This window comes from Ictalurus punctatus, chromosome 5 (genome assembly GCF_001660625.3).
Source record: "Ictalurus punctatus breed USDA103 chromosome 5, Coco_2.0, whole genome shotgun sequence".
Lineage (NCBI taxonomy): Eukaryota > Metazoa > Chordata > Actinopteri > Siluriformes > Ictaluridae > Ictalurus > Ictalurus punctatus.
The window spans coordinates 33,361,034-33,421,981 of record NC_030420.2 but is presented as its reverse complement, the minus strand read 5'-3'; the positions used below and the strand labels follow the sequence as shown (position 1 = coordinate 33,421,981).

General features: G+C 44.4%; 6 protein-coding genes across 7 annotated transcripts in view; 4 read left to right on the top strand and 2 right to left on the bottom strand.

The window, feature by feature from the left end:
- Positions 1-497: 497 nt before the first annotated feature.
- Positions 498-10,969, top strand: tab3 (TGF-beta activated kinase 1 (MAP3K7) binding protein 3). Its single transcript, XM_017468523.3, has 7 exons — positions 498-656; positions 3,678-3,842; positions 5,057-6,110; positions 6,482-6,642; positions 7,110-7,203; positions 8,556-8,630; positions 10,144-10,969. Exons 2-7 carry the CDS (start codon positions 3,741-3,743, stop codon positions 10,320-10,322), a joined length of 1,665 nt encoding a protein of 554 aa, XP_017324012.1. The 5' UTR covers positions 498-656; positions 3,678-3,740; the 3' UTR covers positions 10,323-10,969.
- Positions 10,970-13,679: 2,710 nt separating this feature from the next.
- On the bottom strand, positions 13,680-35,353 carry tmem47 (transmembrane protein 47). The gene is made up of 3 exons (XM_017468859.3): positions 34,883-35,353; positions 22,486-22,626; positions 13,680-20,449 (listed from the first exon to the last, which is right to left on the bottom strand). Exons 1-3 carry the CDS (start codon positions 35,124-35,126, stop codon positions 20,271-20,273), a joined length of 564 nt encoding a protein of 187 aa, XP_017324348.1. The 5' UTR covers positions 35,127-35,353; the 3' UTR covers positions 13,680-20,270.
- Positions 35,354-37,987: 2,634 nt separating this feature from the next.
- On the top strand, positions 37,988-46,696 carry prrg1 (proline rich Gla (G-carboxyglutamic acid) 1). 2 transcript variants are annotated; one of them, XM_047155743.2, is made up of 4 exons: positions 37,988-38,268; positions 38,827-38,849; positions 40,676-40,836; positions 42,476-46,696. In XM_047155743.2, the coding sequence occupies exons 2-4, from the start codon at positions 38,840-38,842 to the stop codon at positions 42,905-42,907; spliced, it is 603 nt and encodes a 200-aa protein (XP_047011699.1). In that variant the 5' UTR covers positions 37,988-38,268; positions 38,827-38,839; the 3' UTR covers positions 42,908-46,696. The 2 variants fall into 2 exon arrangements, with proteins under 2 accessions (XP_047011699.1, XP_017323874.1); XM_017468385.3 differs by having other exon boundaries at positions 37,989-38,268; positions 38,819-38,849.
- Positions 46,697-47,191: 495 nt separating this feature from the next.
- Positions 47,192-51,454, bottom strand: cpox (coproporphyrinogen oxidase). Its single transcript, XM_017468384.3, has 7 exons — positions 50,864-51,454; positions 50,496-50,639; positions 49,933-50,043; positions 49,673-49,814; positions 49,010-49,228; positions 48,815-48,919; positions 47,192-48,596 (listed from the first exon to the last, which is right to left on the bottom strand). The coding sequence occupies exons 1-7, from the start codon at positions 51,354-51,356 to the stop codon at positions 48,512-48,514; spliced, it is 1,299 nt and encodes a 432-aa protein (XP_017323873.1). The 5' UTR covers positions 51,357-51,454; the 3' UTR covers positions 47,192-48,511.
- A 1,854-nt stretch (positions 51,455-53,308) lies between these two features.
- ccdc181 (coiled-coil domain containing 181) lies at positions 53,309-58,220 on the top strand. The gene is made up of 6 exons (XM_017467212.3): positions 53,309-53,557; positions 54,650-54,793; positions 55,613-56,431; positions 56,563-56,709; positions 56,849-57,006; positions 57,289-58,220. The coding sequence occupies exons 2-6, from the start codon at positions 54,692-54,694 to the stop codon at positions 57,458-57,460; spliced, it is 1,398 nt and encodes a 465-aa protein (XP_017322701.1). The 5' UTR covers positions 53,309-53,557; positions 54,650-54,691; the 3' UTR covers positions 57,461-58,220.
- A 603-nt stretch (positions 58,221-58,823) lies between these two features.
- The window catches only part of fsd1 (fibronectin type III and SPRY domain containing 1), a 20,677-nt gene continuing 18,552 nt past the window's right edge, over positions 58,824-60,948 (top strand). Inside the window, exons 1-3 of the mRNA XM_017467449.3 lie at positions 58,824-58,954; positions 60,404-60,499; positions 60,810-60,941. Coding sequence (XP_017322938.1) covers positions 58,940-58,954; positions 60,404-60,499; positions 60,810-60,941 — 243 coding nt within the window. The 5' untranslated portion in view covers positions 58,824-58,939. The remainder of the gene's footprint in view (positions 58,955-60,403; positions 60,500-60,809; positions 60,942-60,948) is intronic.

Sequence of the window (60,948 nt, the reverse complement as noted above, 5' to 3'; positions counted from 1 at the left end):
TAATAGTTCTGTACAATTGAATCGTGTTGAATAGTTAGAATAGAATCGTGTTGAATAGAGTTCTGTAGAATAGAATCGTGTTGAATAGAGTTCTGTAGAATAGAATCGTGTTGAATAGAGTTCTGTAGAATAGAATCGTGTTGAATAGAGTTCTGTAGAATAGAATCGTGTTTAATAGTTCTGTACAATTGAATCGTGTTGAATAGTTAGAATAGAATTGTGTTGAATAGAGTTCTGTAGAATAGAATCGTGTTGAACAGAGTTCTGTACAATAGAATTGTGTTTAATAGAGTTCTGTTGAATAGAATAGAATCGTATTGAATAGAGTTGTGTAGAATAGAATCGTGTTCGAGGTCAAAGCTGAAAAATGGTGAAACCTGAAAGCGGCCATCTCACCGCAGTGTAGCTGATTAAAACATGCGCTGCTTCTCCGCGCCGCCTGGTGGCAGTAATGGCCTGCTCGGGCTGCGGGTAAACTAAACAAATATACGGTGAGCAGCAACGGGTTTCGCGAGTTTAGCCTGTAGCCTGCTGGAGCCTTAGCAGCATCGCAGCATTTTACAGAGTGCTGTTACTGATTTTATAACCGCGTGGAGCAGAAATTAAACTCCGAAATCCTGCCCTGGACTTCAATGGCAGCGAGGAGCCGCATCACGGTACCGAGCGCGTGCTAATGGGCTCGCGGGTTTAGGCACTGGGTGACACTTTGGCTTGATTTCCTGGAGCTTCTGGGCTGATTTGCTTTCATTTATACCGAGCTGAGTGAGGTTTATTCAGTGGCTGTCTGATGGTGTTTAAGTGGTTTAGATACAGGCTTGCTTTAGTGGAACACTGCGCTGCCGTGTCGCTTGTTGGGAGTCAAAATCCGGGGAAGAAAGAGGCGTTTACCTGCAGCTGCGATAACATTCCCTCCATTATAACATCTCTGTACTATCCTATCCTCCTAACTCCTTCACGTCGTTTAGCACAACCGCTTTTCTCACGCGTCAACTTCTTTATTTTCTTCACTATTCACTACGTCTTTATTATCCGTGTCTGTGTTTTATTTACAGCTGCCGACTGTCAAGTGACCTGTTGTTTGCGACACTGTTTCCGGTTTCGCGAGCTAGCCAGCTATCTTGCTCTTTAACGAAACTCAATAAACACAGTTGACTCCTAATGAGATTCATTGAAGTGATTAAGAGGTTTACATTTCATGTTGTGTCCGTTTTCCTGCTAAGCTAGACCTGTAGCAGAAGCTGCGTTGTTGTCAGCTAACAAACACGACGTTGCTAACGCCGTAGCAGGGCTGTTCGATTCTTTGCGCCGATTCCTAAGAATCGATTCGGCGCTCATATTCTCGAAATGCGATCTTTTAAAGGGGGGTATATAAATAAGAAATCTGTTGATAATTCTACAAAAGATTTTACTCTACATAATAGAAAACGGATAATACACGTCAGTGATAGTGATACGAATGATAAGGCATGTAGACCGATTTTAAACCTTGGGAGTCGACTCAATCTTCCTGAGCCTTGTGTTCGACACATTTTTTTTTTTTTTTGGCTGAATCGATTCCCATTCCTAAACTGTTAGAGAGCTGATGGTTAACACTAAATATATAAGGATTTCATTGTGCTGTCCAGTTTTTTTTTTTTTTGTCACGTTCATGCATGTCTTTACTATTTGTTTAAAATGTCAGCTTTAAAATTATTGTCACGTATCGTGTTTTAAAAAAAAAAAAAAAAAAAAAACGACGTTTGACTTGCTAGCCAAACTGCATAGCTTGGCATAGCGTTGCATTGCAGTGCAGCACATTAATTAGAAAAACGACGCCAGATTTCTAAACAAAACTATTAAATAGTCATTTAAAATAAGCAGTGAGACAATTTCCCAGTGAAAATTCATTATCTGAGGACATAAATGTGAATATATGGTCAGGCTTCCTCGGTGCCTCTATGGCTAACAAGCTAACATTTCAGTCAGATGCATTAGCAAGCGTGATTAGCCACCAGAACAAAAATAACTTCAAAAACACTTTATTGGATTAACGTGGTTTTATTAACTTAATCTTTTGGCTTGACCTATCAAGAGGTGTTATCTCTCTCTCTCTCTCTCTCTCTCTCTCTCTCTCTCAGTGGATAATGTTATCTGTGCCCCCATTTAATAAAATATATATATATTCTCTAATTTATTTCATTTTTGACATGAAAATGATTTCCAAGCCAAGTTGGAATTATCTCACGCTGAATGTTTAATAAGGCTTGTGTTAATCAGGGCAGTATGATTAATCGGGTTTTTAAGCGTTTTATCATTTCGTCTCGCTGCAAATGAGGGTTAATCATTTCCCCTCACAACTGAGCAGAGTCTCGGTAACGCGTGACTTGTTCCTCGATACGGTGAAGCTTTCTCCAAGGACGCGCTTAACATCCGAGGAAGGAGTCTCCAGTGCGAGCGTGTCGTGACGGTCCGGGGTCACGCCGTAACGTCGGACGTCTTCAGGACGGAGCGGTTTACGCGAGAGGAATGAAACACTTTGGGGAAAGTGATGTTTTGGGTCTCGTGGGAATGAAGCGCAGCGTGAGAGAAACTTCATCACATCCGGTTCTTTACGTTCTATCTTCCCTAAAATGCGTTCGAAACAGGCTAGTTAGGTAGCTGAGAGTAGCTTAAGAGTGTTGTTATGGTTACAGTATTATTTTTATATCTATCAGCACAACAATGTCTTCAACTGGTTAGTCCTGAGCCGACATCAAAAACGCTCCCGTGAAGGAGATTACATCTTCACAAGTGAAAACATCTTGAACACGGTCAAATTTAATATAATAAGATTCCAGTAAACCAATAAGTGTGAGTTATTTGCACAAATAACCGTTTACATTATATTACCACGTACAAAAGTATGTGCACCCCTGACCGTCACACCCATGTGAGCTCGTTGAACGTCTCGTTCCAGGTTTATTTGCTGTTATAATGTGCTCCACTCGCTAACACTTGGGAAGGCTCTTCGGCTGGATTTTGGGGCGTGGCTGTGGGGATTTGTGTTCATTCAGCTACACGAGCGTTAGTGATTCGCTGTCTGGTGAGGAGGCCCCAGTCAATCCAGGAGGTGTTCATTGGGGATGAGGTCAGGGCTCTGTGCAGGACACTCGAGTTCTTCTACCTTCTACTCCAACCTTCACACACCACGTCGTCACGGTGCTTTCTTTGCGCACAGGGGTATCGTCAGTAAATTCTATGTAATTCTGTTTGTTGAAGAACAACGTAACAGAAACAGGCTGCGTGTTCTCCTATGGAGAAACGGTGGAGAATCTTTACTTCAGACAGGATCGCTTAATTCCAAAACGGTTCTGGATCCAGCGTTCCCTGAATCCCTGAATTTAATCAGAGCAAGATTAGAACTCGGTTCTCTGTACTAACAGAGTTGTGTGGCTTTAAAAACAAAAAAATGATTTAGGGTTTGAGGGTTTTTTTGTAGAGCAGCAGTTTTTCCATCAGTCGCTGCTCTTTTTTGCCTCTCGCTGTGCACCATCTGTTATTTATGCACCAGCGTTGCTCCATTACTCGCATCCGCGCTCAGTGCCTTCTCTAGTCCACTTCATCATGATGCTGCGTGTGTGTGTGTGTGTGTGTGTGTGTGTGTGGAGAGAGTGTTTGATCCGTATTGCTGACTGATTGTTGTGTGTGTGTGCATGCAGGTGATGAGAGAAGAGCAGCTGCTGCCCTCGTGGCTGGCGGCTCAGTAAGGCCGTGGGCTCAGCATGGCACAGGGAGCGCCTCAGTTAGACTACCACGTCCTGCAAGACCTGAAGCAGCGTTTCCCCGAGATCCCAGAGAACGTCGTGTCCCAGTGCCTTCTGCAGGTGAGCTTGTTCTGGAGAATAAATAATAAAACGGGCATCGAACGTAGCACTAGAGAGAGAGAGAGAGCGAGAGAGCGAGCGCGACCTGGCCTCGGCCTCCACCGCCGCCGCTGCTGCCGAGTCTTTGTTCCCATTTCTCATGTTTGCTCTCTGGTCAATAATTCATGATTAGAGGAAGGAAGAAGCTGGAATTCTGATACCTGTTACAGAACGCTGACTCATCGACATGGAGCGCTTTAAAACCAACCCATATCCGGATCAAATATAAATCATTGTCATAAAACAGTAATAATTTTTAAAAAATAAAAAAAAAATGAATCATTATAAAAAGTTATATCCTTATATTGATCATGCTAAAACTAGATTTTTTTTTGTATATATATATATGTGTGTGTGTGTGTGTGTGTGTGTGTGTGTGTGTGTGTGAGTGAGAGAGAGATTATAGAGCTAGAGATATATAATTTAAAAAATAAAGTTAATTTTAAAAAGTGACACAAATTGTTATAAAAAAACAAACGTTGAATTAATCATTATTATAAGAAATTTACGATACATCATTATTAAAAACAACAATAACTTTAATTTTTTTATATCACTTAGAATAAATATTTTTGACATTTATTGTAGTTTAATAGATTTCTTAATGATGTAATAATACTATAATTATAATTAAAATACAAAATTAATATTCATCATTGTGTAACTATGCGAAATTTCTGTATTAATAATATATCATAAAAAAGCATTAACAATATAAAATGTAAAATAATTAATAATAAACACATTTTAATCATGATCACTTTAAAACTGTTACAGAAATATTATGGCTTAGTAAATTAATCAAATGAATGATTATAAAACTATTAAATATATCGAAATGAAAAAAAAAAAAAATTTATGCATGTGCTCAGAGTCGATTGTCTAGCCGTATGTTAGAGTTTACAATATTAAGAAACGAACTCTGCTGAACAGAATCGTGGGATTGCACTCATCGAGGCGCGAGATAACGTAACGCTCGTAGAAATTCGGTTTTGTGATGATTTTCTTTCTCTACGCAGAGAAACGTTTAAGCTCTATTACGTATTGTTTTGCTGCGTCTGGAGGTCCCGGAGGCGCTATATTTTATTTAAAAGCGTTTAAAAATTGACGCGTCATGTTTGTCGTTTATTTCTATACGTTCGTTGACGGATTTTTTTTTTTCCCCCCATCTTCAGAATAACAACAACCTGGAGGTGTGCTGCCACCTGCTGGCTCAGGAGAGCAGTCGCTACCTGTACGAGGAGTTCCACAGCCCGGAGGAGGTGCACCTGAGCCGCAACCGCATGCTGCACATCAGCGTCGGCGGCTTCCCTCCGCCCGAGAGCGGCAATGCCAACGCCAACTCCAACGCCAGCTACACCAACTACTTCAGGAGCGACCATGGGCGCTCGGCCAGCACGCCCACCCCTCCGCCTGCCGTGCCGGGCATTTCGCCCACCTACACCCCCGTGCCCGCTCGCTACATGACCCCTATCACGCTGGCGCTGTCCTCGAGCATCCCGTCTGCCCCTCAGGCACTTCAGATTCCCCCCGGCGCGTATGTGAACAGTGGGAACAACCTGTTTATGCGCCCTTCCCCTTCTCAGAGCCCTCAGCCCTCGCCCTGGGCGTCGTCCGGAGCGCCCGTGTACTCTCCCTCGCCCTACAGCACTCCAACATACCAGTCGCCCTACAGCTCGCCCCAGCACCAAGTCTTTTTACCCATCAGCCCTCCTACCCTGCCCAACATGACGTACCAGCACGTCCCCTACAGGGCCTACATGCCCACCAAAGGCTCCATGAAGAACCAGATCGAGATCACGCTGGAGGGGCGGCAGCGCAGTAACTCCCCCATCCACACTCCGCAGGGGGCGCTCTACATGCCCAACAGCCCCTCCCCGAGCTCTCCATCTAGGGCCATTAGCATGGCACCACCCCCCGGCACCTCCTTTCACCCGGGCGTGTACCTGGGTGGCGCGCGCCCCCGCCCTGCCTCCTCTCCCCAAGCCGGAAGCTCCGCCTACATCAAGATTAAAATGGGGCCAGGCCAGCAGCAGCAGCTGGGATCGGGATCGCCGTCGCCGCCCGTGGAAACAGAGTCGCTCTTGAACATCGTGGATCAGGGCGAGAAACACGGCACTCCCGCTCCCATCCTGCCCATCTCGGCCACCTCGGGGGGCAGAGTCAGCCACGTCAGCCACATGCCCCGGCGCTCCAGCTCCGGCTCAGACGACTACGCCTACACACAGGGTTAACCCTTTAATGTCATTAATAATACTATAATAATGTCTTTTATCTGTATTTAAGTTAAATCGTGTAGATACTGTAAATACTGGCGTGAGCCTTGACTGTTAATTGTTATCGTTGTCATGGTTACAAAGTATCAGGAGAGTTGGTTAGAGCTGTGTGACATCCCAGTATAAGAACTGGGAAACTATTCTTTATCATCTGTTGTCAATTACCATGTAATTTTGCACGTGAGTGCGCGTGGTATATTAATGCATGGTCACACGTGCTAAATATCAGGATGATCTCGCACGTGCTTACGGTTTATACGGCGTATACATGTGTGCTGTTTCGGGTCGGTTCTGATCTGAGCCTGTCGTCCGTGTGACCTGTAGCTCTGTTGCTGCACCAGCGCGCGAGGATGGAGCGCCTGCTGAAGGAGCTGCGGGCCGAGAAGCAGAAGCTGGAGCAGCTGAAGGCCGAAGTCAACGAGATGGAGTATGACGCGCTACAGAGGCGCTTCAGACGCGTCAACAGCTCCAGCTTCATCCCACGGGTGAGCGCACACACACCCCAGTGCGTCAGACCCAGAGCTGCTTGGCGTCCAGGTTCTACTTTATTTCCACCACCAGCGTTGCAGTAATTGACTTTAAAAGCAATAGCGTCGTGGTTACAGTAACGGAACGCTGTAGCGCCATCGTTAAAGGTGCGGTCAGTGATTTTTAAGTCTGTGAATGAATGATTATTATATTCAGACTATCAAACACGTCCCGGATATACTGTAACGTAATGCAGTATGAACGTGCACATGATGTTAAAGATCAGGATGTCGTTTGGAGTGTGTGTGTGTGTGTGAGAGAGAGAGAGAGAGCGAGATCATCAGAATGTGATTATTTACCATCATTATATCAGGTTCCTCATGATGGTGTTAGAAATCAGAGACTTGTTATGAGTGATGGGGATGGTGCGCATGTGTTTCTCTTAAGTAAGTAAGTGTGTGTGTGTGTGTTGTGTGTGCTCCAGCCTGAAGAGATAACCAGAGTCCGGACGCAGAACAGACAGCTTCAGATCGACATTGATTGCACCTTGAAGGAGACGGACCTGCTGCAGTCTCGAGGTAAAATCCCAATCAGTGTGAAGATGATTCTTTTGGATTGTTTGGTTGCACATAATTAATTAAAGAGCCAAGCCAGGGAACAAAAAAACAAAACACCGGCTGAGAACAAAATCTAAACCGGAACACTGCAGTGGAAAAAGACATTTCAACACGTCGAGCGGTAAAATGTTTTTGTAGGATCTCTGTGGAATGCTTCTCATAAACCAGCGCGTGGACCGATCACATTCTGGAGGCGATCCAAACAGGGTCAAGGTCAAAAATGTGTTTTGGCGTGCCCGTCCCCGTCGAGCTCGACTTGCTCTTACTTTGTTCATTCCGTCGATCTCATTTATAGTATTGTTCCAGAATATAATCGACGAGCCAATCGACATGCGGGTCCGGAGCGATTGACGGTCGCAGAGGTGTTTTGAACGCCCCGATACTAACACAGCGTGGAAGCTCCGCCCCCTTCCCCTTCTTTTATCTCGTCTCGATCTTGAATAAATTCAGAGTGTATCTTCGACCTAGCTTACATAGTGTGTAGTTAAGATCGGAGGGTTTCTCTTTCTCTCTCTCTCTCTCTCTCTCTCTCTCTCTCTCTCTCTCTCTCTCTCACAGTCCCCCCCCCCCTCCTCGGTATAAAGATTAAATAGGCCTACAACAAAGTGCCAGATCTAAGACTCTACAAATCTTTTTAATGGTCGTGATAAATTAGTTTACATGCGCTCTTTATTATTATTATCATTATTATTATTATGAATAATAATTACTGTACATAACATCTCTTCCTTTTATAGAACAGTCTCCTTGTTGTTTTTGTGCGAACCGCGTTCCTCCCCGAGCCGTTTCTCTTTCCTTCCTGTAAAGTTTGTCCTGCTGTATTTAAACGCTCTTATTTCTAGCATCGTCCCACGGCGGTCTAATTTAACGCTGAAGCTTGGTTTCATGTCGTTCTCTATGGAGCTCTAATTAGTTCGGTCTCTGACGCCGTTCTCGGTTTTCCGTGACGAGTAAACGCTCGGTGCGTGGCCACGATGTAAACGGAAATGTCCCCGTTTGAATTATTTAGCTTAATAGGTTTTAAGGTTAACGCTATTCTTAGACGCCGGCCTGATCGTGTACGAGCTTTAGGATGGTTTTATTTATTTGTTTGTTTGTTTATTTAATGACTCGAACACTTGTGTTAATAGTTAATGGTGTGTTTTAATATGACTTCTCTAGCTTCAGCCCCGTGATGAGTCGGCCGGGGCCGGGTTATCTCGGCGTGGAGTGGGCTGTTAATGTAAATGTGTTCAGTTAGCTGTACGTGAGGAATAAGGCGATGTCGGGCGGGAGATGTCATTATCTGTGTGTTTTTGTCTCGTTTTGTTCAGGAAAGTTCGACCCTAAAGCCATGAACAACTTTTACGATAACATCCAGCCCGGTCCGGTCGTCCCGCCCAAAAAAGGTGAGTTTTTACACGATCTCCCCCGCTCACGTAGCTAGCTCGTAACGGAAGACGTTACCTAACTTTGTTTTCTTTTTCATTTTTCTGTGACTGTGAGCCACGAACTACGTGCGGTTCTTTACTGATGTGGTTTAGGAAACAGCGGGGCTTCCTGTCATCTAGAAAACAGTGGAACGTTATACTGGCGGCCATCTTGTCCAATCAGAATCGGTGGAAGTCTGAATGTGATGATGATGAACTAGTTGTAATTTAAACTTAAATGTAAATATGCATTATCCCTGATGTTATGTTATAAAAACGTTTATTGAAACATAAGCTGGTATTAATAAACCTTTTTTTTTTAAAAAAGGTAGTGCTGTTATAGGGAAAATAATCACTGACGGGTCGGCGAGTCGGAGCAGCAGAACCGTCACGTCCCGAAACGTTTTAATCCTTTTGTCCCACAGCACTTTGCTATGAAGTTATGAAACTATGAAATTTTTATTCTTTAGTTACTGAAGAATGAAACGTCACACTTTTTATCCGTTTATAGTTGCGTTTAATGTTGTAGAATGTTGCGGAACAAGTTACTTCCCCGTTCTCAAACAGATCGCGTCGAAGCTCTTTAAAATCCGTTTACGTGCACGTCCCCGTGAACGAGCCGCTACTATAGAAACGATGGCGTTTTCGAGCGAGGACGTGTGTTGGTGTCAGAGCTGTGGTGTGAGGAGCAGTAGGACGTGTGATGGTGTCAGAGCTGTGGTGTGAGGAGCAGTAGGACGTGTGATGGTGTGTGAGGAGCAGTAGGACGTGTGATGGTGTCAGAGCTGTGGTGTGAGGAGCAGTAGGACGTGTGATGGTGTATGAGCTGTGGTGTGAGGAGCAGTAGGACGTGTGATGGTGTATGAGCTGTGGTGTGAGGAGCAGTAGGACGTGTGATGGTGTATGAGCTGTGGTGTGAGGAGCAGTAGGACGTGTGATGGTGTGTGAGGAGCAGCAGGACGTGTGATGGTGTACAGTTGCAGTGAGGACCTGTTGCACTTCATCCTGTGAGCTGCAGTAGGAGACGTCCTCCATCCGCTCGGCTCCTTTAATACCTTATTGATTTCCCCCCTCACTGGATTTAGCACTTACTGTCTTCCCCCTGCTCGCTGTCTCGCTTTAATTCTCTTTGACCTCCGCTGACTCTGAGATCGGGAGGTGAAGTGCTGCGATATCGCGTTACAGGCTTCTCGTCATCGCGGCATCTCTTTTCAGCACCTGAACGTCACTGCTGAATGATGTGAGGATGAGTCAGGAATGTCCTGTAGGTGTGTCTTGGTTGCGCGCTCTCTCTCTCTCTCTCTCTCTCTCTCTCTCTCTCTCTCTCTCTCTCTCTCTCTCTCTCTCTCTGCCTGTCTTTCTGTTTAACTGTCTGGCTCTCTTTCTGTCTCCATGTCTTTTTACTTTGTCTCTTTGGTTTATGCCCGTCTTTGTCTGTCTCACTCTTGGTCGTCTCTCTGCCTGTCTGTCTCGTTCTCTCTGTGTGTGTTAGATACAGCAGGAGTAGGAGGAGCAGCAGCAGCAGTAGGAGGAGCGGCGCCGAGACCGAAGCCGGCGCCGCAGCGTGACGAGGACTTCGAGGGCGCTCAGTGGAACTGCGAGAGTTGCACTTTCCTCAACCACCCGGCTCTGAACCGCTGCGAGCAGTGCGAGATGCCGCGCTACACCTGAAGCTCCACCCCTTTTAGCACGGCCCCGCCCACGGCTCATCCCCCGACCTTCGCCTCACGCCTCCTTTCCCATCATGCACCTTCGCAGGTCCTGCTGAGGGAGACGCGACCAAATCTGTGTACCCCGTCAGGCCATCCTCCCTCTTCATCTTATTCAGGCCCTGCCCCCTGCCGGCCTTAATCGGGCCCCGCCCCCTCATCTGTGCACTTGTTCGAACGACTTTTCTTTCCTACTGAAAAATGATCAGGCGAGCCTAAGCGAACAAAACTGGACCGGTCGGCTTTTGAGCTGAGGAGGGTGTGGTTTAATTAAATGTCCGGGGGGGGGGGGGTTGGCGGGGGCACCTTTCCAGGCAGAAATAGACAGCCATGTTTACACGTAGAAGGGAACCCGAGCCGACTGGACGGTAAAGCGACACAAGCCCGGCTCTGGTTGGTCTCACTGTAGAACGTCACACTGTATGTGCTCGTGTAGAGCCTCTCGCTGACTGAAGAACACTAAGAGACAAAAGTGCACATGATTTCTGTCCTTCCTGGTACTTTTATGCATATTATGCCATACTGTATTCTGTGTTCAAAGGTGTTGATTTATTTCCTGTGCAAATGCATCATGTTGCTGTACTTAATAAAGGAGTTGATTCTATGTGATGACACTCGCAGCCTGAGCTCTTGATTCTGAAAGATGATTGAGCTGAATGGTGAGGTTTTACATCCCATTGTGTGTTGCTTTTGTTGCTAGCCAAGCTGTTAGCTAGCTACTTTATCAAACTCTGTGTGTGTGTGGGGGGGAGGGAGAGAGGTATGAGGGGTAGGGTGAGTGTAGGAGAGAGAGAGGTATGGTGAGTGTGGGGGAGAGCAGTGTGGGGAGGGAGAGGTAGTGTGGAAGAGGGGTGTGAGGTAGGGTGAGTCTGGGAGAGGGGTGTGAGGTAGGGTGAGTCTGGGAGAGGGGTGTGAGGTATGGTGAGTGTGGGAGAGGGGTGTGAGGTAGGGTGAGTGTGGGAGAGAGGTGTGAGGTAGGGTGAGTGTGGGAGAGAGGTAGGGTGAGTGTGGGAGAGAGGTAGGGTGAGTGTGGGAGAGAGGTAGGGTGAGTGTGGGAGAGAGGTATGGTGAGTGTGGGAGAGGGGTGTGGGGAGAGAGAGAGGGGTGTGGGGTAGGGTGAGTGTGGGAGAGAGGTATGGTGAGTGTGGGAGAGGGGTGTGGTGGGGGAGAAGGGTGTGGGGAGAGGGAGAAAGGTCTGGTGAGTGTGGAAGAGGGGTGTGAGGTAGGGTGAGTGGGGAGGGAGAGCAGTGTGCGGAGGGGTGTGAGGTAGGGTGAGTGGGAGAGAGAGGGATGGTGAGTGTGGGAGAGGGGTGTGAGGTAGGGTGAGTGGGAGAGGGGTGTGAGGTAGGGTGAGTGTGGGAGAGGGGTGTGAGGTAGGGTGAGTGTGGGAGAGGGGTGTGAGGTAGGGTGAGTGTGGGAGAGGGGTGTGGGGAGGGAGAGCAGTGTGGGGAGGAGTGTGAGGTAGGGTGAGTGTGGGAGAGAGGTGTGGGGAGAGGGGTGTGAGGTAGGGTGAGTGGGGTGTGGGGAGGGAGAGCAGTGTGCAGAAGGGTGAGAGGTAGGGTGAGAGGGATGGTGAGTGTGGGAGAGGGGTGTGAGGTAGGGTGAGTGTGGGAGAGGGGTGAGAGGGATGGTGAGTGTGGGAGAGGGGTGTGAGGTAGGGTGAGTGTGGGAGAGGGGTGTGAGGTAGGGTGAGTGTGGGAGAGGGGTGTGAGGTAGGGTGAGTGTGGGAGAGGGGTGTGAGGTAGGGTGAGTGTGGGAGAGGGGTGTGAGGTAGGGTGAGTGTGGGAGAGGGGTGTGGGGAGGGAGAGCAGTGTGGGGAGGAGTGTGAGGTAGGGTGAGTGTGGGAGAGAGGTGTGGGGAGAGGGGTGTGAGGTAGGGTGAGTGGGGTGTGGGGAGGGAGAGCAGTGTGCAGAAGGGTGAGAGGTAGGGTGAGAGGGATGGTGAGTGTGGGAGAGGGGTGTGAGGTAGGGTGAGTGTGGGAGAGGGGTGAGAGGGATGGTGAGTGTGGGAGAGGGGTGTGAGGTAGGGTGAGTGTGGGAGAGGGGTGTGAGGTAGGGTGAGTGTGGGAGAGGGGTGTGAGGTAGGGTGAGTGTGGGAGAGGGGTGTGAGGTAGGGTGAGTGTGGGAGAGGGGTGTGAGGTAGGGTGAGTGTGGGAGAGGGGTGTGAGGTAGGGTGAGTGTGGGAGAGGGGTGTGGGGTAGGGTGAGTGTGGGAGAGGGGTGTGGGGTAGGGTGAGTGTGGGAGAGGGGTGTGGGGTAGGGTGAGTGTGGGAGAGGGGTGTGGGGTAGGGTGAGTGTGGGAGAGGGGTGTGAGGTAGGGTGAGTGTGGGAGAGGGGTGTGAGGTAGGGTGAGTGGGAGAGGGGTGTGAGGTAGGGTGAGTGGGAGAGGGGTGTGGGGTAGGGTGAGTGTGGGAGAGGGGTGTGGGGTAGGGTGAGTGTTGGGGGGAGAGAGGTGTGGAGAGGGAGAGCAGTGTGGGAGAGGGGTGTGGGGAGAGAGTGGTTTGGACAAGGAGAGGTGAGGGGCGAGAGGGAGAGGGGTGTGGGCAGAGTTAGAGATCCACAGACCAGCACCTGCACAAGCCCCAACACCTGAGCCGAGAGACATCCATCAGATGTCCAGCCTGATCTGCTCACACTTCACGTCCTCGTCCAAAACCTGCTCCTGAAACTAAATCCCCACAGACAACAAAACCTTCTTCACATCATGTTTACATTCAAGCACTGACATCATCTGCCTTTGGACTCGAGAGCAAAACCTCAGACATCCTCCTCCTCCTGCAGGAGACATGGAGCAGCACTTCCACACTATACTTCCATAGATACTTTCAATACTTAGACACCATCTTCAGCCTAAAATCCCAAAAAGCATGCGGTATTGACGGCATCCTGATATTCCCGCCGAATCCCTTCCTACATCCGATTTCAGCGGCGTTCCGAAATAATCGCCTTTAATAGAGACCGCCCCCTTTTTCAGTGACCAGCTAGCACGTTGCCAAACCTAAAATAATAGTGTAAAAAAATACTTAAATATATTCAACTGAGAGAACGCGCCCTTCCACGAGAACAACAAAAATACTTTGAGTGAAAATGATCTGCGATGCTTCGAGGAAGCTGTAGTTTGCTTTCTTCCTGCCAGCTTTTAGCCTGAACGGTGTGGCTCCGCTAGTCTAAACTCCGCTACAGACATTTTATTAATCAATCAAGCTCCAAATGAAGCTTTCAGTGTAGCTCATGGTTGCTCACTGTTCAAAGGGAAACCCAGACATTGTTCCAGGACCGATGATGTCATACTTACTTTATATTATCCTTATATTACGTGTGCACATTTGGTCATTTTATTACAGTGCATGGACATTTCCTAGACATCTTAGCGAGCTAGTTGTTGTTGTTGTTGTTGTTGTTGTAGATGACGTCTCCTTCTTGCTCACCCTGTTTGGAAAAACGGGTCCCGAAAAGCGTTGGGTTGTTAATCAGCTCTTTAAACGTCGACGCAGTATGACATGACCCGTGTGTGTGTGTGTGTGTGTGTGTGAGGAAATGTCTTTTTTCCGATTACAGCAGACGCATTTCCTGTTTTCAAGTAATGCGAGCAGTGTACGTTTTTCTTTTCTTTCTTTTTTTTTAACTGTTTATTTTGTTAGTGTATAGAAATCAGATTCAGGTCACAGCTGCATTTTGGGGTTTGGGAAGAAAAAAGAAAAAAAAAAAAAAAACCCCAGCAGAATTCATACACTCTCTCTCTCTCTCATACACACACTCAGAAAAAAAAGGTGTTTCATGCCGTTCTCCTTCACACACACACACACACACACACACACACACACACACACACACATTAAATTGACAGTGCTATGAAATACAGTCCTCTACTCCACCATAACAGAGTGTTATTAATACTTCAGTATGATTAATAATTTGACTCGTGAGATATTGATCAGAAGCTAGTCTATTAGCAAGGCTCAGCTAAACCACAAGACCTACAGGTTTCCTAGAACATCGAACGTTTTCTACACATTTCTGTACAGTTTCTTTTCCCAGTTGCGTCAAATTGTGTGCGTTTTTTTTTCTTCTTTCCTAAGCGATAAGACACGTGCTGCTCATTAGTCCTACGATGCGTGTGCGAGCGTTTTATTCCTCTTACACCGCAGCGATTTGCCAAAAACAACCATTTTGTCGATTAAAAGAAGGATACGTCGTTTTTTTTTGTTTTTTTTTTTTTAAATGAAAATCAGTTTATAGTTACGTTTAACGTTGTGGAACGTCCACAAAAAAAAAAACGTTCCCTCACGTCGTTCCCTCACGCAGTTCGTCACGTTATGGGGGAAACTAATCGGGCAGGAAGAACGAGCAAACTCTGCCCTGAAGATGTCGGAAAAACGTACACTTTCGGCGTTAACCCCGACCGTTACAAAGCGCTGACACTGGAGACTCCTTCCGTACGTGTTACATAAACATCTCCTTACAGAAAACTTCCCCAACGCCGTACGATTCCCTGTGAATGAGCCGTCGCTATAGAAACGATGACGTATTAGAACGAGCGCGTTATTAGAGCCGCTGTTCTAGAAAACTAATCGACGCCTTCTGACCAATCGGAATCGAGAAGTTCGGAGGCGCCGCGGAACAGAGCGACCGCGTGACGGACGCGTACGCGATATCGGGACTGTGGATGATTTAAATCTCGCCCCGTGTCCGTAGGCCGCCGCGTTTCGGGGCAGTGTTCGTGCTTGCGTTCAGTAGGCAGTATGAGCTGATTCGGTTCAGCAGTACGGAATGAATGTTTTGCGCCACTAGGATTTGGAAATGAATTGTATTTTCAACTTTACATTTGATGTTAAAATGATTTCGATTTGTTTACAAGGGGTCCTTATTAGCCTGTTTAGTAGTAGCGCTACTAGCAGTAACAATAGTTAGCTGGGTAGCTAGGCACTTCCTGTTCGCGTAGTTCGGGGTTTCAGTTGCGAGGTTCGTAGCTAGCAAAGTAGTCCCATATCACTCTCAGTGTGTACATCTGGTCGTTACAAAAATCCGCGTCGTAACAAAAGCCTTGAAATTTAATTTTAATCGAAGGCAATAAGCAAAGCAAGTCTGATTTACAAAGTGAAAATCCATCTAGTAACAAAGGCTAGAAACTGAATTTCTATATAATAATAATAATAATAATAATAATAATAATAAGTCATTTTAAATTCTGATGACACAAGCATTCAAGCAAACAATAGGCTCCGTTTCAGCCAATCAGCCGCTTCTGAATTTGTTGGATTCATCGTTTTGCCCATTTTCTTTCTCGTTTTTTTTTCTCCTTCTTCAAAATGGAACGTGATTAAATTGGAATCCAGACCTAAACTCTTAAACTAGGCATAAGAATAAAGATCCAAATTTTAGTGGCACAAATCTTACTCCACATACGCCGAGCAAGAGTCCAATGATAGTTTGTCATTAAATAAATAAATAAATACATAAGTACATTTTGTGATGGTGTACTACTCGCTCCAACTCGTACACAGAGTCATACAGTGATAACGGTCTTTTTTTTCGACACGACCTTCAAGCTGAGTAGTTAGTACGGAGTACTGAATAGTGACTACTGAGTAGTGACTAGTGAGAACTGAGTAGTGTCTACTGAGTATTGAGTAGTGACTACTGAGTAGTGAATATTGAGTACTGAGTATTGAGTAGTGACTACTGAGTAGTGAGTACTGAGTATTGAATATTGAGTAGTGAGAACTGAGTATTGAGTAGTGAATATTGAGTACTGAGTAGTGAGTACTGAGTATTGAATATTGAGTAGTGAGAACTGAGTATTGAGTAGTGAATATTGAGTACTGAGTAGTGAGTACTCAGTACCGAGTAGTGACTATTGAGTATTGAGTAGTGACTACTGAGTACTGAGTATTGATTAGTGACTACTAAGTGTTGAGTAGTGTCTACTGAGTAGTGAATATTGAGTACTGAGTAGTGACTACTGAGTATTGAGTAGTGACTACTGAGTATTGAGTAGTGACTACTGAGTAGTGAATATTGAGTACTGAGTAGTGACTATTGAGTACTGAGTATTGAGTAGTGACTACTGAGTAGTGAATATTGAGTAGTGAGAACTGAGTAGTGCCTACTGAGTATTGAGTAGTGACTACTGAGTAGTGAGTAGTGAACATTGAGTACTGAGTATTGAGTACTGAGTAGTGAGTACTCAGTACCGAGTAGTGACTAGTGAGTGTTGAGTAGTGACTACTGAGTAGTGAATATTGAGTACTGAGTACTGAGTATTGAGTAGTGAATATTGAGTACTGAGTAGTGACTACTGAGTATTGAGTAGTGACTACTGAGTAGTGAATATTGAGTACTGAGTACTGAGTAGTGAATATTGAGTACTGAGTAGTGAGTACTGAGTAGTGAGTACTCAGTACCGAGTAGTGACCAGTGAGTGTTGAGTAGTGACTACTGAGTACTGAGTATTGATTAGTGACTACTAAGTATTGAGTAGTGACTACTGAGTAGTGAATATTGAGTACTGAGTAGTGAGTATTGAGTAGTGACTACTGAGCATTGAGTAGTGACTACTGAGTAGTGAATATTGAGTATTGAGTAGTGAGTACTGAGTAGTGACGACTGAGTATTGAGTAGTGACTACTGAGTAGTGAATATTGAGTATTGAGTAGTGAGTACTGAGTAGTGACGACTGAGTATTGAGTAGTGACTACTGAGTAGTGAATATTGAGTACTGAGTACTGAGTATTGAGTAGTGACTACTGAGTATTGAGTAGTGACTACTGAGTAGTGAATATTGAGTAGTGAGTACTGAGTACTGAGTAGTGACTAGTGAGTACTGAGTAGTGACTACTGAGTATTGAGCAGTGACTACTGAGTATTGAGCAGTGAATATTGAGTACTGACTACCGAGTATTTATCATCAGGTGAGATAATATTTCCTGTTCCCTCCATTATCCTTTTAAAAAAAAAACTGATAAGCCTCTAATTAAGGAATAATTTACTGTAGTGTTTTCATTGTTTAAATTTCAATATCATGGACCGTAATTAAATAGTTAAGCCGGTATTATGAGGTGACCATTTTTACACTGGCACATGCCTACTTTAATAATTTCACTGTTAGATAACTTTTTTTTTTTTTTTTTAAAAACGCACTTTGCAATTGGAAGAAAAGAAAAGCTGTGACCACGGACAAGAATCTCAGGACAGACGGCCACGGTGTAGAAACAGTGAAGGCAGGTGAAGACGCCAGAATCTGAACAGCAAACAATAAAATCAGCTTTAGCATTAGTCATAGTTTGGTCTCTGCTAAAACTGACAGGGAAAAGAAAGAAAGAAACAAACAAACAAAAACAAACAAACAAAACAGAATAAAAACCCAGCCAGCCCTATTAGTTCCATAACACACACTTATCATAACGTGAATGCACTCCTTACAGGTGCACTAATGAACCTCACAGTTATTTCCAGAAAAGCTAATTAACCCATGTTGCTCCATTTAGCATGCTCTAGCCATAAATCTTATTCTATTACCCTGACGTTAGCTACAATTTGGTGAAAATATGTAATATGTTATAAAAACAAATCTATACCGAGCTCGAGTTAACCCCCAGGTTTCTCGCTGGATAAAATACCCTTTGGTAAGTCATCTCCGCTTCCTCGTACAGTCGAGTCCAAATGTCTGAGTGCAATTAAGCTAAGTAGCGCATAAAATATTCCACAGTATTAGCAAGATTTACATCTTTGTAAGGGGATAAACCTATGAGAAGTTCATAGCTACTCAGCAAACCTCCCACAGCCAAACTAGCTGGCTAACAGTAGGGGAAATTAGTTTGAGAATATTCCCTTACAAAGCTAGCGAGGTAACTAGCAATTAAAAGCTAGATAATGTTAAAAAAAAAAAAAAAAAAAAAAAAAAGTCAGCTAGCTAAATAATATCTGATGGATACATATGAAGATATCCGCACACAAAGCTGTCTGATGTTAACTAACTAGCTAACCTGAGAGAAAATATACAAATCTATACATTAACTAAACATTACAGTTGTCTCATAGCAAAACTAGCTAGCTAACATTAGTGTAAATCCCCTTTGTTAGAGGATATGCCCATAAAAAGTCAGCTAGCTAAGATCAAACAAGGGAGAAAAAGCTACAAGGAGATCTAGATTAGCATCAGATTAGCAGTTCATCAGATAACATCCCATTTGTTAAAGGATAAACAGTACGAATATAATGATAGATAGATTGCTCACGTTAGAAAATGTCCAACAGCAAACTAGCTAGCTAACAAATGTTAAGGAAAGTGCCATAGCAAGCCCTTTAGCTAACATCTAAGTTAAGTTCCACATAAAAACTAGCTAGCTGGCTAATGCTATTTATCAAGCACGAGCTAATGTCCAACAGCATAACTAGCTAGCGAACTTTAGAGAAAATCCCATTTGTTAAAGGCTACGCTAATATAAAGATAGCTAGCCGGTTACCAAACATCAGTTAATCTCCAACAGCATAACTCGCTAGTGTATTCGAAAACTGTATTTGTCAGAAGATATCCGAATACAAAGATAGCGAGCTAGTTCGCAAACGCTACGAAACGTCTCACGGGAAATCCAGCCAGCTAACTTTAGAGAAAATCATATTTGTTAGAAGATATGCTAATATATAGCTAGCTAGCTAACGAACCGATATTAGGAACTAGCTAGCCAACGTTAAAGAAGCTGTCGATTGTTTGAGGATATCCTTATATGAAAAATATAGACTGTGATTAGCAAGTTAGCGAAAACTAGTCAGTCAGGTACTTAACGACTCTGACACAGTCCTGCCGTCTCAGCCTTTGTGGAAATAACGTGCGAGCAGAATGTCTGCGTAGAGACGTTTGCACTCAGACTTTTGCACCCTGCTGTCCAGGAACTACAAACCATCCCAGTGTTAGAATCTTCGTAACGCCTCCGATCGTAGTCACTTCGCCGGACTTCGCAAACCTCCTTCACGCTCTCCATGTGCTCACACCGTAACCCTGCGCTCACACTAGCAAGCCCCGAAGCGCCACGCGGCTGTTAATTTTACACACGTGCGCGACGCAGAGCCGCGAGTCGCAGTCTAGTTACGATTTACTCAACTGTACGCAGACGAGGTACGACTCAAACGTGTATAAACGCGCGTAGAGACATTACGAAGAAAAATAACACTTGCAGCAAAGCCAGATCGGCGGTGCGTTAACCGGGCAGTCTTCGTAGCTAGTCGAGTTAGCTTGGTCTGCTAATCTAATCGAAAAACGTCGTAGCGTCGTCGTAAATCGGAGAAACAATCTTCACACCGATTAGCGCGTCGTTTAATTTGTCTAAATAGTAATAGCTGTATATAATAGCTCGGTATAGCTATTACAGGCTTGTCGCTTGCTAGTGTGAACTAAGGTTAGCATATGTTCCGTGTTGTGCTTCCTCATTACAGAAACCTAACACACTCTGCGTGATCGGTGTGTAAGTGGAGTTGTAAGTGTGTGCGCATGCAGCAGGTCCGATGCTAAACCCCGTTCCAGATGGAGCGCTCCGCAGGGATCGGCACATGACTGCTTCCGGAGATCTCCCCGGAGCCCGATGCTTAAAGATCAGAGACGGATCGGTGCATTCGGAAATGTGATGGAGAGATGAGAACAGAGGGAACAGAGTGACACTTTAATAAGGAACCCTAAAAGGATGATGATGATGATGAAAGAACTCAGGGCGGTTGTCGGCGTGAGACTGGTCGGTCCGGAATCGGACGGGCTCCGCACCCAGTTTGCGTGTTTTTTTTTTTTTTGTTTCTCAGGAAGCAAATAAAAGTTCGGTGCGTGAGCTGTCGGGAATGCGAAAGAGCGTTGTACGGTGGGAGTGGGGAAGGGGTGTCGGTGGGGGAAGGGGGTAAAGGGGCGGAGTCGTGCATCAGGGTGGGTCAGTAGTAGTCGTCGTAGTTCTTGGGGTTCAGGCAGTACAGGATGGCTCCCCCGAACGAGAAGATGGTGGCGCCCCAGGCCAAGCCGTAACCCCAGTTGAACTCGTGGTATATTCGCAAGCTGATCGTCTCGATGAACTTGATGGGGAACAGGACCAAGCTACAGGCCTGCAGGACAACTGCGGGGGAGGGGGGAAAACAAAACAAATGGATATCATGAAAGTTTGTTCTGACATTTCAGTATCCTAATCGTGAAAGTATGTACCACCCGACGTGGTAGCTAACACCATCTTCTAGCTTTCATCAGAAGGCAAACGTCAGTCACGTAACGCTGTGCGTCATAGCTCGCGAAGCTAGAAGTATCTGGCCCTCAAGCGAAAGGCAAAGGAACGCCACAACTCTATGTTCTACGTACGGCGAGAGATATATGATTTGATTTGAGATTACGAGATCGGCTCGCACACGGTCCGACGTCTCTTCGTTCCCCTTTCACCAATCCCCGCCCCCCCCCGCCCACCCTCCCGCTCACAGCCTGCGTTCCTACTCTTCCTGTCTGACGCACGGAAACCGAGGAACACTTATGACCGCGCTTTCATCTTATCCTGTCATGTAAATGTGTACCGAGACATGATGAAGAAAAACAGAAGCTTTGAGGAAGGAAGGAAGGAAGGAAGGAAGCAGAGATTCGTACGGACAAGGGGAGGAGTCACGGTCCTGCACTGGTGGCGTTAGAGTTTTTAGAAAAAAGAAAGAAAAAAGTGAGCAAACACAAACGAAGAATTCGACATACGAGTCTTTCGAGCAAAAACCCATAGCTTGAAGAGCAGAACCGAGTGGTGAAAGACGAGTAAAAAGTAGGTCGAGAATATAGAATTTTTTATTATTTTTTTTTTTTGAAAAACAACAGAGGGGATTTTTCGCTCCTCAGAGGGCGACGAGCTCCTCGACGGAGCAGAGCGACTTCAAAGAACATCAGAAATCCACTTTTAAGTGTACGTGATTAATTCGAAACGAGGAAAGGCTAATTAAGCGAAACGGCTGTGTGCCGGGATACGACGCTGTGACAGACTTCCCCTTTCCGCTTTCGCTCGCCCCGAGGACGCGTCCCGCTAAGCCGTTCGGCTCCGTTAATACGAGCGCCCTCGTTTAGCGCGTACGCGGAGAGTCGGGCGACGACGGCGGCGGCGACGGCTCCGGACGGCGAGCGGAAGCGGGTGTATTCGCATAACGTTACAGAAAAGCTTCAGCGGAAGAACACGTTTACATCGTTCCTGCTTCTTCTCCAGATGTAACCGATCGCTCAGCACAGGGTCCGACGTTTCTGCTCCGGAATTTTCCCACGTCGCTTAGCAAATCCACGATGAGATGCCGTACGCCGGATTTACCGATCGTGATGGTTAGAAACGGGATAATTCACCTTAGAGCTGGGTTAGTCGAGCCGGATCGAGTTATCCGAGATTACCACGTGAACTGGAGGGGGCAGATTTAACGTTCGTTCTTTCATTCATTCGTTTAGCTAGTTATTCGTTTGTTCGGAACGAAACAGGCTAATCGGCATCGGTGTTAACGAGGTGAACGTGTCGGGTCAGCGTGTCACTGACGATAGGTCATTAAACTTGTTCGAAAAGGCACGATCGCGGTTCACCGCGGTACTAGATCGGAACCTGGAAATCGTAATACGTACTTTATTTAAGCGGGCGGAGTTCGATGTCCGTTTTGAATAGACTCTTTTAAAAAAAAAAAAAAAAAACACGTTTAAAATATTATCTTCATGCAATTATGTTGGGAACGGTAACGGGATTAATGCTCATATCCTCATACTAATACTTTAATTAAAAATCTCTCTCCGTAGACATGACCCCATAACGAGACTTAGCGAGACGAGACGAGAGCACGAGTCTCTTTAATCCGAGGATTTGCAGTAACGAGTACATTAACGACCTCGATTTACTAATTAGGAAATACACTTAGTAAAATATATATATATAAAAAATAATGTATATACTATGGAAGTGCACAATTTACGTGATATTCTTCTAAATACGCGATCTAATCTCGTTTACGGTGTTCAGCAGGTTCGAGCTTACAAGGCCTGTCGTCTTGGTAACAAGTCAAGACGACGTCCAGTACTATTCCAAATGGTTAACGGTCCGACGCAGCTAACTCCAGGCACGAAGAGCGCCCCCTGCGTGTGCTACGAGTGCGTCACAGTCACCTGCGGCGAACAGCATGACGGCGACGGGTCTGTAGAAACGCCTCCTGCTGCACGTGCACACGGAGACCAGGGCCACCATGAAGGAGATGAGGATGAGGAAGGCTCCTCCGTGCAACAGCGCCAACGTGGCGATCTGCCAATCTGCAACACAAAAAAAACAGACAGACACGGGTCACGTTTACCGGACGGGTTCTAGATCGTCCTGTCCGTTAACGCTGTAGCGGTTCCGCCGGTTTGCCGTCCTCCTGTCGGTGGCTTTTAATCTCACACGCTGAGGTTTTACACAGCTGCAAATACGCTAGCGGCGATGGCGAAGTGTAAACGGAACGAAAAAGAGACGCTTGTTACCTAAAGACGTTTATGCGAACTGAAATCTTTACATTCTGGACCTTGCACTCTCGTCATTCCTGGGTGTTCATGGAATGTTAAAATTGTCCTAAATCCCCTGCAATGCCTGTGTGTGTGTGTGTGTGTGTGTGTGTGTGTGTGTGGACAATCCCAATAACAAGTGATGAGCCAGACTGATCACCTGATGCGAAAGTGACACCTTTACACAATGTGTTCTTTGTCCGTAATCCTCCGTTCGCTATTACTGTTATTACACACTTAACACTCGTTCTGAATGACTCCGCCCACTCCTGCTCTCGTATAGCTGCTTATTAACCCACGGCTAAGGTGAAGTTTGACATCGGTTTCGGGTCGGGTCTCCGATTCGTGAGCTTTTGTCGCGTGGTTTCGGCTTGGCTACGTGTGGACGGGTTAACGTAAAAGTGCGTCCGTGCGCGAGGGTAAGCTCGGCGCGTTCAGCACTTCTGAGGACGTCCTGGTTCGGTGAGTAAACGTTTGCTTTCTGCTAGGATGCCACCTGAGAGTCACAGCAATTTTTTTTTTGGCACGTTCAGGGTGGTGTGTCTGTGGGGGGGGGCTGATGGGTGTTGTGGATCGGCGGCGACGCTGAAAACAAAACCGTGTGAAATGTTACCATGGTTACAGAACCGAATATCAGTTTTGGACATGTCTGATATTTGCTCGATCAATCATCCTGATATTATAAAAAAACATGTTGGGATTGTAACCATGACAACAGTTCTGAATATATCCCACAGCGCTGTTGAAGTTTGGATTCTGATTGGTCGGAACGTGTCGATTCCTTTTAGTGGTACTGCTTCTACTGTTGTCGTTTGTGGGCGTGGCCCACAATCTCAAATCAAATGCCGTACAGGTCCCTCCGAACGAGCCGTTGCTATAGAAACGATAACGTACTAGAACGTATTCGCGCCTGCAGCTGCGCTACCGTCAGAGCTGCCGTTATAGAAAATCACAGACCAATCGGAATGGAGGACTCGACAAGGCAGCGACGATTAACGGATGCGGACAGTATTAATAAATACGCTCCTCTCGTGACGAACCAAATAAACGCTCGTTAACTCTCGCGTGTAATCATTTGAATAATAAAGTTAAGCAGAAAGCACATCCCGGGCACCTGCCGTACCCGACGCGTCTGTGAATATTACAGTACCTACGTCGTGCTTTTCGAATACATTCATAGCAATCGCATGAATATTTTATAAAGCCATGCTGAAGAATTTATGAAAGGCCTCACGAAAGCATGAACGACGATCGGCTTTTTTGTTTTACGTGGGAGAGGACACAACAGCCAGCAGCGATCGTTATGACTTGACTGACATGTTGTTTTATTGCATTTTGATTTTTTTAAATTATTTTCTTTTTATCTATATCTTTTTTTTTTTTTTTTTTTTTTTATTACTAACATCGCATGACATGAAGGTGTATTGGAATGGGGATAAGAAGTAGATACTGTACAGTATGCACAGTACGTAAGTAAGCAGCAGGAAGGAAAAAGGTTTGGTTGTCCGTCCCAGACCGGGTACGTGCCGGTCTGGGAACGAATGCACGTGTTGAAAGAACCGGGGGGGGGGAGAGGACGGAGAATGTGTGTGGTGAGACAAAAAAAAAAAAAAAAAAAAAAAAGAGTCTTTTTTTTAAAAAAAGAAAGAAAAACGCTCAGGTTTCGGAGTGAGAAAGGAGCGGGGGTGTGGATGGATTACACGGGCACGGATAACAACAATGTTGTGTAATTAACCACACTTTCTCTCTCTCTCTCTCACACACTGTTTTTTTCCCTAATTGTAAAACAGTGAACCTTCTTGCACCACTGAGAGCTTATCACTGACTCTGTTCGGGTAAATGGGGCGTCACATAATGGATGCTCCACACCCTCCCTCCCTCCCTCTCTCTGTCCCCCCCCCCCTGTTTCTCTGTCTCTCCATCTGCCTTTTATTCAGAAGCACTCTAAAGACACTCAACTGGAGTGGGGCCTAGAAATAGCACCGAATCCTCCACGGAGCACTGACAAGGAGCGAGGGAAAGGGTGTGGGGGTGTAGGAGGGGGGGAGGGTGAAGAAAAGAAGATAGACGAGAAGAAAAGGAAAGGAGGAGATGTCAATGCATGGGAAATGGAGATGCCGGCCCTCGTCGATGGCGGCGCGTACGTAAGAGCGGACGTGAAATCTCCAACGGCGTGCCGCTGGAGAACGAGTCGACGAGGACGTGCTGGGATGAAAACAGAAGCAAAAACAAAACAAATCCGACCCACGCGACCACACGGACGTTCCCGTGAACGTACGTTCCGGCTTGAGATAACGAAAATATATTGCGCGAAAAAAAAATATATATATTAAAAGAATTCCGGATGTTTGAACGTTTCGGCGTTCGAGATTTAGAGACGGCACGAGACGAAGACGCGCCCCGGCCCCGGTTTTAAGAGCTCGTGGACCGAATGACGCGTTTTCAGCTTTTCGTCTGTAGCGTATCGGACGTAGACAAACAGTTTGCGACGACGACGACTTGAGAAAACGTGAAATCAAATCACAGCCCCGTTCGCGAGCTATCGATCTGGCTTCGCTGCATTAAATGATGAGTCAGCACATTTCCGGCTCGGCGCTGGTGACGGAGCACGGACTTTGATAAAGGAGACGTCGCTCGTCCTGACGCCCAGAACGCTTCCCTCTTCGACAAGCAGGCTATTACTCTGCTAATCTACCTCGCTAATTAAAGTCGCTACGGGTAATAAAGCGTTTAAGCTCATAGCCTCTGAATCTTTTTGGCGCTCGGTTATATAAGATATGAATATTCATGAACATCTGAAGTTGCACGACTGTCTATAAACAGATCAGATAAAAAAATTTTTTAAAAAGTACGACGGATTATTTTAAATCGAGTACTTCGTACGTAACGTGTACGCTACACATTCTAGTCGCTGCTCTGTTTAGCACGGAAACCGACGTTAGCATGCTAGTCAGTACCGTTAGGTTAGATAGGATAGCCGAACCTTGTTTAAATTAACCCGGTGTGTGTTTTTTTTTTTGCTTTTTTTAATCTGTGTGTGGTCGTTTTAAAACGTTCGCTCGGTAAAATCAGCTAGCTGTACCGAGTCTTAGCATTTTCTAATTCACAGTCAGACACGTCCGATGCACGTACGCTTCCTGAGAAATGAGGTGCGAAACAGTCTGTTAACGATCCTGTCAGTTACTGAGGTAGAGGATGGATGTACAGTATAAACAGGGTTTTGCGTAAAGCTCTGAGCTAAGCTCAGCAATGCTAATAGGCCAAGGAAATAAACAGCCTCACGAATGGGATGCTAAATAACCCTGCCGCAAGGCAGAAATCGCACCGACGTCCCGATCGCAGCAACGTTCCATGAAAGATGACTAGAAAACATTTTAAACCACAACCGGTATGCGCTAATAGCGAAGCAGCCAACAACAGCGGATGTTGAAATAATGCCCGGACCTGGGAGTTTAGCCGCACATTAGCATGAGGTCGTTCCTGTAACAGTGTCGTGTTCGACGTGGAGGAAAAACACTCCACCGAGGGACGGTTGCTGTTGCAGATATTTGCGGTTTGGCTAGTTAGCGTGTGTGGAACGAACTGGTGTATGGCGGGTTCTGAGTCCGGTTAAGGTTAAGAGTTTGCCCGTTCACAGCGACTCGTGGTACGGTGGACGGATTTTAAACACGAGCTCTTATTTAACCACGAAAAACGAATAATGATCGATGTGCTGAAGTCAGTTTGTAAACCAAGCTCTGTATTTGTGTGACTGACTCTCAAAGTCGGCGCGTCAATCAAAATCGACGTCTCGTGGCTTCTGGTATGAATTTGCATCGAAAAACGACGACAAACTTCGACATACAGAAGATATACGCGCTCAGAATTTACAGTCTCTCTCTCCAGCGCCGATACGGATCAACGATTTCGATGACATCATTCTGCACTTCTGTCCAATCACATGCGCTCTAGAATCTGAAGTGTCCCGCCCCCAAGCTAGCTAGATGCGCTAATTTCAGTTTAACTAGCCAGGTCAAGATTTACAGTCTCTCTCTCGAACGCCGATACGGATCAACGATTTTCATGACATCATTCTGCACTTCTGTCCAATCACATGTGCTCTAGAATCTGAAGTGTCCCGCCCCCAATGTTATAAAAATCCACGCTTCTAACCGTCATGTACGGTTTACCCTGAGGGCAGTGAGGTGAGATAAACGCTACTGGCTCCCCCCGCCTTTTAAAAAAATATATTTTATAAAGGGGGCGGAGCCACTCGATATGTCCCGCCCTGACTTCCTGTTTCAGTGGAAATTCGAACCCATCGAAGAACCCTGCGCGTGCGTTCCAAGGCGGAACATTTTAAGAAAGAAGACATTCTTCGTGGTTATTCGTGTGGGTCTGATGGACAGAGCTGTAGCGCTTCAGGAGCAAAAAGACAAACGCTGGATGGGACATAAAAATGTTTTCACGCTATTATGTTTATTATCGAATTCTTTAATAAGACTCATCACACCGAAACCTCAATAACGCAAAAGCGAGTCGGCCGATAAGCGATCTCAACTTGGACCTACCTAAAGTGTTCTTAAATAACCAAAATATACAGATACGAACCTGTGGATTATGTTCGGTGGGCCAGTGAAACGTATTTTACGGTTAAAATAACTTTCCGGCCGCAGAGCGTTTAAGAAACCTCTGATTTATAGAACAATGTAATTCAGTGTTTGTTTGGATGATTTTTATGATTTTTTTTTTTTCCGTCGCCGTATTTCCATAATAGGTGTGAACGTGTCCTAAGAATTTATTTTTCTCTCCCCGCCTCATGTTAACCGCTACATTCCAGTCCTATTTTTATCCTTCAGCAAGGTCCTGTGGCCTGAAGAAATGAACATTCCAACATTCTTCCATATTTCCCCTGAGGCCTGTGCGAAACTGCTGTATATGGCATCATCATCGAAGACGGATCTTGTTTTTTTTTTTTTTTTTTTTTTAAATCACCCTGCGTCGACGGTAAAAAGCTCAACCCGAAGAACGACATCACTTCCTCCACCATAAAAGCAGTCGCTTGTAATACGTGACGTTCGTAAACGGCTCCGGGGTCCTCGCGATTAAACAAGCCCACGCTACCATATAAAGGTTCACCATTTTGAGTCATAACAGGAAGTCGTAACAGAGCCGTCCCGACCCGCCGTCTGTCAGACCAGGCTCTTCCGGGACTCTGAGTCTCTCAGATTGTCTTTCCTCGTCCGAAAACGCGACGTCTTTGAAGCACCTTGAGACGCGCGTTTGGAGGAACCCGAGCAGGACGAGATCTTTATCCCAAAAGAAACAACAACAAAAAAAAAACCTTCAGGATCACAGAATGGGAAATGCTGATAAGAATCGAAACCTTAATTAGTGAAATCTATATCTCATCCGCTTACTGCGACGCCCTGCGGTCCCTCAAACGGAGACGACTGAGAGCAGGAAAAAATAAAAATATACCAACGCGCGTGATGAAAAGGGGGACGAGAGTCGGCCAGGAAGACGCGAGTTGCGTTCCAATATTGTTCTCAACACGCCCTGGTCGACTTCCCTTCTCCGTTTCCCTCTTGGTGAAATCAGCGCCGTTTCGGGGTGCCAAAACTTTAGCCGCACGTTTGAAGTTTCATGGAAAAAAAAAAAATGAAATTGAAGAAATAAAAAAAAAATTAAAAATACAACCTTGACATATAATAAATATGTAATAAAATAGTTTTAAAAAATTACTAAAATTTTTATAACACCTATTACTTATTTATTACTGGGTAACAAGCTAGCTACTTAACACACTGACTAGACTTACCAGAACAAATCGACCTTTAAATCTTAAAAACGTTAAACACTACGTGGCCTAACAAAATGCCGTAACAAGGGCAATTTTCAACATCTTTGACGATAGCTGAAACGGCTAGCTAGCTTAGCACGCAGTTCCCGTGGCCACGTCATCATCTGTGAATAATCTGCGTATCAATTCTGATTGGCTCTAGGCCGTTTAAATGATTTCCTGCATCGTCATTTCCGTCATTAAATCTATTTAACAAACATAACCATAACCACCACGATTTTGCTCGTCATTAAGCTGGCTAGCTATTTTAGCTAGCACACAGGTTCTGTGGTCAAGAGTTCCCGCGTGCCTCGTCGTCATCCGGGGATAATTTGCGTATCGATCCTGATTGGTTCGGAGCTGCGGTGTTTATTTTCTGCATTGGCATCTTAACAACCCCCGTTCCCATAACAACCGGCTAACTAGCCTATCACGCAGGTTCCGCGGCTAAAGGTTTTCGGGAATCGCGTTGTCCTCCGTGGATAATTTGCGTATCGATCCTGATTGGTTTAAAAGCTGTTAAAGCCCCGCCCCCCCCAGATATATCGAAATCCGACCGAGAGGAGTTTAAACATCATGATTAAAATGTCACCATGTGGATATTTGGCACTCGTGTGTGCTGGTGAGGGAAAGCGGACAAGGGTGTGTTAAAAATAGTACTGAAACAGGGACGGGGACAGGTCCACACACACACACACACACACACACACACACACTCTTATGGAAAGAAGAAATTAGCTTCACACACACCCTTCACATTCTGCATCAGCACAAAAAGTACATTCTACACACTCTCACCAAATTCCTCTGTCTCCTGTGTGTGTGTGTGTGTGTGTGTGTGTGTGTGTGTGTGAGAGAGAGCATATTAATGCCTTAATTTAATAGTTAATCCTTAACGCAGACCCAGAACAAGCTGTGTAGTCAGCACGTCGATCGAGGCGTTCTGTAGAGGGCCACGTTAGCCGAGCGGTAATTGCGAAGCTAATGAGATTTGTTTAATGCACAGTGCATGACACGCGGGGAAAGTACGAGTATAAGTAGAGTGACAGATTATGGTGAGGTTCGGATCGATAAAGCTCTGGAGTGGATATGGCCCCGACTCGGACTCCTGCTCCGGATCCATCTCTGCCGCTTCTGGAGTTTAGACGGAGTCCGGTTAATCGTTTTCTTTGTCGGACGAGCGACACAAACCCCGGAGAAAAATAAATAAATAAAGAGTTGTTGTTTTTTTACACGACTGATGAACTCTAAACCTTCAAAACATCTCGACTATTCACTCTTCCCCTCCATTTCGGACCGCCAGTACGTCAACCTGCAACAACAGAGTATCTTGAGTTTCTTGAACTCGGTGGGAAATGGGCCACTTGTTGCCGTGGTAACTAATCTGCGTGCACACTAATGTCTCGGGGGAGTTAGCGTGGCCAAGTTAGCCTCCCTTCTCACTGAACCCTGACAAAAAGCCCATTTTCAGGGCAACAAAAGCAGAAAGAAATCCCAGCTGGGCCCGCTGCGACATTCCCACATTGTCCGAGCGCAACGACTGGTGAATTAAAAAGAGAAGAGCTGAAGAGAAAATGAACTAGCGATGAGTGATTAACGCCCGCCGTAAACATTTCCTTGGTCGGAATATTCCGTTTTTTAAACCCGTTAAACTGAATATGTGATGCGTTTAGAGGTCAACAATTTTCAGTAAAAAAAAAGAGAGAAAAAAAAAAAGGATTTGTTTTTTTTGATGAGGTGTTCGTTCAAAAAAAATGCAAGTTTTAGCTAGCCAGGTGCGCTAATTTCACTTTAACTAGCCAGATGCGCTAGTTTCAGTTTAACTAGCCAGGTGCGCTAATTTCAGTTTAACTAGCCAGGTGTGCTAATTTCAGTTTAACTAGCCAGGTGCGCTAATTTCAGTTTAGCTAGCCAGGTGTGCTAATTTCAGTTTAACTAGCCAGGTGTGCTAATTTCAGTTTAACCAGCGAGGTGTGCTAGTGTCAGTTTAGCTAGCCAGGTGTGCTAATTTCAGTTTAACTAGCCAGGTGTGCTAATTTCAGTTTAACCAGCGAGGTGTGCTAGTGTCAGTTTAACCAGCGAGGTGCGCTAGTGTCAGTTTAACTAGACAGGTGCGCTAGTGTCAGTTTAACTAGCCAGGTGCGCTAATTTCAGTTTAACCAGCGAGGTGCGCTAATTTCAGTTTAACTAGACAGGTGCGCTAATTTCAGTTTAACCAGCGAGGTGCGCTAATTTCAGTTTAACCAGCGAGGTGCGCTAATTTCAGTTTAACTAGCCAGATGCGCTAATTTCAGTTTAACTAGCCAGATGTGCTAGTTTCAGTTTAACCAGCCAGATGCGCTAATTTCAGTTTAACTAGCCAGGTGCGCTAGTTTCAGTTTAACTAGCCAGGTGCGCTAATTTCACTTTAACTAGCCAGGTGCGCTAATTTCACTTTAACTAGCCAGGTGCGCTAATTTCAGTTTAACCAGCCAGATGCGCTAATTTCAGTTTAACTAGCCAGATGCGCTAATTTCAGTTTAACTAGCCAGGTGCGCTAATTTCAGTTTAACTAGCCAGATGCGCTAATTTCACTTTAACTAGCCAGGTGCGCTAATTTCAGTTTAACCAGCCAGATGCGCTAATTTCACTTTAACTAGCCAGGTGCGCTAATTTCACTTTAACTAGCCAGGTGCGCTAATTTCAGTTTAACCAGCCAGATGCGCTAATTTCAGTTTAACTAGCCAGGTGCGCTAATTTCACTTTAACTAGCCAGGTGCGCTAATTTCACTTTAACTAGTCAGATGCGCTAATTTCACTTTAACTAGCCAGATGTGCTAGTTTCAGTTTACCAGCCAGGTGCGCTAATTTCAGTTTAACCAGCCAGGTGCGCTAATGTCATCTTAACCAGCCAGGTGCGCTAATTTCAGCTTAACTAGCCAGGTGCGCTAATTTCATTCCACAGACTGTTTAATATCGCTAAAATATACAAACAGTGAAATACAGAAATATATGCAGTACCTTATAAACAAGCAAAAATGTGCCGTTACAATGACCAAAATATCTCAGATGTTGAAGCTAGCAATCATCAGTCGCTAATATAATCTGTAATGCTAATTCTAAACATAGCCACTGCTAGTTTTAGGACAGTGCTGAAGATAGGAAGGCTGAATGTTGTTACCTTTAGTCACATAAGGATCTGAAACGCGAGCAGTCCTGTTTAAAAGCTTGTGCAGGATTTCATTTTTGGGACCAAACTTTCAGATCTGGGCCATATCACTCCTGAGATACGGCCTCATTAGGGTTAAGTCATGGGGGTGTCCTGGCAGCCAGATTTAGAGGAGTTCACGGCCATCATTTCACGCCGTGTTGTGGCCCATCGAGCACCGAATGGTCCGAGACGTCCCTTATAGCCCTTACTTAAATTCTGCCACAGTGATTTGTCCATTCAGGGCTTGTTTTGGGCTTGTAGTTATCTCAGAATGCACACAGATCAAAAGTTTCAGTCCTGAAGCATCCTTTGTTTGGGGTTTGTTTGTTTTTTTGGTGTTGTTCTCTCGCTTGCTAACTGCGGTGCTTTTCAGGGATGCACATTTTTTTCAACATGAGTATGAGGACATGTTTTTGGCACTGATACCAAAACGACTAACGTACTTGGCACGAGTCCATCAGGGACATGGTGGAACACGTTATTTAGCTCCGTTCATGTTCTCACTATGTCGAAGACGTCATGACATCCGAACAGCGTGTTTAATCAGTCGAAATCACGAATCGGCGAAATCGCAATCGCACGAGATTGTTTTGCGCGGTCTTTCGCAGCGATGTTTGCTGGTAAATGAGACCTTTTAGCTGTACTCGTGGGGGTTTTTTGGCCCAATGCAGGCGGTGATGAGCTCCCACGACACGTCTTGGTGAAAATCGGCGGTAATTTTGAAAACACTGCGAGCTCCTCCGAATATCGCGGCGTTTGCTTGATTCTGCGATCGCAAAATCCTAGGACGGACTGTTTAACAGAGGCCGTGAGGACTGGTGAGTAACGACGAGCGCGGTCATTACAACCTGCGCTGTGATACGTAAGGAAGGTGTAAAGGAAGTGTGCATCTCAGTACTCAGTGCTCGCAGAGATGAACTGCGATCAGTTTCGCAAGCACCTCACCCACAAAATACCTTCGTGCAAGCGTTCATTTTTCACTTTTTAAAAAATTTATCACGAGTATGAGTAAACGAGCACAACATTGGAAGGATCCCCGACACCGCTACGCGTTTTAACACATCGATAGTTTTTCTCCGAAACCCATTTTTGACCCGTAACAAAACCCGAGGATCCTTTTTCCGAACGTGACGAACACGTGAACGCAATGCTCCTTTAGACTTTCGTATGATCGTACCTGGCGTGTGACAACAAATTCTTATGCATCTTATGGGGCAGTGGTGTCTTGGCGGTTAATGCTCTGGGTTACTGATCGGAAGGTCGGGGGTTCAAGCCCCAGCACTGCCAAACTGCCACCGTTGGGCCCTTGAGCAAGACATTTAACCCTCTCTGCTCCAGGGGGCGCTGTATCATGGCCGACCCTGCGCTCTGACCCCAGCTTCCTGACATGCTGGGGTGTGCGAAGAAAAGATTTTCACTGTGCTGTGATGTACACGTGATCAATAAAGACTCGTTATCATTATCATCTCAGTGGATGCACTCAGCCATACATTTCCATATTCTCTTTTATTATTTATTCATTTATGCAACCTTAAGTTGACCCTGAAGTGACAACTCCATGCCTAAAGACGTATATATATATATATATATATATATATATATATATATATATATATATATATATATATATATATATATATATATCCTAATGATATTATATTATTACATAACGATATAACCTAATGACATTGTTTACATCCGAATCGTCTTAAAATTACCGGTCGATACGCCGACGGATGCCGAGCTGAACTTCTGTAACATGATACACTCTGGTCTATAAAACAATGAAGTCAGACAGACACACAGATACGTCTTATGCTGACCGTCCTCAGTCGACCGTACTGCAGAAAGTGAAAACACTCATGTCGTTTTTACCTTTTAAACGCTCTATATCGTCTAGACTACAAATATCATTGCAGACGTGCCGAAGAACCGTTGCTTCAGTCCACAAATATATGGAGATATGGAGATATAATTGATTAATGATTTCACTTTCAGCAGAAACATATCAAATAACTGATCTACCGAAGGATATACAGCGATGTCAGTGCTTTGGCGACGCTGTAACTTCATATTTACGTCAATAAACTCGCTCAGGACACCGGCGTGGGCAGAGATATCCGTGAAATCTGTCCCAGTATTACTGCCTTGACAATAAATGATTAAAAATAGCAGTGCAATAGTTCGGTGTTAGATTCAGTGTAGATCTAAAGCGAGACGCTAACGTTCATTTTAAGGTTAAACACGAATTTTGGTCAGATTTTCGGATAAATTGCGCCTTTTCTTACAATATAGTAAGAAAATCTGAAGATTCAAACGGGGAAAAAATGTTTAGTTTACTGTTTTTGTCATTTTTCGGACGCAGCGGTACCCGAAATGTAAGCTCCGCCCACTTCAAATTCACGTCACGCTATATATCCATGAAAAGTTTGTTTCCTGATGTATATCCCCTTTATAAAATCACAATCACGCCTTCATTTCTATCCCTAATTCGAAGGACATTACGGATGAATTGATGAAATGTCGATTCACGTTAGATTTTATACCGAAAACGACTTTTTTTTCTTGGAACGGCGCGTGTTATTTTCTTGATTCAAAATTTTAAATATATATTTTCCAACAAACTTTTCTGTAAAATGTCTTCACAGTGAGTGATTTTTTTTTTAAATTCATCCACTGACTACATTTTTGTTTTCAGTAAACATGCAAATCGGTGCATACTTGATTAAAAGAAGCCTCATTTGCATAAACAAATGTCAATTTAAAAAAAAGTTTTAGTCTAAATAAACATCAGTTGTGGAAGATTAATTACAACGGGGGGGGGGGTTAGAAATGATCCTGTTCACCTGCAGGGATAAAGAAATAAACAATAATAATCAATAACCGCGATATTGTGACACATTTTATCGTGATATCGATGTTCTATCGTCATAGAGATATTCAGGATGAAACTGCGTCTTTGTTTGTTTATTTGTTTATCGTGTGTGTGTGTGCGTGTGCGGATAGCGCTCGCTCACCCGTGTTCAGCGTGCCGCTACACTGCCACGCGCTCGCGCCGGCGGACTTCCAGCACGACTCCCACAGGGACAGGTAGTACTGCTGGTCGGCGGTGACCCACGCGGGGCTCAGCACGGCGCCCACGTCTAGGCATAGTGCCAGGAACACGCACACCAGGCCCACCAGCTTGAGGGGCGTGGGCGCCGACGAGGACGCCGCACCGCGCGCCTCCTCCGTGCCGCTCGCGGACGAGGCCATCAGCATGGGGGGGGCGGCGGCTGGGGGGCTCGCTCTCTTCGGCGCTCAGGCGCGCTCGCGGGCCGACGGAGCGGTGGTGATGCTGCGGCTGTGAGGCTCCGCGCGCAAGGACGAAAGGCGGAGAGAGCGCAAGGGTGGGAATCAGCCGGATGGTCGCGCGCTCTGAGGATGAGGATCCGCACTGCACATTACTGAACACTAAACACCGCGCACCTGCAGGGTCCTAAAGCCCGCCCACACATAGCACCCCATCTGTTCTCTCTCTCTCTCTCTCTCTCTCTCTCTCTCTCTCTGTCTCTCTCTCTCTCTCTCTCTCTCTCTCTCTCTCTGTGTGTGTGTGTGTGTGTGTGTGTGTGTGTGTGTGTGTGTGTGTGTTTCTGCCTCCACTCAATCAATTTCAAAGAACTTTATTGACATGATTTTTTCTCTCTTTATATCCCTCTACATGTCTCTTCTCTCCTCTACATTTCTCTTTACTCAGCCTCTCTCTTTCTCTCTATCCCTCTCTTGCCTCTTTTCTCTCTCTTTACTCAGTCTATCTATCTATCTATCTATCTATCTATTTATCTATCCATCACTTTCTCTGTCTCTACTTACTCTCTCTCTCTTCTCTTCCCCTCTACTGTACATTTCCTCTTTTCTTGATTCAGTGAAATTTTCTCTCTCTCTTTCTTCACCCCACTCTACATTTCTCTCTCTCTCTTTTTCCTGTTTCTACTCTTTCTCCCTCTCCTCTGTATTCTCACCATTCCTTAAAAGTAATAACAGCAATACAACAAAACAACAAATCTTATTTCTACTACTAATAATAAGAATCATCATCAGCATAAATAATTGTTGTAAATAATTGATTTAAAAAATAATCTAACCATCACCAGTGCAATGAAATAATCAAAACACTGCTTTAAAAAGTACAACACTTTAAATACATTCTAAAGTGATCATTAATTAATTCATTAGTTAGCAGAGTTTTAAGAGATTTTATAAAATGCTAGTCAGGATGTTGGGTATTTCCAAGTGGAGCTAAACGTAATCTAGGAGAGTTGCAGCGCCCCCTGTCGCCATCATCGTCATCATCATCACTACCATCATCATCATCAATATCAAACTTTGTCCATTTGGGGAGGCTGATGGGGGTCAGAGGGTCCTCTGTATGATGTTTTCTGTCACTCACGTCTCTGAACTCTACTTTGTACGGTGATAAGCTCCATAACATATTACATTAGTGGCTTTTAAGAAAGTTATTACACGTCATATTTTATGTCTAACAATAGCAAAAATATATTTTTTCTTCAGTAAATGCAAAGCTGAGCAGATTGGAGGAGCTTTAATCTCTGCTCCAGGGTGTGTGTGTGTGTGTGTGTGTGTGTGTGTGTGTGTGTGTGTGTGTCTGTGAGAGAGAGCGAGAGAGAGGGTCGACCACGTCCTCTGGCAAAGTCTTAAAACCTGACTGATTACTGATTGCAGGCAGAGAGGAAAGATCCGTCGGGGGTGGGGGGTCGGGGGTGTGGGGGGGGGGTGTGTGCTAATTAGTGCTAGAGACTTCATCAACTCATCAATATTCATACCAGGAGAATTTCTTGTCAGTGTTATGAGCAGTATATTTCGTAATTCAGCAAATCATTTGTGCCTAATTTTGTGTCAAAACCACCACATTAATCATTAAGCGCAGTATACAGGATAGCAAAAATATCATATTTTTTTCAGATGATATACCTGTGTGAAACACCTGTAAAACATTAAATCATCCTACAGTACATAAAGAAAATAAAAAAGTCAACACACCACCTTTCACTCTTTCAGGTTTGCCAGAGCTGACTGGTTTACTCTGAGTTTGGGTGATTTTGATCATGGCATCATATTATTTAATCATATTATTTAACTTTTTTTTTAATTTTTTTTTTATTATTATTTTTTTTTTTTTAAACCTAAATCCTAATTGCTTTCTAATGAGGTTAACGTTGGCCTTGAGGATACAATCTGCACTACAAAGTCTGAGTAACTGGTGATATTTTTACATGAAGTAGAGCGAATGAATCGTTCTTTTGAACCGACTCTTTTTATTGAATTGAACCGGTTCACAAATTCATCTGAACCGAACATTTTTTGACCCAGTGTTAGTGTTAGAAGAATTTCAGTGCATTTATATAAATTATTTAACTATAACTGGATCAACACAAGCTCACTGACTTGAAGAAGATTTTGTTTTTGTTAAATACACCGTATCCGTGTATGGTCAAAAGTATGTGCACCTTTGACCAGCACACATGATATGTGCTTGTTGAGCATCCCATCCCAGATTCATTCCCCTTCTTTGCCACCATAATAAGCTCCACTCTTCTGGGAAGGCTTTCCACTACTTTTAGATTCCCACTAACCCTAGCAAAATCAACAAGACTTCGAGTCCAGCGTTCGCACCGACATCTCCGCTATTTGTACTTATTGGATTTCTCATTAATATGAATGTTGAGCATCGTTGGAAAATGCCAAGTGACAAACGATGCTCTTGCTCTTTATGTTTTTAGGAGCTGTCAGTGAAACCAGACCCTCATCCCTTATGTTTGAGTTAGTGGAAACAATTACATGCTGTCATAGCTGGACAAAACCACCACTGAGAACAACTTCTCACAGGAATAATGAAACTACAAGAACAATTAGAATCAGAATAGTTAATAAACATCACAAATATTCCAATATAATATAATATATATATTTTAAAACTCTGTTTCAGCGTGGAATTACTTTCTAAGCTAATGCATAACGAGCACCAATCTGGCAACCAACCATATTATGTTACTGGCTGTGCAATCTGGCAACCTTGCACTCATGAGAGACGCTCTCTGCGCAGTGCGCATGCGCAGTGTCTTAGGCATCTGGGTGGGAAAAAAAATACACACTGGGGCGTAGTTTTGAAAATTAGAACCTCCTCTGTGTGTGTTGGGGGGTGTTTAAAAATGTTTGTTGATTAGGTGTTTAGGATGTAGAAAGAAGTTTTTACTTATTTACTTCAAATAACGGCGTTTTTTTTTGCTGATTTGTTCGGTGCGCGAGCCCGCGTCGCTCGCGCGGATGGATTAACGGTAAATCACTCGGTGTCAGTTAGCGGAGTTAGCGTAGCTCCACGGAGAACGTTAGCGCTTTATAAACGGTACGTACCGGGAGATTTTCTTTCTTATAAATCTGTGTTTTAGTTCGGGAAAGATCATTTTCAACAACTGTCCTTTTTAAATGTGTTGAATTAATTAATTTATTTGGCTAAACGAAGCTGTGTATGTCCTCCAGTGTCCGCGCGAGCATCTGTGTGTAAACAAATTACTTTGTTTATTTATTTGTTGTTGTTGTTTATAAATCTCTTTTCTCTAATTACAAAATACTAAAATCATTTAGTCTGTGCTTTATGTCTGTAATTCTTCCATAAATCTAGATATCCCTCATTATCTATCTATCTATCTATTTATCTATCTCTTTATAGTTATTCAACGTTTATAATATCTCTAATATTATTTAATATTTATTATTAAATGTCTATGTCTCTGTCAGTAATAGTATTGTATAAACACGTGATGTATATATTTTTCATTTTAAAAAATCTATCTATTTATCTGTCCATCTGTAAAATAGTTTATTTCACTGTGTATAAAGTAATAATATATTTCTCTCTCTGTGTGTGTGTGTGTGTGTGTGTGATCTTGTTTAAGGTTTGCAGAGCTGCAGGAATCATGGGAACGGGTACGTTCACATCGACACTGTACCTCTCCTCTTCGCCGTGTGTTCTCCTCGTGTTCGTGTCGCAGTCCAGTCAGTCACGTTCATCAGCGTTCTGGAAAAAGGCAGTCACGTCTCTGTACTCGTTTACCGCGGGGTTTTTCCTATTATTCCTGCATGTTAGTACAGTTCTAGTCTGGACACGGCGAAGAAGATGGATTGACGTGAATGACTGACATTTCGTGCGTTTTCTATAAGCCGTTGTGATTGTGTGTGAAAAATCGTCAGTAACGGTATCGCCAGTTTATGTTTAAAAACATGACCGACAAGTGTGTGTGGTTTATTCTTTTACTTTAAAAAAAATTTATAATAATTTAACAGTAATTTGTTATTTAGTAAAACAGTAAACTGTCAGGTGTAAAGACAAGTGTCTGGAATGCTGAAATGTCCAGGATACTGGAATTTCAAGGATACTGTAGTGTCCACAATACTGGAGTGTCTGGACTACTGAAGAGGTCCAAAGTACTGAAGTGCCTGGAGGACTGATGTGTCCGAGTACTGAAGTGCTTGCAAGCACCTCAGTATTTAAAGTGTCCGCAATACTAGAGTGTCTGGACTACAGAAATGTACAAAGTACCGAAGTGTCTGGAGTACTGAAGTGTCCGCAATACTAGAGTGTCTGGAATACTGAAATGTACAAAGTACTGAAGTGTCCAAGATGCTGAAGTGCCATGAATATTGAAGTGGTCCAGAGTACTGAAGTGTTCAGAATACTAAAGAGTACTTACTTATGTGTTTGGGGTACTGATGAATACTGAATTTAATTTTTTTTTAAAATACATTTTCTTTAAAGCAATTGGTTGAAATTCTATCAGAAGGCATTTTAATTGGTAGGTAGATTTTACAGAACCAGACCGATGATCACAGCTCGTATAAAAGAGAATTGTTTTATTTGCACATAAACATCAAAACATTATGCGTTGGCGATCACACATGAAGACCTTCGATGGTGTTTGTTGACCGGAGCTCGGTCTCCGGTGTGATCCGTATCTGACCCGAGACTCCCGGCGCTGTTCTGATCTCCGTGTAGAGGTCAGAGGAACAGCGGGCCTCTCTGTCCTCCCACACACCGAGCCGAGTGCCGCTCCAATAAAAGGGAAGGACGCCGATTCTAAGCGGTTTTTGTGCTTCACGGGAGTTCACACTCTCCTGGGCTTTTCTTCTGTCTCGCTTACATCCCCAGTCGTCTCAGTGTGTGTGTTTCTGTTCCTCTTTCTTTCAGTGTGTTTTGGGTGCCGCAGGAACACACACAATACACCAAAAACAATCCGTTTTTTTTTTTTTGTTTTGTTTTGTTTTTTTTTAAATTGGAAAAAGGAATAAACGTCCAGGATTCTGAAGTGTCTGGAATACTGGTGTCTGCAGTACTGGAGTGTCTGGAATATTGAAGTGTTTAGGATCTTTACGTGTCCGGAATACTGCTGTGGTAAAAGGAGTCGCACGTTTCAAAAAAGATTTATCTGTAAATAAATTGTTAGTTTTCTAATGAAAGAAACGAAAACGTCGACACGGTTATATTTTTGTCTGCGCCACCGGTTTCACACGTTTAATCACACAAATTCAGATCAGAAGCTTTTTAAGATCGTGAGATCAAGAACATTTCAGTCGGGTGTCCACAAACTTGTGACCGGTAGTGTGTATATCACATGAGATATTATACTGATGTTATAATTTGTGCTGTATTGCCCATCCTTAGCTACAACACGCAGCACCTCTGCTTCAGCCACATGCAAAGCCTTATCAGAATAGCCTTGTGTTTTAAATTCAAAACATCCTCTTGCTCTGCGCAGTGTTCCTGTCAGCGGACGCGGCGCACGCCGTGCTGAAGAGGCTCCCGAGGGCCAACTTCTTCTTGGAGGAGATGAAGCAGGGAAACATCCAGCGCGAGTGCAGGGAGGAGATCTGTAGCTATGAGGAGGCCCGAGAAGCTTTCGAGAACGACGAGAAGACGGTGAGCTGTTAGGGCAAGTCGCTACACACACACACACACACACACACACACCCTAAAAGTCGAACGCGCTTTTCTTTGGAATTTCCTGCTAGCAGGAAGTATGTTATCAGCAGGAAGTGAAGCTGACTCCCTTAAAATGTTCCTCTGAGACTCGATTGTGATTCATTCTGGGTTAAAGGGCATTTTGTCATGCGCAGTAACACGTTAAGGCTCTTCTGGAGGAAGTTGAAATGCAAAGTAAAAGTTGTTTGGAGCATTTCGTCAGTCTGTCGCGTCACGAGTCGGAGGTTTACTATTCCAAACATGCCAGATCCGGTAAGAGCACGAAGAACAGTTAGAATCAATGAGACCAACAACAATCTTCTATCAGTCACACCTCAGCAACATCCAGCAACCAATCACAGTTTAGCAACAACACTCAGCAACCAATCACACCCCAGCAACAACACAGCAACCAATCACATTGCAGCAACAACACTCGGCAACCAATCACACCCCAGCAACAACACTCGGCAACCAATCACACTCCAGCAACAACACTCGGCAACCAATCACACCCCAGCAACAACACTCGGCAACCAATCACACCCCAGCAACAACACTCGGCAACCAATCACACCCCAGCAACAACACTCGGCAACCAATCACACCCCAGCAACAACACAGCAACCAATCACATCGCAGCAACAACACACGGCAACCAATCACACCCCAGCAACAACACTCGGCAACCAATCACACCCCAGCAACAACACAGCAACCAATCACGCCCCAGTGACAACACTTAGCAACCAATCACATCGCAGCAACAACACTCAGCAACCAATCACACCCCAGCAACAACACTCAAAAAGTTAAAAAGAAAAAGAAAGCAGTGAACATTGTCTTTTTTAAATTTTTTATGTCTTAACATCTTGAAAAGTGATGCACCTGCCTCCCCTGACTACGGTTTACAAACAACTCGGAGGAAATTTAGCTTTTCTCCGTGTCCTCACGCTTCAGGACTCGAGCGCTGGATTGTAAAGCAAAGTGCAAATTGGAATTTACTCTGAACTGTTTACGTGACCCACGGGGAAACCGGTGACCCAGCTTACAAAAACTATATAAAAAACCTCCCCGCCCTTTCATGAAAATCATACAGATCCCAGGTACAGCGTTTTCACCCCTCAGAGAGCGCTGCGTGTATTCTTCTCTCGAAAGCCGATAGAAACGTGACACGTCTGTGTCTGACATCTGACTGATTGTTAGAGGCCTGGGAGTTTCTGTACAGCCTGGAGCGGAGTCTAAAATTACACACGCGGCTTTAGCTCAGTAAACAGTCACGTGTCGTGGACGTGACAAACATGTAGAGGTGTTGAAATCTATACCGCTGTTCACTAAACCTCCCACATTTACACAACGGCAGAAAGGAGACAACTTTTCACTGATTTTAATACAGGGATTTTTCAGAAGATTACTGTCACTATGGTAACGACGTCGTGACCTGTTGTATTGTGTGTTTTGCTTTCTAAAATGATTTTGTGGGAGTTCTTCTTATGTAGATTTTTTTTTCATGGGTTTTACTGTTTTTTTAATTGAGGGTTTGTGAGTTTTATGTGGTTAATCCAACCCCTCCCTCCTGCTCTGTGATTGGCTGCAGCGGCGATTCTGGGAGGAGTACCAGCGCGAGAGCAGCCCCAAACCCGGAGGACTTCAGTCCATAGTGGGCGGAGTCAACTCGCTGTACTTAGTCTTGCCCCTGCTGCTGTTGCTGCTGCTCATCGCCGCCGTCTCGTTCACCGCGTGGAGGTGCCACATGCGCAAGAGATCCCAGCGCAGCCCCGCCATCGGCCAGAGAGACTCCGCCCTCGCCGTCGTTTCCATGGACCAGTGGGGGCAGAGCTACCAGCCTGACCCCGCCTATTCGGGTGACGACATCACGCCCGGGCAGGTCAGCGTCGCGGATCCTCCTCCGTCTTACGAAGAAGCCGTGGGTCACATGGATGTGCACGTGGAGACGGAGCCTCCGCCCCAGTACGATGACATCGTCAGAGACTCTGCAAGCAACGTCATGATTGGGCAGGCCAAGTGAAGCGCGCTCCAATCCCAACGCACCCTCGCTCCCGAGGTCTACTCCACGCCAATCGCTGCTTCTCTTAGCGCTCTTTACAACGAGAGTTTACTAATGCCAGCAAACTGCAGGAATCAGAACGCTAACGTTGATCAAGTTCTAACGGTGAAGAAAAACAAAAATGGGTTTGTTTTCCAAATGCAAAAAAATACCATACACTCAGTTTTCCACAGAATATATAAGATGCAAATTTTTACAGTCTGCTCACAGAAAAATGTATTAATGTCGCGCGATGGGCATTTTTCTTTTCTTTTTATTATTATTTTTTACATGTTGCCATAGTTACTGAAATTCCTAAATTAGTCACTTTTATGCTGGGGGGGGTGCATATATTAGAACACATCCTAACCAGCAAAGGAAACCGTGACGAGGAGGACAAAATGGTTTTGTTTATCAGGAATGAACTTGAACAGGAAGTTAATAAGAAGTGTAAATCTAACAGCTGCGGCACCGTGTTATCCGAGTGAGCCGTCTCGCCGTCGTTCCTCATCAGGGCTCACTGCCGCTGGGCCTGAAACCCTGACGTCGAGCCAAACCTCAGCTCTCGGGTGCAAACAGCCTGAGTCATAGGATCCGGAAAAGCAGAGGAAGCACACTTTTTTCTTTTTTTTTTCTTCTTTACACCTTAACTGTCCAATATTCCGGCTCATCACATAGTGCAACAGTAGCACCCATAATCCGACAGCTGTAACGCCGAGTGTGTGCACTAACACACTCCTGATCAATAGGAAACCAGTGTGCGAGAGTAGAGCAAGCGCTAACCTGCGCAGTGCTTTAGCCAAACTAGCATAACGCTAGCATTCCGCTTCAATCGCACCAGCAAGTGACGGCTCGTTTTCTGTGAAATTTTGCGCGTGACTGTGAAATTAGAATCCTACCACGTTTTATGGAAATCGGTTACGACGAAGACGTGAGCGACGGCGCGACGTGTCGGTTTTTTTCAAATCCATTTATAGTTACGGTCTTGTGTAAATGTGACAGTGGAAAAGCACTTTGTCAGCACCTTAATTAACTTTAAAGCTGCTATAAAGTAAGTGAGGAACTTAGAGGAACAGGTGCTAACTTGATTAAAAGTAACTATAAATGGATAAAAAGTATGCGCTTTTTTTTTTTTTTTTAGAATAAATCTAAAAAGTAATCGTCTGAGAATTGCCGTGGTGTAAGAGGAATAAAACCGTTCAGGACGCACCGTTATAGAAACCTCTTCATCACGCCAAGCGGGTCATCGACGACTTTTCTCTAACAGCACGACACGTAGCGTTTTATTCCTCCGCAACTTCTCTTCTTTCTCCCGGTCCCGATGCGCCGGGATCGATCACGCTGTTACAGAGGAAAGTAACGATTTCAGAGGTTTAACATAGCAAGAAAACGCCATCTTCTTTCATTTTCTCCGTTGCGGCTGCGAGTCACGTTAAAAAAAAAAAAAAATCGGAATATTCAGCCAATCGTAACGCAGCGTCGTCTTTCAGGACGGACGTATCGAAAGGCTGGAACGTGGAAGTCCTCTGTGGACGTTTGTAAAAAAAAATAAAATAAATAACAATAAAAAAACGACAGATAAAAATGATCAGCTCTGTTCATTTGTGTAGCCTTTTGAAAGAAGAAATACAATCTAATATCGAGAAGCGTGCTAAAAGTTACACGTGTATCGTCTGTGAATCGCGACGCTCGATACGAAGGACGAAGAAAGACGGAAAATTCGCTATGCACTACTTTCTATTAAGTGAATTTGTCGATAATGAAACACTCTGCTGCAGGCACGTCAAGGGAATATAAACTCCCAGACGGTACTAACTGTCCTTTAAAACGCCATCATGCAGCTCACTGGGGTTTTTGTTTTTTCATTTTTTATTTTTTTTTTGCTTTCATTTGGTTTATTTTTGGATGGAAATGTGTTGGATTGCAGGATTTGACGAACACCGTTTTTAACCTCTGAGGTGAGAATGTGTATCTGTGTAGGACTCTTCACTATTGTCTGTGTGGAGTGCGTGTTGTGTTGCGCTGTTGTTGTTTTGTTTTTTTTCCTTCTTCTTTTTTAATCAGATACACTACAAGTATATATTTCTCCTGGGAAAATGAGGATTTACTTTTCTTTTTTTTCTTTCCCACCAGAAAGCCATATTTGGACACACGACATTTCTCAAGATGTCCAGAAGTTTACGTAGTGTTTAAAGTTAAAAGGAATCGTTTTGGTTATCAAAAAAAGAAAAGAAAGACAGAAACGGACACCGACGATTCCTTTACCCCGAAACGTCGTCCGTGAGCCAAGCCACGTCCCACAAAACCTTTTCCTAAAACTGTAAAATGATAGCGAACGCTGTTACATCTCTCTCCTAGAGTTTTACACCCGTCGTTATTTTAGGAGGCGAAGGGGTCATTTAAGACGGTGGCGTTTCTCCATGCTGGCGTTTTTGTTTAGTTTATTTGTTTACAGATTCGCACCGTGACCCGTGGCTACGTTATCCTCGTAGCTCTAGTGCCAAACTACAGAAGCAAGCGTCCCACAGTGAATATTCAGTATAAAACGTGAAGGTGACGTTAGAGCTGAAATAATACAATTAATTAATTAAAGGTAAACTCCACCCTGATCACCATCATTTGACTTTTCTGAGTCTGTTTTTGTTTGTCTGCTTTTACGTGATAGCGGTGCAGTGGGATTAACGCCGCGTTCACGACAACCGAGAACTTTTCCCAACTTGGGAATTATTAATAGCGCTGAAAATGACATGAAGGAGCAGTTTGATCAAAACATCTCGCAATTCTCAAAGTATCCATCAGGTAAACGTTAAGCGATGCTGAATGGGAAAAGATGATCTTTGTTTGTTTGTTTGTTTTTTTTTTCCGTTTGTTTTGTTTTGAGGAGCTAACAGCCAAACCTGACCGTTAGCAGTTAGGTTCGAGATCACTGAAATGTTTTTCTCCTGTTAAACTCCGTGACAACGCACCCCTGCGACATCAGAGCGGGACACAACCACCGGCTTCTCACGGGGATGAGGAAAACACAACAAATCAGCACCAGAATCACTGAACGCAAATAGTTGAAGATAAACATACTTAATGTTTCAGGGTGGAGTTTTCCTTTAGCGTCATGTTAACTGTGTGTGTGTGTGTGTGTGTGTGTGTGTGTTGAAACTGATGTCCACTACCATTTATTAGGAATGCACTTTGGTGCTTTTGGGGATTTCGGGGTTTGTTGTGCTGAGATTTGGACATGTAGCGCCTCCTACAGGATGAAGTGGATAGTGGTTAGTTAAAAATAAAAAGATTTGAACGCTACAGTCTGATTGAGAAATGAAGCATGCTTTAAAGCCTTTATAGGATTCTAAGTGTGTGTGTGTGTGTGTGTGTGTACACTATAACAACGTAACAAAATGCAATTTTTTATCATTATGCGATGTGTGAATGCACTTTTATAAGAGTAACGCTTACTCATTATCACGTAAAATGACTATTAGAAATAATACACAACACGGCGAAGGCTGTTTCTCTCCGTCTCTCGTCTTTTTCCTCCCACGTTCTTTTACTGAACCAGTGACACTTCACTTACTGTTCTGTTCGTTTGGTGCGTGAGGAAAGTGAGGCGACACGTGACACAGCGTGACTTCAGTTAAGAGTGTGTACTGTCCTGCTTAGGCCTTATTCAGAGATATTAAAATGTGTGTGTATAACAATGGAGAAAAAAATATTTTAGTTTTGTTTTGAAAATGATTGCGCTTGAATTTTTTTAAACGTAATAAATGGTTTTTTCGACCCATGTCGTTTGGTTTGTTCGCTTTTTAGAGACTCGACTTTAGTGATATTGGCTAACCAACCTCGGCGCTGTTGAACTCTCAATCCCGATTGGTCAGAAGGCGTCGGTAAATTTTCTGTAACCGTCTGTACAACAGGTTTACATTAATGCGCGCGTTATCGTTTCTATAGTAACGGCCGATTCACAGGGACATGACTGCTAGAACGTAAACAAGAACAGGAACGAACTTGTTTTTTTTTTTAATGTTCCGCGGCGTTAAACGTAACGATAAACGGACGACTAGCACGACGACGTACGCAAATCGTCGTGGTGTAAGAGGAATAAAACACCTCCGGACGTCGTGGCGGTAAAACAAAAGGGAGGAGATCATTAAAAAAAAAAAAAAAAGCCGCAGGGGAGCCAATGAGATTTAAAGGTGTTTCTCCCGCACGGTGATGCTGAATTCTCCGTTCTGATTGGTCTGAAGGATGGGTATAAAGTCAAACATCTTTAAATAGTGTTGGATGCATTTTAATTTCAGATTTGTCAAAATAAAAAAATAAAAAATACAAAAAAACAATGCAGATTATACGAAGAAATTCTCGTTTTTATTAAAAGCAAAGCCAAAGTCATTTTAGAAACGTATTCCCCCGTGATAAAGGCGTATGAACATGTAATAATACCGTCTCTTATGGAAATCATGATGGATCATATGAACACAAAGTTCTCTAAAGCAAAGCCAGAGGTTTTAATGTCGTATTTCAATTGATGCAATTTTATTTGAACGCTTAAAAGGAACATCCTCAGGAATTTCTCCAGGTTTCTCCAGCAGGAAACCCGTTAGATCGCTTAGAACGGGGGTCTGAGGGCAGCTGTCGGATATTTCTCATAAAAAGGTTTTATTTTAAGGAGAACTATTTTCCCATAAATTCTTCAGGTGGTGTTCGTCACACATAAACGGAGCTCTAAAATCGGTCCGATCCGGAACTACTTTTCCCGAGGGAGGAAGGTGTAACTGCGCTAACGTTACAGCGTAGTCGTAGCTCTAATGGCGCACGGATACAACGAGAATGAGACGGAACTACTTTTTTTTTATTACTGCATCTCCGTCAACTGCGTCAAACAGCAGAAGAACAGATTTAATAAAAGACGTTCTCTCGTCTCTGTCCGACCTTTAGTCTCTTAAAACTCCATTTTACAATCGCGTGTTTATTAACGAAGATCAACAGCCGCCCTCAGACTTCTGTCCTACGCCGGCAGTAGCCGAGTTCTCGTTCCCGAGTGCAGGAAAAACGTCCGTTAAAAATCCTCGTCTGTGCTTATAACATACGCTACGAGTGTGAACGATGGGGATTAGGATAAAAAATAAACACTGTTCAAGTATTCCTTTAACATCACGATGCCACATCTTCACCCACTCTCAAGGGGCGGACGGTCCTTTAACAAGAATAACATTTATAATCGTCTAGAAATTCGATCTTCTTCTAAAATAATTACAAAGTGTGTCACATGAGCAGTAGAATTCACGTCGTACAGCCCGGTCCGGTCTCAGACGCATACAACCTGAAACGATACCGCAGGAGACGAGCAGCAGTTCTTCAGGCCGTGAATCAGCAGAAATCACTCGCTAAGCTAAAGAGGAAGTGTTAAAAAAGGAGACACGGGTGAAAAGGGACATGTCCCGTACAGACCAGGGTTAGTATCAGCGAGGCGAGTCTGAAACAGACGTAAAGGCAGAAAGACGCCGAGGACGAAGTCGCGGTTACGAGCCTGAGAGCGATTCGACGATGACATCGTCACCGTTATAATGACTTGTAGTGCCTCCGCGTGTGACTTCAGACCCACTCCTTAGGGTTGCGTAAAACTTCCAGCATGTCCGCTTCTTTAGTGCCTCGAGTGGGCTCGTGCATGTACTCCCATCTGCACAGAGAGGAGAACAGTTCAGGAAGAGCTTACCGGATTTTCTCGACAATGTCTCTAAGGCACTTCCTGTGCATTCAAGTCCTACTACCTGTAGCTGCATAATAAATAAAAGAATATTCTTTGCACATCCTATAGAGCATCCTCACGTCCTAAGTGACTATCGGGGGTGAGGATGCTCTACACACACACACACACACACACACACAGTAACTGACCGTGCTGTGAGAGGTAGAGACATGATGATGCTCTCGACTCTGGAGCCGGGAGTAGCGAGGCCGAACTTCACCCCGCGATCGTAGACCAGGTTGAATTCCACGTACCTGAAACACACCACAGTCACGAGAGATTTTGAGATGGCGATATCTAGCATGTTACGACGTCGTACGAAGAAGGTTACGGGCGTCACTCGCCTGCCGCGTCTGATCTGCTGCCAGTCTTTCTCCTGCTGCGTGAACTTGTCGTCGAGGTGTTTGCGGACGATGGGCAGGTAGCACGGCACCACCGTCTTGGCGCAGCTCTTCACAAAGCTGAACGCCTCCTCCTGATTGGGCGAGTCCAGATCGTCAAAGAAAATCCCGCCGATGCCCCGGGTCTCACCGCGATGCCGGATGAAGAAGTACCGGTCGCACCTGAAGAAGGAGGAGGAGGGATTTAACGTCAGAATTCCTCTCTCTGACACTGGAGACTCCTTCCATAAATGTTTAGTAAGATAGAAGAAGTATTTTATATCATAACGTTCAGAGTGACTTTAAAGTAAGTCGACTGTATCGAGATTTCTTAATATCGGGGGGTGGGGGGGTTCTCCACCCCCCAAAATATAAATTTCTAAACTGTGACACCACCACTACACTACACTACACTACACTACAAGACCGATCCGTTCATACCCGTTACTGCAGTCTGATTCGAACTGCGTGACTCAGAACATCTGTAGCTGGATATAATGGAGCGTGTCTCAACACTGAAGCACGCTCTGTATTCACCCAGCACACACACACACACACACACACACACACACACACACACACACACACACACACACACACACACACACACTGTGTGGAGGTTCGTACCACTTCTTGAAGTCGGGGTAATACTGCGGGTTGTGCTTGTTACAGGCGTCACGGAGAACACTGTGGAAATGAACAGCGTCTGCCTCGTCAATGTAGACTGGAGTCAGATCAGTTCCTCCTCCAAACCACCACTGCTTACTGCCTGAGAGAGAGAGAGAGAGAGAGAGAGAGAGAGAGAGAGAGAGAGAGACGTATGCGGTTGTCAGATAACGCATTTCTCCACACAGACGCTGGGAGCTGGATGAGGAGATAAAACTCACCGTCTGCTTCCTCCACCTCAAAGTATCTGTAGTTGAAGTGCACTGTGGGAATGTGGGGGTTTTTGGGGTGGATCACAGAGCTGACGCCCATAGCGATGAAGGGCAGCTTCCCTGAAACGCACAGATAACGCGAGGGCCGTTACAACGACTGCACGCTCGCGTCACGTAAAACGGCCGCATGGGCCAGACCACGCAGAGTCTCGCTCTCTCAAACACGCACTCGAGATTAGTGTGAGTATTGTATACCACAGCGCTGTTGAATTCTGGATTGTGATTGGTCAGAAGGTCCTACAACAGCAGCTCTGACAGTATAACGACTGTTTACATTCATCCTGGAAATTTACCACAATTCCAGTTCTCAGATATGACGTCTCTTTGAAGTAAAAGCCTTTCATGGCATCACATACACACACACACACACACACACACACACACACACACACACACACACACACACACACACAAACACACACACCATCCCCGTGTAGGCGTCACGAGTTCAGACTGGACCGTATCCAGCACTGCGTGTACGTGGGAGAGGAAACAGGAAGTCGCTGCCTCACCGTCTTTCGCCTTCAGCTGTTTTCCGCGACTGCGCATCTGTTTGGCCGCTTCTTCAGACAGGTGACCGGACACCACCGAGACGTTCACGCCGGCCTTCTCAAACATCTTACTGTCCTGTAACACACAGCTGACTCCTCCGCCACCTACACACACACACACACACACAGTGACAACATATTTTTTTAAAAATGGATTGATGTGAAAGTACAGGTGTTTTATTCCTAGTGTACTGCAGCTACTGCACCATGATGTCTGTGACCATATCACCCGAACCTCTCAGAGCTCCCTCACCAGTCCAGGACTGAACCTTGGATTGATGTTGTTGTTGTTGTTGTGTATAGTACAATAAATAAACACCGGACATCACCTTCCTCACGGCTCCAGCGGTCCACCTTGAAGGTTCCTCCATCCACCTCCTGGAGCGCTCTGCAGAACTCAGCCTGGGTCTCCATGATGAGCATCTCCATCCTGCTGCTCATCTCCTGCTTCCTCCGCTCCAGCACGCGCACGTCGGTGACCGGAGGAGACATGAAACTCCTGCATCTCTCCGCGACGTTTCCTTCCTCCTCTTCCTCCATCTTCTTCACCCTGGTTGCCATTTCAGCCTGCTGGAGATGACACACGCCTGCAGCGACGGTACCGAACACACCGGTGGCTATCAGCACACCTTTTCTATATTTACCGGAAGCAGGTGATCCACGCGCCGCCTCGGTCGTGTGTGTGAACCTTGAAGACCATCTTGTAGACCATCTTCCTCCTGCTATAAAGTGGGATTTATACACGACTTTGGGTTGAGACACGTTACAGAGTCGCGCTGTAGAGCGTAAGCACCTGTTTAAGGTGGACAACAGCGAAGTCATTTTAAACTTTAAACAAAAATATCCACGACAACTCAACTCGAGCCACCTCGACAAACTTAACTGACCGCTCGTGTCATTTCGCACGTACCTCGCATTGTATACCTCTGACAAATCCCGCCCTTCGTAACTGTGATTGGCTGGTAGTATCGGCTTCCTCGCTGGGATTGGCTAGACGGTGTACAGCTTTTTAAAAATGTCATTTAAATACTTCCGGGTTTTAATTCAATCGCACTATAGAGTCAGAAATGAATAAAGCTTCCACACAACGAATTGAATATATATCACTAAATATACCACTCTCACATTCTCAACACAAGATTATATTTTAAGGCCTTACACTTGCAGATAAGGTGTCAGTTACGTCTGGTTACGTCAGTGCGAACCGCTTTACGGCAGCCGTTTTTTTTTTTTTTAAATAAACAAAAAACAACAAATGTTTCGTTAGTTGTTCTACAGGGTGGCGATAAGACATGTCACTACCATATACAATTTAACAAATAGCCCAATAACATATAAGCAGAAAATGTTAAACTCGCTGTGCCCTTTTTTCTATTCTCTGAGGCGCAAACGGTTGTCATGGTAACCGGACCCCACTGTAGTGCTAGCAACAAGCTCAAATATTTTATCACTGAGTACTTTTATGACTAAGCAAACAGATAACAGCTCAGATAACAGCTCAGATGTCTGAATACCCCCCCAAATAGCGCACACAAAAACTATGATCTAAATCATCCAAAACAATCCAGAGATTCATCCTTTTGAGGATCCATAGAAGTCCTTAGACCAGTGCTTTGGTATATGATGTTTGGTCCAAAGCAGTCCAAGGACATGCACGGTAGGCTGATTGGCGTCTCTGAAGTGTCCGTAGTGTATGAATGGGTGTGTGAGTGTGTATGTGATTGTGCCCTGCGATGGACTGGCAACCTGTCCAGGGTGTACCCCGCCTTGTGCCCCATGCTCCCTGGGATAGGCTCCAGGTTCCCAGTGACCCTGAAAAGGATAAAACGGTATAGAAGATGGATGGAGGGATGGATGGATGGATGGACCACCAGCAGCTAACTAATTAGGACAAGGAGGTGTACCTGTCTGTCAATTCAGACAGCCACGCCTCTTGCTCTATCAGTTGCTCTATCAGAAAATATACAGTATACAGTATATGCAGACTTCTGCTGTTATACTCAACTTTTATGACAAAAGCACAAACATTCTAAAGGCTTTTCTTAACCTTTCCCACCCATATCATGTCCGTATAAGCTAACACAGCTACGCTTTTGTGGCGGTGTGTTTGATCTATTTCTTCTTTTATGTGCTTATATTGTGACTACATGGCCTTGTACTGAACACAGTTAAAAGAGTTAAAAACAGGACGATGAATGCCTTTAAATCAGAAATCTTTTATCCAGTGCAAATCAGTTAACATGAGGGACATATCAGCAGCAAAACCAGGATATTTTCTCTCCAGACTCCAGGTCAGGCTGGAACTCAATCAAGACTCTACATTACTGAGCAGAAATGGTTTCGGTTGTATTCAGTATTTTGAATCATCTTTACTTTGGCTCAATGTGGATTCTATATCAGCAACGGGAATAGTGCATTGCATGAAAAGTAAAAACAAACAAATAAATAAATAAAATAAAGATTGGGCGAGATTTCAGTGTATTTTCTGGAATTTGCTTTCCTTAAACTCATATATATATGTATATAAAGTCCTTTGGAACGACAAACAGTAGAGTTAGGTGTCTGCAATTATTATTATTATTATTATTATTATTATTATTATTATTATTATTATTATTATTATTATTTTATTATTATTATTTCAACAACAATGAACTTTTAAACACCGGAAAGAATGTGCATTTACTACAAGAGGATTTCAGCCTGTCTGTTCATATAAAGCGCCGGTATTATGCAGCTGCTTTCTGATTGGATGATCCCCTCGCCTCATTAATTATTCATCAGTTTCCCTAAAACTCGTGTGCTCATGCGCCGGGGATACGGCAGGCCGTGTTGAACGTCTCTATAACGACAGGCAGCTTGGAGAGGATTAAACTTCTACTGTACACACAAATACACACACACACACACACACACACACACACACACACACACAGGAAGTTGACTGATAAATAGTCTGCTTTAGGAACAGAAACGCTTCTGCTCTCCATAAACGCAACAGAAAACATAACATTGTCTTACAGGTGAGTTGCATTGTGTGTGTGTGTGTGTGTGTGTGTGTGTGTGTGTAGGCAGGCCAGTGTTTTGACACATTTTGACTAAATGTACCACATCACAAAAATATATCAAGAAGTGTAACTAATAGTTACACTAAAAGTAAAAAATAAAATTGTTTTGTTTGTGTGTTACAAATGTATTATTATATGTAGTAAGAAACCCTTTAAACATTTTTTTTTTTGGTAAATATTTGAACCTATTAAATCCACTAGCTTTTGGAATAAATAACTTGTGTATGGAGGTCTATAGGAAGTGAGGGGAGTTTTCAGTGTTTGTTAAATCAGCTAGCTCCATCTCAGACTGCTTAATCTATTTATTATTTATTGGATTAACATGATCTTGAAACATTGCATATTCAATGTTTAATGCAAATTGTTCTTAAAATGGAAAACAAAACTATTTTACCCAGTCATTCTTTAACACCGGTTTGTTGCGGTTTAAATTCTGACCGATCCGAGTCAGCGTCTCGGTCTCGATATTTACGATACGTCTGCGCTGATATAAAGCTGTGTGTGTCAGGTAAATAATGTTCAGCAGTGGTGACTGAATGAGTGTCTATGTGTTGGGTAAATCCAGTACTCAGTCCAGTACTCAGTCCAGTACTCAGTCCAGTACTCAGTCCAGTACTCAGTCCAGTACTCAGTCCAGTACTCAGTCCAGTACTCGGCATGCTCGGTTATTTTTGATCTCTAACCTTTATGAAGTGTTTTATTCCTCTTATCCTGTAGCAATTTGCCAAGAATTAAAACGTTTATTCATTAAACAACAACATACTTTTTTTTTTTTAAATATTTTGGAACGTCCTCAAAACAGTTCTCTCTCCAGTCTCAAATTTTCTCTCTCTTGAAGTTAAAAAGCAGCTTGTTACGCGTGTTACCGAGAAACCGCAAAGAAGCGTAAACTCCTCTGTCCTGAAGATGTCTGAAAACCTAAAGTTACAGCTTTACCTCCGACTGTTACAAAGCGCTGACACTGGAGACTCCTTCCGTAAATGTTATATAAATATCTCCTTACGGAAAACACGTTTCTTAATTCATTTCAAATTGGATTCCCTTTAGAGAGAGAGAGAGAGAGAGAGAGAGAGGGGGTTGGAGAGAGAGATGAGCGTGGCTGTGAGCAGTAACACTCAGGTGGAATATGAGGACGACTTTGAGAAAGATCTGGACTGGCTGATCAGCGAGGAGGGCAAGGACGAAGAGCAGGTAAGTGTGTGTGTGCGCACGTGAACGCTGAAAATGGAGACAGATATATAAAGAGGCTGCATTTAATAATGTATTGCGGTGAGACATAGTTCTGCATTTCTGTGAAAGTGTGTGTGTGTGGATGGATTTCACACAGTCAGCGCATGCTCGTACCTGATTCTTACTTGTATGTCAGACACACTCACCGCAAACTCTTTGTTCATGCTCTACACACAAACACCTACACGGAATGTCTTTTTTCTGATCACCTTTGACCCGTAACTCGACTGCTTGAATTTTTAATGCCTTAAATAAGAGATAATAAATGAAACACGTCGGGTTTTAAGTCATTAGTGTCTTTAACGAGGCAGAAGTCATTAACCAGAGCAGGTTAAGAGGGACGCAAACTTTTGTACTTGTTAATAAAGAGGACCGTTGACGTAGATTTAGTTCCTAATGCCATTAAATAAACGTGAAATTCAATTCTGGGTTGTTTTTTTTAAGACAAACAGGAAAATAGAGGTACGGCTTTCATTGTTTTTCACCCAGAAACCAAAGGGGGTGCAAACTTTTGCACTCAGCTGTATAACCGTAAAAGTAAATTTGCTGCTTGGAGACAATGTCCATTATTGAAAGCGCTATACAAATGAATTGAATTGAAAAAAAAAGAATGGGACAGACTTTATTTCCTGACTTCCCAATACAATTCCAATAACAGTATTGTGGATTTAATTATAAATATCGCAATGTATCATAAATCTGATTATTGGCACACACCTCGCGGTTTTAGATGGTCGTATTCCATCCTGCGCGTAACCGATCCTGCTTTTTCCAAAACAGGATGACGAGGACACTGAAGCCCAGCTAGACCACGAGCTGGAAGACGAGGAACGACGGAAGGAACTTGACGAAGGGCGGAGCCAAATTTGCACGGACGACGACGGAGATAACGAAAGATGGCCGACGCCCATGGACCCTTTGGAGGATGCGTTCGACGTCGACGGCGATTCTAAACATGAGCAGGATGAAGAACAGGTGGAAGAAGAGAAGAAATTCATCCAGCAGAAGATCGAGCAGGCGAACAGGCAGCTGAAGGACCAGGAGGCGCCGGACGAGACACGTCGCCGCCGTCTGCACTTCAAAGACACCCTCGTGGACCTGGTGGTTCCCGCCAGCGACCTGGAGGACAGTCCGGCAGACGTCTCGGGCCACATGCTGAAGTTGAAGATCTCCTCTCGGGAGGAAAGCGGCGGAGGAGACGCACGCAGAGACGGCGCGAGAGAAGGACGAGTGCTGGTGGAGAAGGACGGGAAGTTTGATCTAGTGAGTCTGAAAGAAATGGAGAGTCCAGGACTGCTCCCGCCTCTCCCCGAGACTCAACGAGAACCCGGCAAGAGTCCGTCCTCCTCCCCGAAACTGCTCTCCAGCTCGGGTTCTTCGGCCTCATCCGAGCCTCGCTATGCGCCCAGGCCTCCAGCACGACCCCGGTCGCGTCCCAATTCAGCGAGCAACACGCAGAGGGCGGTGTATAGATACGGCAGCAAGCGTAGGGTTCAGTCGGCCAGCGGGGTTTCATCTCATGCCACCTTTTCCCTCTCGCCGCAGCAGAAAGAGCTGCTGAACAAACAACAGCAGATGAGAGAGAAACTCTCCAGAGAGGTTGAGGACAAAAATTACATTCACATCCTGTCTAGCAATCACAAGGATGTGTAAAACACAACTTAATAAATCGCAAATCTCTGTGCTTCTGTATTAAATGTATGATCCAGACCTCTTTTTTTTCTTCTCAGGAGGAAGAGCGGAGACTTGAGGAGGAGGAGCAGAAGCGTCAGGAGAACGAGCTGGCGTTCAGGTCGTGGATGATGAAGAAGAGGCAGCAGCTGCGGCAGGAGAGGAGAGTGCAGAGAGCTCAGGAGATGGAGAGGATGAGCGGAAAGGTGCATATCAGGAGCATATTCACAACAAACAGATGTGCAGTAGAAAGTTCTGGCACATTTATAGATTATATTTTATTGTGTGGAGTGTGTGATTAGTTAACGCTGCAGCGTGTGTATCCATGTCTCTGGATGTGCACAGAGGGAGTGCTGTGATGCAGAGGAAGCGTTTAAGCTCTGGCTGCAGAAGAAGCAGCAGCAGCAGCTGAAGGAGCGACAGCTGGAGGAGATGAAGAAGCTCGAGATGGAGGGTAGCAGCTACCTGCACCAACCTGAGGAGTGTGAGAAAGCCTTCAGACTGTGAGTCAACAACACACAACACACCCACTCGCCATATTCAGTGTGAACATCTGATGTTACGTTACATTGTGTACAGGATTTTGCTCTTCTCATTCCTCAATATGTAGAAATCATCCAAACGTATTTGGCTTTTAACATTTGGAGTTAAAATGATTTGTACTCTACTGGTGTTTATTTCCTACCAATCTCAAAATGCATTATGGGTCATCTGTATACTGTGTTTAAACACCGTTATATATTTTTTTATGAGTACAGGTACCAGGACTGTGTGTTTCTGTGCAGGTGGTTGAGAAGGAAGCGGCTGGAGAAGCGGCTGGAGCAACAGGCTGCTCGAGAGCGCTCCCGCAGGCTGTTGATGGAAGAACGACGCGCCAGACGCATGAACGACCTCTACTACCCCGTCAACGAGATCCAGTCCCTCCGATTCAAACAGCCCTACAGCCATCGCTTCTAAACTCTTCCCAAGTCCATAATCACCATGGCTACCGCATCTAAACTCTTCCCAAATCCATAATCACCATGGCTACCGCTTCTGAACTCCTCTCAATTCCATAATCACCCCGGCTACCGCTCACGGAACTCGCAGTTCTATAATCACCAAGGCTGCCGTGACCGAGCTCCACTCAGTTCCAGGCTCCATTTTACAGTGGATCAATAAAATCTCAGTCACCATGCTTACTGCTTTTGAGCTGTTCCCAACTCTATATTCAGCATGTATAACATTACTAAATTCCTCACAATTTCCTAGTCACTATGGCAACTATTTCTAAGCCCTGCCCATTCTCAGTAGTTATTGTTGGCTTCCATCTCTCAGCTTTACACATACAACCCTGTAACAGTATATCCGATAGTTTAGCCAGAATTGATATTTTTAGCGTTGTACTACACATTACACTGTAAATTATTTATTATTGATGTTTGACAGATAAGAGATAAGTTTCAGATTATATTTACATTACAGTTTACTCATCCTGTGTGGTGGGGAAAACTATATTATAGGTGTATGCTTATCATTAAACAAAACAGTAAGCAATATTTTCTGACAAAACGTCTTTGGCTTCATGTTTATATCTATTTTGTAAAAGTGGGAAATAAAAACATTAAAACGCGATGGTAACGCCGTGAAAAACTTGCATACCCCGCGCATGCGCACAAATGATTTCTATGCATTGTGTTGGTATGTTTACGGTATACTTTAAAGGCATTTTAAACAATTTGTGGTGTTTCATTAATTAATTAATTAATTTATTTATTTATAAGATTCCTTTTCTGAATGTCAGAGTATAGCCATTTTCACTAATTGTAGTCCGGACACGTTTTAAAAACTACACCTCCCATAAATACTCGCTAGTCTTCGCTAACTATAAAGCTAGTTCGAACATAGCAGCCAAGGGTCTCTTTGAGGAGGTTATTTGTATATACGAAGTTAGACCCTTTTTTGGTTAGACAAGAATTAGTTAGTAAGATAAGTATCTAGCTAAATAAATATGAAAAGCTTTTCTTATTTAAAATAAAAATAATAATAAAAAAGGGCTAGCTGGTTAGCTAGGGGTTGTGCAGCCAGAAATGCCCGGATGAGATACTTGCGTCTGATTGGCCCAGATAGTGCCGGGGTTGCTATGCGACTATAAAAACGATATTTTTTTCACTTTCTTTATCTTCGGTTAGTGTAATACGTTAAAAAAAAAAGCGCGAACAAACCCTATACAAATGTTTATAAATCGAATTTGATTATAGCCTTGGCTCGTTTAAAAAAAATAAATCAAATCCAATTTAAAATGCACTTCCGGTACCGGCGATGACGTAATCCCGCACCTCTGAGCTCTGTGCCCTGTAACAGCATCATCAGTACAGAAGCAGCTCCGCAGGATCTGGGATAAAAATAAATAAACAAATAAATCCTTCTAAAGCGTCGGAGTCACGGTGCTGCGACATGGACGAGCAAAAGGTGAGAGAGAGAAAGAGAGAGAAAGAGAGAGAAGAGACTGAAAGCGCTCGTGATGTTTTGAGGATAACAAAGAAAGCAAGCAGAGTTGATGCATGAGGCTCTCCAGCTTTATTATCACTGCAGCCGCCCGTCAGGACAGGACACAAGGACACAAAGTAAAGTCTTTATCAGGGGGGGGGGATAACCTGCGAATACTGCGTATATACAAATAAAAACACTTTGATTTGATTTGAAGTTCTATAGGAGCAGCAGGTGCATGTCAGAGGCGAGGTCATATATAAAGACTCAAGCACGTGCTGTAGATCTGTCTTATTTATATTTAGGCCAGTCTATACATTTATATAACGTGCATCATCATCATCATCATCATCATATAGTGTTCCTGCATTGCTTATTACAGTCTGGATGTTATGGTCAAGAGCTTTTAGCAGTCCTGTGTAGGATCTCAGGGTGATCAGGGCGTGGAGGACCATCATCCCTGCACATCAAGCTTTTCCTCCCTTATACAGACTTTATGCATGCATTCACAGCATTTTGAAATCTGTTCTAATCCCTCCTACAAGAATATATGCGTTGCTGGTTTGGTGGTCAGGCACGTACTCGGTAATCAGTCACTAAATTGGTCGTTTTTGTGCTTTAAAGTGGACAAACTATTAACATCCAACATCTACACCTCTAAAGCTGAGCTCTAACAGGCGAAATGCGTATTCAGTTATAAACAGCAGATCGTAGACATCTTTAAGCTAATTTGTTCATATCGGGTATTGCAGATCTTACAGGAGTTGGGAGAATCATTTTGATTCGGACTTTAGACGTCGAGTCCTGGGAATTGAGAGCTATAAAAAAAAAAATTCCGATACATAAACGGTCCTTATGTTGGTCGGTCCTTTAAGCTTTCCTTTCCAGAAAGGGACACGATCTAGAATCAATATACGAAGCAAAAGAAAACTTTGGGAACCTGTGTTTGAGATTTCATCGCATGACTGTTTCGCATTGGAACAGGAAGTAAGGTAGTAGTTTTCCTAATCGGAGCACCTCTGAAGCTGGGCACGATACTTATCAAATTCTTTCATTCTCGTTCTTATCGGTGCGCAGGGATGGTGGGTGAAAATGAGCTCTCCTTCTGTTTCAAGGAAATCGTCATCATCATCTTAAAGCAGAATATTTTGGATTTTTGCAAATGTTCTGAAAAGAAACCCACGCGGAATCGTACGAAGAAGCAAGACGCTGATTTCTTTCTTTCTCGCCCAGACCGTATAGATTCATGCAGCCAATCAGTGTCGGTCGTGTCAGGTGATCACACAGAGAGACACGCCCCTTAGATTTGGTCGAGAAAATGTGTATATAGAAATGACGAACAGGAATGAAAGAATTGAGAGATGGCTACCGTGTGTGGGTTTTATTTTACGCGTGTATGTGTGTGTGTGTGTGTGTGTGTGTGTGTTTCAGGAGTCTCTCCACAAGATCGTCAACACGTTGGCGCTGAAAAATGAGGAGATCCAGAACTTCATCTGCTGCCTGAAGCAAAATCTGCAGAACCTGGAGGTGATCAGTAATCAACTTCAGGATGGTTAAAGTAACTGTGATTTATGGCACCACCCTGTCGTTGATTATTTTCCTATAACGGCACGACACAGAGTGTTTTATTGAGTACTTTTACACCGTACATTGTACAGTGTAATAAGTCACCGATGTGATGAATGACGTGCTGAAAACTGTCCAGTCCAGCACTCTCACTACTGAAGTTTGAGAACTCTGTAGTAAAGCATCAAGACATCAGCTTGATAAATGCCTGGCTCGAGCCAAAGCTGTTCTCACTGGCCCTGTGTGTGTGTGTGTGTGTGTGTGTGCCTAGGCAAACTCCACCCGTGTTCAGGAGGATCTGGAGTCGGAGTTCAGCTCTCTGCATGCTGTTCTGGACGAGCTGAAGGAGGGAATGGTGACCCGAATCAAACAGGAGCGAGCCAGTCGCACGTATGAGCTGCAGGTGAGGG

Bases quoted from the DNA above. Each gene is read 5' to 3' on its own strand.
- tab3 (XM_017468523.3), top strand. From the start codon at position 3,741: ATGGCACAGGGAGCGCCTCAGTTAGACTACCACGTCCTGCAAGACCTG. The intron at 6,643-7,109 runs GTGAGCGCACAC...TGTGTGCTCCAG, and splicing joins GCTCCAGCTTCATCCCACGG to CCTGAAGAGATAACCAGAGT. The intron at 7,204-8,555 runs GTAAAATCCCAA...CGTTTTGTTCAG, and splicing joins GGACCTGCTGCAGTCTCGAG to GAAAGTTCGACCCTAAAGCC.
- tmem47 (XM_017468859.3), bottom strand. From the start codon at position 35,126: ATGCTGATGGCCTCGTCCGCGAGCGGCACGGAGGAGGCGCGCGGTGCG. The intron at 22,627-34,882 runs GTGAGCGAGCGC...TTTGTGTTGCAG, and splicing joins TAGCGGCACGCTGAACACGG to ATTGGCAGATCGCCACGTTG. The intron at 20,450-22,485 runs GTGACTGTGACG...CCTCCCCCGCAG, and splicing joins CGTCATGCTGTTCGCCGCAG to TTGTCCTGCAGGCCTGTAGC.
- prrg1 (XM_047155743.2), top strand. The intron at 40,837-42,475 runs GTGAGCTGTTAG...GATTGGCTGCAG, and splicing joins TCGAGAACGACGAGAAGACG to CGGCGATTCTGGGAGGAGTA.
- cpox (XM_017468384.3), bottom strand. From the start codon at position 51,356: ATGACTTCGCTGTTGTCCACCTTAAACAGGTGCTTACGCTCTACAGCG. The intron at 50,640-50,863 runs GTGATGTCCGGT...GTGTGTGTGTAG, and splicing joins CCGCTGGAGCCGTGAGGAAG to GTGGCGGAGGAGTCAGCTGT. The intron at 48,597-48,814 runs GTCAGTTACTGT...CTCTCTGTGCAG, and splicing joins TCTCTACCTCTCACAGCACG to ATGGGAGTACATGCACGAGC.
- ccdc181 (XM_017467212.3), top strand. From the start codon at position 54,692: ATGAGCGTGGCTGTGAGCAGTAACACTCAGGTGGAATATGAGGACGAC. The intron at 54,794-55,612 runs GTAAGTGTGTGT...TTTCCAAAACAG, and splicing joins AGGGCAAGGACGAAGAGCAG to GATGACGAGGACACTGAAGC. The intron at 56,710-56,848 runs GTGCATATCAGG...GGATGTGCACAG, and splicing joins TGGAGAGGATGAGCGGAAAG to AGGGAGTGCTGTGATGCAGA.